This window comes from Cajanus cajan, chromosome 1 (assembly GCF_000230855.2).
Source record: "Cajanus cajan strain Asha chromosome 1, NIPB_CcT2T_4, whole genome shotgun sequence".
Taxonomy (NCBI): domain Eukaryota; kingdom Viridiplantae; phylum Streptophyta; class Magnoliopsida; order Fabales; family Fabaceae; genus Cajanus; species Cajanus cajan.
The window spans coordinates 14,636,513-14,700,124 of record NC_138517.1 but is presented as its reverse complement, the minus strand read 5'-3'; the positions used below and the strand labels follow the sequence as shown (position 1 = coordinate 14,700,124).

The 63,612-nt window shown below is 32.0% G+C and overlaps 1 protein-coding gene and 1 non-coding gene across 3 annotated transcripts; both read left to right on the top strand.

Annotated features, from left to right (window-relative positions):
- The first annotated feature begins 29,552 nt into the window (after positions 1 to 29,552).
- Positions 29,553 to 29,626, top strand: TRNAI-AAU (transfer RNA isoleucine (anticodon AAU)). Its single transcript has one exon. It is a non-coding gene; the product is annotated as a tRNA-Ile (tRNA).
- Positions 29,627 to 37,009: 7,383 nt separating this feature from the next.
- On the top strand, positions 37,010 to 57,933 carry LOC109803113 (tripeptidyl-peptidase 2). 2 transcript variants are annotated; one of them, XM_020364561.3, is made up of 34 exons: positions 37,010 to 37,462; positions 38,398 to 38,476; positions 38,574 to 38,647; positions 39,342 to 39,451; positions 39,556 to 39,636; positions 40,221 to 40,307; positions 40,651 to 40,793; positions 41,569 to 41,719; positions 41,804 to 41,926; positions 42,104 to 42,187; positions 42,287 to 42,474; positions 42,604 to 42,778; positions 42,874 to 42,995; positions 43,089 to 43,168; positions 43,852 to 43,910; positions 44,819 to 44,973; positions 45,178 to 45,356; positions 45,774 to 45,886; positions 45,953 to 46,123; positions 46,600 to 46,728; positions 46,872 to 46,972; positions 47,051 to 47,168; positions 47,847 to 47,926; positions 48,959 to 49,031; positions 49,509 to 49,594; positions 49,667 to 49,718; positions 49,795 to 49,929; positions 50,111 to 50,182; positions 50,853 to 50,945; positions 51,172 to 51,267; positions 54,654 to 54,752; positions 55,859 to 55,951; positions 56,515 to 56,754; positions 57,477 to 57,933. In XM_020364561.3, the coding sequence occupies exons 1-34, from the start codon at positions 37,249 to 37,251 to the stop codon at positions 57,633 to 57,635; spliced, it is 4,014 nt and encodes a 1,337-aa protein (XP_020220150.1). In that variant the 5' UTR covers positions 37,010 to 37,248; the 3' UTR covers positions 57,636 to 57,933. The 2 variants fall into 2 exon arrangements, with proteins under 2 accessions (XP_020220150.1, XP_020220151.1); XM_020364562.3 differs by having other exon boundaries at positions 37,011 to 37,462; positions 56,548 to 56,754.
- The last annotated feature ends 5,679 nt before the right edge of the window (positions 57,934 to 63,612 follow it).

Below are 63,612 nucleotides of genomic sequence, written 5' to 3'. Positions count from 1 at the left end.
ACCTAGAGGCTAATTAAAAAGAAGAAAAGGAGAAGGGATTGCGCATCTTCTGAAACCTAGAGTACTCGTAGGAGAAAATGTAGAAAAAATAACTAAGGAAGGCATAGATTAGCAGCTAGAGCTACAGGTAGGGGTGGATATACGGACCGGTCCAGCCCGTTTAAGGCCTGGTCCGTAAAACTCGCGTTTTATACGGGTTGGATAAGTTCGATCTGTAAAATAAATGGACTTATTTTTTAAGTCCGTATTCGACCCGCTAAAATTTGCAGATAACGAACCAGTCCGCGAGCCTAAATAATGGTTTAAAAAAATAAATTTTTAAAAAATAAAAATGCATAAAATTACAAGAAGAAAATATTTTATTTATAAGCTAAATTTTATCATACTAAAATTTATCAATAGTTAAAATGGTTTAAAATACTAAATTTTATTTATAAGCTAAATTTTATCATACTAGCCCACGGATTAAATCCGCCAAGTCCGCGGACTTCATGGGCCAGGCTCAAAAATTAGACATAGTCATATGAATTTGAAAAAAACGGGTCCATTATCCGCGAAATCTGTGGACTTACGGACCGGTCCGCGGACCCGGGTCCATCTACCCACCCCTAGCTACAAGAAGCGCATTGTTTCGCAAGATCGTCACTCCTAGTAGGAATAGTGAGTTTGTCAAATCCTTTGGACACATATGAGGGATAAGGGTAGATGGGTGATCTCTAAGCCCCTTAGGCTGATCAATTTAATTTATGTGTGTGTATGAATGAATCAGGTGTTGATGCTTGTTGGATTGAGATATTGGTGTTGAATTGAAGTGATGATGGATTAGGGTGATGCATTCATATAATTAGGGTTTTTAATTGGTTTGAGTGATAAATAAGTGTTTTTGATCGATTTAATTGTGAATTAAAATGAATGAATGTGCATGGATGTGTGGAAAAGATTAACTATGTAAATCCCGAGTTTGTGTAGTGTAGATTCTATGATTGCCCTAGGTGCGGGGCTGTTAGAAAGGTTCAAAACTCTCAACACTCTGGTAGTCAAGTGTGAGGTGTTGCACTTGATGCTAATTTTATGAGAGGGGTGACGTTGGGCATGGCCTTCACCATGGAGGGTGAAACTAAGATAGAGAGGTCTCAAACCTTGCCATGCAGGGTGCGAGTGATATATCCCTGCTAAGCATGAGTTTGGTAAAAAGGTTTTTAACCTCTATACATCAAGCCCGAGTCCAACCTCGCCAAGTGCCATGTATGTCTTTTCCCTTGTAGAGATGTTTTAGTTTACAAATTAATTAATAAATAAGGAATTGTGAGGAGGGATTGACATTGAGGACTAAAAGAACAAATTAATGAATAATGTTGTGTAAAATAGTGAAGTCTATTATGCCAATACCTATGGTGATGTATGAAGAGTTATGTTATGATAACATTGAATGGTTGTGATGAATACTATGATGATGCATATTGTGAAAGTATTGATGATGAGATAAGATGAATAAGTCTAATGTTGCAGACTGACACACAAGGTAATGATTTATGCATATTGTGTTGTTGTGATGTTTGTATTGAGTCCATGCATATATACTTTGTTCGCATGATAATGTGAGTCTATGTAGGTGGGGTATTGTAGTTAATCTACATATGGGTGATATGGTGGGAAAACCTCTAATGGAAATTGAAGGCTACCATGGCCAGTTGTAACACTTTGATAGGACTCTAATAGACATCCCTCAGTTAAGGGCAATTTGGGAGGATCACAATTGATAGGTGATTCCTACACTATTCGGTGGGTGGTCCCATTACATGACTCTTAGGCTATTTTGTATTGATGATGTCGAGGAGGAGATTGGTACCACATGTATATTATTTAGGAGCATGCATTGCACAAATCTTAAATTATGATTGAATTATATTATGTAACTTGTTGATCATGAATGATGAATGATTGTATAGTGATTGTAGATGTATGGAAGAATGCTTAAATGTGTGTGAGACATTATTGATGTTATAGATGTGTGTGTTCACCTTTATGTCTAATATATATTGTGTATGGATGCGATATATTCTCACTCTTTATGTTTATATGTTTGTGTTTGAGTTGAACATCACTTGTAAGACTAGAACAAGTATAAGAGGAAGTGTTTGATGAATGAGAGGCCTAAAGAGAGGTTTTGCTTTGATTAGTGTGATATTAAGGTAGAGTTTTAATCTTAGTAGTTATTGTTAAGAATATTTGGCTTGTTCCCTGATCTCAATATATTTTGTTCTATAAATATTACCAAATGATTCATAGCCCTTAATTGCTAATTAAAGTTAATTCCTAAATTCGTGATACAATTATTTGGAAAGAATAATAACTGTTGATATTATTTATAATATTCAGCCCATATAATAGAAACTGTAACACCCCAGTTTAATTTTCATGCTTTTTAATGAGGGTAATTTAGTAATTTTCAAGGTGACTTAGTAGCCAAGAACGGGCCGTTCCCAAATTGGAACGGGCCGTTTCAAACTACTAAAACAAGCATGATTTAGTAGCCCAAAATGGGCAGTTCTCAAACTGGAACGGGCCGTTCCAAACTACTCAAATGGCCTACAAATCCTAGTTGGGAACGGGGCGTTCCAAACCACCAAAAAGGCTTGTAACCCTAGTTGAGAACGAGCCGTTCCGGTTTTAGAACGGGTCGTTCCAAACATGGCTGTTATGTGTTAAAGTGCAACTTTAGAACGGGCCTTTCTGGTTTTAGAACGGGTCGTTCCAGATGAGAATTTAATACATGATGAAAGGATCCGGAACGGGCCGTTCTGGATTCGAAACGGGCCGTTCTGGATTCGAAATGGGTCGTTCTGGCCACTCCTGAAATCTATAGATAGAGCACTCTGACAGTGTTTCTAGACACACTCTCTAAAGACCAAGGAGAACCAAGAGAATGAGATTGGCCAGATTTCGCTCTAGCTTCGCCCTCTGCTCATCCAGGTAAGGAGGGAGTGAGAAACCTAGCTCGGGGGTGTGGGAATAATTCTTGGGTAGTAGGATTTGCTCCCAATCCCTTGCTTGATGCATGCTTCTAGGAACAGACAAAATATGAATGTTTTCTGTTTTGCTTTCTGATTCTTTTATTGTGTTCCTTGTTGGCTGTGATGTATAAATATGTGATTATTTTGAAAATAGATATGTTTTGATAAGAATTAGAGTGCTCTATGGGTTCCTGAGAGAACCTTATGAGAAAAAGGCAAAATATGAATATTTTCTGTTTTGCTTTCTGAATATTTAGTTGTGTTCCTTGTGTGATGTAGAGTGTGAATATGTATTTGATTTCATAATTAGATAAGTTTTGATATGAATTAGAGTGCTCTGTGGTTTCTTGTGGCAAACCCTATGAAGTAAAATTAGGAATATGATCTTTGGATGATTTTGAGTCAATATATGTAAAATTGATGATGACTTCATGTTTTGGATAATTACTTGGTATGATTTATGTATATGACTATGAGAAGTTTCTTGCATGAGACTATGTGAGCATGATGTGAGAATGTGAAAGGTGAACATATGATCTGTGATATGATATTGTGAAATAATGCTACATGAGATATGATGAGACGTGATAAGTGAAATGTTGAGTCAATGAAATCGTGAATGTGTGACATGCATCATGTGCATTTATGAGCTAACAAGGTGTACTTTAGGGTCACTGGTGATGTAACAAGCTAACAAGGTGTGCCTTAGGGTCACCAGTGATGTAACAAGCTAACAAGGTGTACCTTTTCACTAGTGATGTAACATGCTAACAAGGTGTACCTTAGGGTCACCCACGACGTAACATGCTAACAAGGTGTACCTTAGGGTCACCCACAACGTAACATGATGATATGACGAGATGATATGATGAGATATGTGGTGAGACATGTGACTGGCGCCACATGCATGTATGAGTCGAGTCCATGATATCATTGCATGATAAATGAGTGTACATATGATACTGATTATGTATATGTATTGTTTATATGTGATTGCTGTTTATGACTTGTGATATGTTTGTTGTGTATGTGTGTGCTATCAAACCTTTATTTCTGCACTTGAACCTGAGTGAGATGTTTCTCACTCCTTTGTTGTTATTTGTCTATGTTTTTTAAATTGTGTTGCAGGTGATCATCAGCATGAGAATGTTGGTGATGAAGCTTAGGCTTCAGTTGGGCATGCTCTGATAGGATATGTGACATCGGGGCATAACTAGGCTTAGTTTAGGATGCTATTTCCATTAAACTATTTGAAAACTCAGTTTTATTTCTTTGTAATTTCCGTGTTGAAGATATTGTTTATGAGTTTATGAATGTGAATTCTCTATGTAAGATATTTGAGAATTTGGTTTTATTTATGAAAGATTTTAATTAAAGCATTTTTTTTTAAATGATTGTATATGTATGTTGGGGTAGAGGGTGTCACATTTAATGGTATCAGAGCAGGTCGATCCAATCGGCCGTGAGTTATGAGTCTACTATGCCTGTTTGGTAGATGAATGATGGAATGAATTGATTGTGGAGCTTATTAATATGCTAGTGTGATGAATGATTATGTTTGTTGTTATTTAATTGTGTGTACCGTTTTCTTAGAATTTGGCTGGTAAACCTGATATAGCTTAGATGATGTTATTTATGATTATTTTTCTTCATTCTCATGATTGCTTATTTGATTTGATACTTCTTGCTTACCTAAGAAGTAGTGGTTGGGTGGTATCGCTTGTGTTGAAAGCATATGTGAGAGTAGTGGTAGACGAGATATTGTGCTAATCAACTAGAAACTATTGAGACCTTAGATTTGGGTGAGACATTGATTTGTCAAGTGTATTGAGAGTTTATGGTTGATGGAGTTTCTAGAATCTATAGTTGTAGCGACTGAATCCAAGGAGGTTATATCTTGAGAATTGGAGTTTTGGTATTCTTGATGAGAGATTGAAATGTTAGTATTTTTCTTGAATATTGGTGCTTACATGTTAACCTTTTATGGTTTAGGTAGCATGCGAGTTTTATTTTCTAAGTCTATTGTGCTAAATATGTGAGTTGTTTTGGTTTAGGATTGTAGTGGGAAGCTTGAATATGAATTTGAGGTGTGAATTTGGAAGGATTGAGGTATTTTCGTGGCCTTAGATGTTGGTACACTATTGTTGTCTGGTGTAGGGGATGTTTTGCTCTGTAGTTTTGTTGTGCCAGTACAAGTTCTATATTGATAGAATTAGATTTTATGGTCTTCAAAAAAGTTGTAGCCTTGGACGCTATCTTTCCAATGGAACTGGAATCTAGTAAAACGGAGGTCTGGAACTCCAGTTATAGCTACTTTGGTAATCAAAGGTCTAGTTGTAAGCGCTAAATATATCTATGGTGGTTGCTGAATTTTTAGCTAAGAAGATGATATTTTTAGAATCTCGTGTCTCCATAAGAATTGTAGCTTATTCTCTTATATTTCTTTTGAGATAGGTTTGAGATCATTTAGATGAGTATAACTCTCTAGGTATCATTTTCTTTGACAGTTGTTGAAGGGATATGTATGGTGTCATGATATTTTTGAGTTGTTAGGCAATGCAAGGATAAAAACCGATTTTGTCATGATGTTCTGAGATGTTGTCATGTGGATTGAGAGGTTGTTTAAGGTTGTATTATGCTATGTGGTAAAATTTGTTCATGTACATGCTATATGGAGTAAATGGTGATTGATTCGTACATGCTTAGGGATGATATATATTGAATGTTTGAAATAGGTATTCTAATATGATTTGTTATGTGTGTATGTTGATATGAGGATAGATGACCTTATGGATTAATTAGTGGTTGTTTGTGTGTTTAGTAGGGTTGACATCAAGGTGTGATATTATCAAATTGGAGTTGAGAGTGAGGATTTATCCAAGACAGCTTTAGGTTAAGTTATCTAAGTATGATGTTTGGTTGTATGAAGTGAGTTTTCTAGGTCTTTTAAATTTTAGTGGAGGTATAATGTAGATCTATCTAAGATAGAAGTTGTGCTTAAGTGCGTGATACCTAAGTCAATTAGAGAGGTTAGGAGTTTTCTTAGATTAGCTTATTATTATAGGAGAGTTATTGAAGAAATTTCTAAGATAGTATTACCTTTGACTAGATTGACCAGGAAGAGAGAGTTGTCTTTATGTAGGATAGTAAGTGAGAGTAGTTTCCAAACTCTTAAGGAAAGATTGACTAGTGTTAATATTACCAGATTTTAGTAAGTCTTATGTGGTATATAGTGATGCTTCTAAGACGGGTTTGGGTGGAGTGTCGATGCAAGAAGGAAAAGTAGTAGCTTAGGTTTCTATACAATGGAAAATTCATGAGAGGAATTACCTTACCCATGACCTTGAGTTAGTAGTTATGATATTTACACTAAGATTTGGAGACACTGCCTGTATGGTTCTAAGCTTGAGGTATTTAGTGATCATAAGAGCCTAAAATATCTTTTGACCAAAGGAGTTGAATATGAGACAAAAGAGATAACTAGAATTTCTTAAGGACTAGGATTTTGATCTTAGTTGTCATCTGGGCAAAGCCAATATGGTGGCTGATGCTTTGAGTAGAAGACCTCTAAATATATCTTCCCTTATGGTTAGAAAGATAGATTTTTTGGCTCGATCTAAGGATTTAAGTTTGGATTATGAGGTTACCCTTAGTAGTGTGAGACTAGGTATGACTTGAGTAACGAGTGGATTGTTAAAGGAAATTGATAATTAGTTGATTCATTTTGGTAATAAGACATGAGGCTATATGACAAGGTGGTGGATAAGAGTTTGCCTTGGGTATAGATGAAGTGGTAAGACTTGGAGATCGAGTATATGTACCCAGTGAGCTTACGCTTAGGTGCTTAATCTTTGGAGAGGGTCATAGAAGTAAAGCTAATATTGTAGTAGATGCCTTGATTAGGATGACCATTCATCTATCGTTTTTATGATTTAAAGGTTAGATTTGATTGAAGAGTTTAGAGACTTAAGCTTGGTGTGTGAGATTACCCTGAGGAGCATTGAATTGATTATGTTGAAAGTGACTAGTGAATTAATGGATGAGATTCAAGAAGCCCAAGAGTCAGGTCCTTTCTTAGTGAACCAAGTGGAGAAGATTGGTAAGAGTATAGATAACCTTTTCTGAGTAGGAATCGACGTTGTTTTGAGGTGCAAGAACAAAATTTGGGTGCCTAGTAATCCTGAATTAAGAGAATGATCTTAGAGGAAGGACATAAGAGTTCTCTTAGTATTCACTCGGAAGCTACTAAGGTGTATCAAGACCTTAGGAAGATGTTCTGGAAACTTAAGGTGGAGAGAGAAGTAGAGGAATTTGTATACTCATGTTTAGTATGCCAGAAGTCTAAGTAAAAACACTAGAATTCTTTAGGACGTTTACAGCCTTTAGACGTCCTAGTTTGGAAGTGAGATGTTGTATCTATAAACTTAGTTGTAGGTTTGTCTGAAATGCTTAAGAAATTTGATTCCTTTTTGGTTACAGTGGATAGACTCACCAAGTTTGCTTGTCTTATCCTTATTGATGACAGATATTCCTTAGAGAGATTGATAGAGTTGTACATCAGTGAGGTAGTAAAGTTACATGTGATTTTCTACTAGTATAGTTTCCACATCAGAGTGGTGTAGCGGAAGCATGATGAGAAATTTTTATGAAAGTGTTATTTGGCAATAGAGAGCAAGATCCATGAAGTTTATCCATTCAGGTTTTCGATAAATTTCAGGGATGAAATTTCTAAAAGGAAGGGAGAATTGTAACACTTTAGTTTTCATGCTTTTTAATGAGGGTAATTTAGTAATTTTTAGGGTGACTTAGTAGCCCAGAACGGGTCGTTCCTAAATTTGAACGGGCCATTCCAAACTACTAAAACAAGTGTTTAGTAGCCTAGAACGAGCCGTTCCCAAACTGGAACGAACCGTTCCAAACTACTCAAATGGCCTACAAATCCTAGTTAGGAATGGGATGTTCCCAAATTGGAACGGGGTGTTCCAAACCACAAAAAGGCTTGTAACCTTAGTTGAGAACAGACCGTTCTGGTTTTAGAACGGGCCGTTCTAAGCATGGTTGTTATGTGAAAGTGCAACTTCAGAACGGGCCATTCTGGTTTTAGAACGGGTCATTCCAGATGAGAATTTAATACATGATGAAAGGATCCAGAACGGGCCGTTCTGGATTCAAAACAGGTCGTTCTGGCCACTCCTGAAATCTATAAATAGAGTACTCTGACAATGTTTCTGGACACACTCTCTAGAGACCAAGGAGAACCAAGAGAAGGAGATTGGCCAGATTTCGCTTGCCTTCTTCTCATCCAGGTAAGGGGGAGTGAGAAATCTCGCTTGGGGGTGTGGAAATAATTGTTGGGTAGTAAGATTGACTCCCAATCCCTTGCCTGATGCATGCTTCTAGGAACAGGCAAAATATGAATGTTTTCTATTTTGCTTTCTGATTCTTTTGTTGTGTTCCTTGTTGGCTGTGATGTATAAATATGTGATTGATTTTGAAAATATATATGTTTTGATAAGAATTAAAGTGCTCTATGGGTTCTTGAGAGAACCCTATGAGAAACAGGCAAAATATGAATATTTTCTATTTTTCTTTCTGAATATTCTGTTGCGTTCCTTGTGTGATGTAGAGTGTGAATATGTATTTGATTTCATAATTAGATAAGTTTTGATATGAATTAGAGTGCTCTGTGGTTTCTTGTGGCAAACCCTGTGAAGTAAAATTAGGAATATGATCTTTGGATGATTTTGAGGCAATATATGTAAAATTGATGATGACTTCATGTTTTGGATAATTACTTGGTATGATTTATGTATATGACTATGAGAAGTTTCTTGCATGAGACTATGTGAACATGATGTGAGAATGTGAAAGGTGAACATATGATCTGTGATATGATATTGTGAAATAATGCTACATGAGATATGATGAGACGTGATAAGTGAAATGTTAAGTCAATGAAATCGTGAATGTGTGACATGCATCATGTGCATTTATGAGCTAACAAGGTGTACCTTAGGGTCACTGGTGATGTAACAAGCTAACAAGGTGTGCTTTAGGGTCACCAGTGATGTAACAAGCTAACAAGGTGTACCTTAGGGTCACTAGTGATGTAACATGCTAACAAGGTGTACCTTAGGGTCACCCACGACGTAACATGCTAATAAGGTGTACCTTAGGGTCACCCACGACGTAACATGATGATATGACGAGATGATATGATGAGATATGTGATGAGACACGTGACTGGCGCCACATGCATTTATGAGTCGAGTTCATGATATCATTACATGATAAATGAGTGTACATATGATACTGATTATGTATGTGTATTGTTTATATGTGATTGGTGTTTATGACTTGTAATATGTTTGTTGTGTGTGTGTAGTCTATCTAACCTTTATTTCTGCACTTGAACCCGAGTGAGATGTTTCTCACTCCTTTTTTTGTTATTTGTCTGTGTTTAAATTGTGTTGCAGGTGATCATTAACATTAAAATGTTGGTGATGAGGCTTATGCTTCAGTTGGGCATGCTCTGATAGGATATGTGACATCGGGGCATAGCTAGGCTTAGTTTAGGATGTTATTTCTATTAAACTATTTGAAAACTTAGTTTTATTTCTTTGTAATTTCTGTGTTGAAGATATTGTTTATGAGTTTATGAATGTGAATCCTCTACGTAAGATATTTGAGAATTTGGTTTTATTTATGAAAGATTTTACTTAAAGCATTTTTTTTAAATGATTGTACATGTATGTTGGGGTAGAGGGTGTCACAGAATCAAAATGATGAAAGATTCTCTATTTAACATCCCCTCAAATTGAAGCATCTGATCAAGAAGCATCAATTTTCTATTTAAAAACTAGTGGCGAGATCAAGGAATAACTTTGGTAAAAATATCAATGAGCTGAAGCTGTGAAGTGACATGAGGAAGAGTGATGATATGATCATTAAATGCTTCACAAATGGAGTGTCAATCCACCTAAATATGTTTGGTACATTCATGAAACGCCTAATCTATAGTAATAGATGGGCATTGTAGTGGTTTAAGGTATTCCAAGTTTTACGATCAAACCACAAAGCCAAAAAATCTTAGAACAAGCTATAAATATAGCTTGATATTCAGGCTTAATGGATGACTTGGAAACTCGGACTTGTTTTTATTCTTCCACGAAATTAGAGTAGGACCAAGGAACATACACCATTCAGAGATAGACCTTCAAGTATCATGACAACCCACCTCACTAAAAACAAGCAAGGTAAGATATGTGCTAGTGAAAAAAATAATCCTCGTTGAGAAGTACCTTTCAAGTACCTAATGATGCCATGTACAACACCTATGTGAAAACGATGAGGACTGTGCATGAATTGAATAACTTGTTAGACCACAAAGGAAATATTAGGATGGGTAATGGTCAAATAATTAAGGATACCATTAATTGACATTACAAAGGATCAGGTAAAAGATCACCCTCATAATAATGATATTTAACATTAACTTCGAGAGGAGTATCAACAAGAACAATAGATTGGAGACCTATCAAGGAAATTAAATCATTAGTATACTTGTGCTGATTGAGAAATATATCTTGGGAGGTGGGATGGACCTTAAGACCCAAAAAATAATGGAGATGACCAAGATCCTTCGTTCGAAAAGAGGCTTGCAGTTATTGCTTTCAATTGATGTATAGATGCTTGATCAGAACCTATAATAACTATGTCATCAACATAAATGAGGAAGAGAACAATGTCAATTGTCGAGTGATGTATGAATAAAAAGGAGACATTGGCTCTGAGTGAAGGAAAATCCAAGAAGAGTAGACTAAAATTTTTCAAACCATGCTCGAGGAGCTTAATGTAATCCATATAAATATTGTTTTAATTTGCACACACTAATTGAAGAAGAAAATAGACCCAAAGGAGAAGTCATATAGATATCTTCTACAAGGTCATCGTGAAGAAAGGCATTCTTCACATCCATTTGATGATGTAACCAGCCTTTGGATGCAACAATTAAAAGGATGGAGCTCATAGTAATCATTTTAGTCACGGGTGCAAACATCTCGTCATAGTCCATTCCATATAGTTCTTTTTTGCCTAAAGCAACTAACCATGTCTTAAATCGATTGAGAAATCCATTTGAATCCAATTTGACAGAGTACACCCATTTGCAACCAATGGGTTTAACACCAATTAGGCATAAAACAATATCCCAAGTAAAATTCTCTTAAAGTGCATACAGCTCATCATTCATGGCTTTTACCCATTTAGAGTCTTTTATAGCCTATGAATAACATGTAGGAACAAAAATACTAGATAAAGTGGTTAAGAGAAGCAGGTTTGAAACTATACCATTTAGGTGGATGAGAAACTTGAGTTGATCGACAGGGAACTATTGGTGGAGGAATAGGTGATGGGACAATGATGAGAGAAGGGGAATCATCTTGGTGTCTAACATACACATGGCCTAGTTTCCAACATTGAGGAAGTTGATGAAGCACTTCAAATTGAGGGAGGAAAGCCAAAATAGGAGAGCCAATGGAGAAAGATGTGAAAAAATGTTGATTTTCAAAGAAAACCTCATTTCAAGATATGTGCAAGCAATGGACAATAGTGTCATAACATAAGAATCCTTTCTAAGTGGGGCCATAACCCATAAAGGCACATTGCACAAATTGAGCCCCGAGCTTGTAACGTTCCAACAGTGGTAAGTGGACAAAAATACACAACCAAAAATATGAAGGTCATGATAAATTGTGGTGTATTATAGATACAAAAGAAAAAAAGAATCAGAATTTAGAACTAGAGTGGGGAGGCAGTTGATCAAATAAACAACGGTGGCTAGAGCTTCAACCTAGAATTGAGGAGGAACAAAAATCTAAAGAAGCAACACTTAGGTGACATCAAGCAAATGTCTATTCTTTTACTCAACGATGCCATTTTGTTAAGGCATATAAGGACAAGAATACTGAAAAATAATACCTTGCTACTGCAAATACTCCTGAAAATTGTGACACCCTTTATCCCACATGCCATAATACAATATAAAATTGAATAACCTTAATATAATAAATAAACTCAAAGTTCACACAGGTAGAGAGAATCACATTTTAACATAAACTAGACTTATCAGAAATAACAATTACAATAAAAATAAAAATTAAACTATTATATTAGTAGAAAATTCGGCGTGTTATAAAAATCATGAGAAATATATTCCCACCTGAATCAATGCATAAGATCTTGATGCACTTATGAAATTGATTTTTGATGTGTGCCAAAAAAATATTAAAGTTGTTAAAAACCTCAGATTTAGAGCAAAGAAAATAGATCCACGTAAATATGCTATATTCATCAATAAATGTCACAAAGTATTTTTACTTTGCATGAGATAATATTAGTGATATTACCTAAACATCGCTATGAATAAGATCAAAACATTTATCAGCATGATGACTCGTAAAGGAAAATGGAAAAATTTTGCTTTTAGCAATTTTGCAAACAAAATAATCTAATGAGGAATGAGAATATCTAATTTTATTATCAACATCCCATTTTTAATAAATGAGACAAAATAATGGAATTAGGATTATACAATTTCTTATGCTAATCCTCAAACTTATTCAAGACATCATTACAAGCAAAAGACAAAACTCTCAATATAGAGAACTTTAGAGCAAATACTTTTCCCATTTTAGGCCTCCTCACGATCACTTTCCCGGATGCCTGATCCTGCACAAAATAACCCTCACAAGAAAAATTAACATCATAATTATTATCCACCAATTATCCAACTACAATTAAGTTAGAAACAAGGCCCGAAAAGACAAAGACATCACGAAAAGAGGAATTAATGTCGCCAACATTAGTAATAGAAAAAGTATTATCATCAACAATTTGAATGTTTTGGGTGCTAGTGTAACTATGAACATTGTGTAAATGTTCAGGTGAACCTATCATGTGGTTGGAGGCCCTAGAATCAACAAACCAAGGTTGAGAGACGTTAGTAGGTTTATCTTTAATGCCCAAGGTAGATAAAGAAGACAATATCATTTGCTAGACACTCTCTCAAGTCAAGACACTAGAACTCAAGGTTGTAGGAGAAAAGGGAATTGAAACAGAAGAGACATGGAAGGCCTTCGTAGGTTTTCACTCAGGTTTAGTCGGATAGTCTACGATGATGTGACCATGTTGCTTACAATAGTTACAAAATTTCTTATTGCAATTGTGAGCAATATGGCCAAATTGCTTACAAGAGAAACATTGAACTTTTGTCATATAATGACCCTTTTCTTTAGCCTAGGCAAAATAGACAACAAAAATAGAATCTGAAACAAAGTTATCACTGGTCATAGCCCGTTGAGTGAGGAGACTCTCCTCCATAAATAGTTCTGAAAGCACACATCAAGAGAAGGAGCAAAAGCACGATTTAGTAGAGCAACATGAACGACTTCAAATTTTGAACGTAGCTTCATAAGAAATTGATCTCGCTTACTTACAACATAGACTCGCTAAACAATAGAGAGAAATTCTTTGGGAACATCAACATGCAAAAAAATTTAATGTTCAACCCACAAATTAAGAAACCCCAAATAATATTCCTAAATAGAAATACTCCCTTGACGATAATTAGCGATGTTGACTCCAATTGAAATCATTTGGCAACATTATTCGAGTTGTAAATGTGCTTTAGATAAGCCCACATATCCTTTGCAGTAGAAAGAATGCAAATTATTGACCATGAGCGAGTTAATGGAAGCAAGAATCCAAGTGATAATTTAGGCATCCTTTGTTTGCCAACCAACAATGGCATTAACATTGATGGGTACAATAGAAGTGCCTTCCACATGACTCCATAAGCATTTTCCTTTAATAAACATCTTGAATTGAAATTCCTAGGCAACATAATTTTTGCCAAAGAATCAGATGCAAAAATTATTTGTTGCCATGATCAAACCCACATGAATTAGAAAGAGTCAACAACGAAACCCTGAACCACAAATAAGGAGGACTCCACAACAAAGGCTCATACCAAAACGATACACAACCAACTCCAGAAATAATAAACTCAAACCAAAAACCAAGTCGAGAGCCAAAAATTAAAAAAAATGTGAAAAAAATATCTCAAGTTAAAAGACTCGTGATACTATGTCAAGAATTTTTGGCTTGTTGATTGATCTCGATACATTTTATTCTATAAATACTACAAGATGATTTATAACCCTTAATTGCTAATTAAGGTTGATTTCAAAATTCATGATACAATTATTTGGAAAGAATAATAATTATTGATATTATTTCTAATATTCGGCCCATATAATAAAAAATAGAATAATAAAAGATTATTTGTTTAACAATTATTTGCATTTGTTTGATTTATACATTATCTTCTATGTTTTCCTTCATATAATAAAGTTATGAATAAAGCATTAGGAATCCTTTTACAAGTTGTCAAAGAGAAGATATTTATTATTATTTTATAAAGTTGTTGATATTAAATTATTTAGTTTTGTAGAAGAGAAACAAACTTTGAGTTCCAAAATTTAGGTTTGTCTCCCAAAACCATATTTGATTTTGAATTATATTACAATTTGCACTGTTTGAGAAGATAAAATTGTCATTGAGATATTGATCTTCAGTCTGTTTGTTTAATTTCTGTTTTCCTTTCAAAGTGTTTCTTTTTAATAAAATAAGTTTTTTTATGTGTTTGTCTAAACTTATTTTAAAAAAAAAAATTCTTTTTTAAGATGTAACTCCTATTCGCTTCTTAAATAAATATTTTTTTCAAAAACATTTGTTTTAAAAATACTTAATTTTAAGTTTAAACAAATAGACCCCTTATCCTTTACAACTATAGGTAAAACATTTATCTCACTTACCGGTAATTGTCTATCCCACTAAAATATGAACTTTCATGTTCTAAATAAATAGGGTATATTGTAACTCTGTAAGTAGGGATTCTTTTGTTTGTGTAACTCCAAATATTTTTATTTTTTATATTTAACCATATCAAAACGAATTAATAATATAAATATTTTATATTATTATTTAGTTATAAATTATCATGTATATTAAAATTATTGATTTTTTTTTATAATTATCATAATAAATATGTTTTGTAATGATTTGATAGGTCACTACACTTTCCATAGTTCAGATACTATGCAACAAAAAGACTAAACATCATACAACTAACCTAGGATTATCATGCAACAACTATATAGATGATCATATAATCTATACATGTATAGGTAGAAGTTATAAAACAACTTAAGATATAAATCTCCTTAACGAGGTTATACATATACCTTATACGCATATACAATATATATCAAATACACAACTGTATACAAAATAAAATCTACTTGCCCGTTAAACACCTATAAATATTTCCTACACACAAAGTAACAATATCAAAACTAGGCCACCACTAGTGTGACCTTCCACCAGCTAATCAAGCCATTATGTTAATCTTGTCCTGCTCCTATACAAAGTATGATCATTAGAGTTCCAACCACAAGGAAAACATAGGGTAAGTTTATGAAAGAATCCAACATGTACAACATAAAGTATAATTAGCAAAAACAACTTAAACAACTGTAGTCATTTAAACAGCAATATAGAACAACTTAACAACTTCATCTCAACAACATGTTATTCATAACAACAATATACAACAAATGTGTCATCACAACATTTGACCTATCGCAACCAAGTCAAGTATAAATAACTTTAAGCCTCTTAGAGAACCTATTTAACAACTTATTTTGATTTCTCAGGTTTTGTCACTTAAACTAGAAAGTCTAGTACTATGTTAGGGTAAAACAGTTTGGATATAAGCCTACCACAATATTAGCTTGCAACACTATGCTACCTATATATTTAGCTTACCAACTACCATCCAAATACTACGCCCTTCCAATACTCGATTACAGACTAAGTCCTCGACCTTACACTTTAATTAGTTGGTCGCTTTATACATGTATGCATCGACCTTACTCACATATGGATATCACATAAAACTTAGAGGAGACAACTTAAAAACAACTACCCATTCAGAAAACTTACTTACTAAAGGGTTTCAACTTGGGTTTTCGGAGCATCGCTACTTATATTCACCTATTGAGATATATTAATTTCCAAAATAACTTTTACTCTCCTCTAATTTTTATGTATCTTAACAAAGACATATATCTACATCACATGTTTAACAACTTAGCAACTTAATCAATTATAACATCAATACAACTTTATCATCCATCAATATGTAGCCTCAAAAATCATATATTTTACAACTTAATCGACTTCATCAATTTTCTTCACAAATAACTTTAAACATCATCATATATCATCATTCAAATAAACAATTCATCATACTTCAATATGTAAATAACTTAGAAAATCATACTTCATTTCAACATATCACGCCTAACGACATTCTAAGTGTAGTTAATGCCATTGAGACAAAAAGGTTTCTGTCCCACCCACATCTGATGTTAATCCTCCTACACTTGGCGTGAATGAGGTAGAGAACCTCTAAGTTCCCCATGTTTGACGCATGGCAAAACTCATGCCCAACCTCAATTAGGTAGAGAGTTTCTACCTAACTCACACTCAATGCTACTTAAAATGCACTTGACATCATTTAGGCACTGATCCATTGATTTGATCACACTAGGCACCACGCCTTTAGGGCTTAGTATCACCAAGTTAGAGAATTCCTGAGTTCTCACATTCGATGCCACTTATTCCACTGTAGTGTCACTAGATCAAAGGATGTACTCATCATTGATCCACACCCAACGCTACCAATTTCGCGCTTGGTGTGATCAGGGCAGTAGAGAGTCCCCTAGCTTGAGCCACACCCGACACAATGAAGACGCACCTAGTGCGATGCATATTCTACACATAGAAGAATCACTAAATGGATCAAAACCTATAATCCAACTAGCCAAAACAACATACAACATATATACACCATAAACAACACCAAACCAACTTGAAATACAACATGCATTCATCAAGGATCCAAAATCATCACATTCAACTCCTAAGAAACTTCAAGAACAACCAAAAATCCAGCAATTCAGCAACTCATCTTTTTCCAATAAAAGAAATTAGCATTTAGATGGGATCTAGCAGCAAAATTAACATGCAATCCAACAAACGTCACAAGGCTTCCCTTACCTCTAGTTGATCTGAACCAAGAAGAGGAGAACAAAAGAATCAACTTCGTACGACTTCTAACTTGGCGTTTCTAGGCTTCGCAAACTTTGAATCACCCACTCAACAAGTCTTGATCAACTATAGAGAGGAAAGGTTTTTACTCTAGAAAAGTGGAGAAGATTCACTCAAATTCCAAAGAAATTCTCATTAACTTTTCTCAAAGGTTTAAATTTATGAAGTTCACGTCTTAAAAAAAAACCTTATATATCACTCTTTAAGTTGAACCAACTTAATCCTAACTCAACTACTTCATAGATAAATTAACTCTTAGAATCTCAACTCCAAAGTTATTAAATGACAACTAGCAATAAATCAACAATTAATCATATAATTAAATCAAAGCATAACAATGTTACATGTTTCTAATTAATTACACTAATAATTTATATTATCAAATTATTTATTATTTTAGGCTTTGTCGAATTTAAAATTAAATAAAATTGAATATAATGTTTATATATTTTACTAATATATATATAAGTTTTATACACTCATTTGATTACAAATTATTATATAGATAAATTTATTGAATTTTATAATAATTCAAAAGACACAATTCTAACTTTAATCACATTAATATTAATATTGATTGACACAAATGATAATAACATGTCTCTTGATTTGTCTAGAATTCAATATTATGATTTTAAAAAATCACAATACTTGATATAATTCTTTTAGTAGGAAAATGGGACGTAATTTAGTAACTAAACGGCAATTTTTATTTTTAATTTTAATTTTGAACGGGACGGTGGAAAAGTAGAAGATGAAATTTAAAGGAAATGAAAGTGCTTGTAATCTTAATTGGCCATTCTAGTTCATGAGTTTTTTTTTTTTATATTATTTCTACACTAATTTTTTTTAATTGTTTAAAACATTCCATAAATAATCTTTAAATATTAAATATATTAATCTCTAAGGAAGTGTTTACTATACATATTATTTTTATGTGTATATGAATCATCCATATTAAGAATCATGATTTTTAATTATAAATAATAAAAATTTATTTAGTTAATCATAAATATTTTTGTAAATATTTATTAATGTTACTCATGAATCAAATATTTTTATTACATTAACATGAAGTTTTTACCATATTAAAAGTGTTTTTTTAATTTTAATTTCCTAACATTTTTGTGAGAAACTTAATCAAAAAATATTCTTTGTAAATGTTATTTTTTTAGGATAACAAACTAAAAATGTGAAATCGACATTTTCAACTTCAAATTCCTGTAAAAAAATTTCATATAACAAACACTTCTTAATTATTTTAAATTTTTTTATATTTTGATTCCTATAAAAAAAAGGTTATTGTTAATATTAAAAAAACAAAGTATTGTGCCTAATCTCATAAAATCTCACCTGGTGTAAGTGTAATATGCTCATAAGGATATTTCATGAACGAAAGTGGGATGATGGTGGGAAGCAAAAACTATAGTGTCCAACGAGAAGGAGCAGTGGTAGCATTTGGTTGGAGTTTCAGTCATAGATTGTACTGAGTGAAGTGCTTCATCTCTGTGTTGAAAGCATTGATGCTTTAGGGTTAATTCTCAGCTATATAAACTTTGCATAGGCATCTCAATTTTTTTAAATAAGAAATTATTAATAGAATTAGAATTAATGCAATGAAAACTAAAAAAAATTACATAGAGTAATTTTGTTTGATTTTGGTATTTTAATTTTAACATTTGTTTTGGAAAAGGATTGGTGAATATATATCAATCTCATGCTCAGCTAACATTAAACTAAACTAACTTCACTAGGGTTATAAGCAAGACAGTGATGGTTTTCTGATAATGGAAATGTTCTACTTCCTCCGTTTTTTTTCATAGTCGTTTTGTCAGAATTTGTTATTTTTTTTTCATTGTTATATTACTAAAATCAATGAGTTATTAATTTTTTTCTTCCATTTTTATCCTTGATAATTAATACATGTTTCCTGAACAATGTGTGTATTTATTTTTAATGTCTACCTAATTTTTCTCCAACTACTCATATAAAGTTAATGTGCATTTATAAGAGCAATATGTTCCCAATAAAATACTATAAAAAAAAAGAGACAACTATTTAATGGAGTAGTTCAACAGTCTAAAAAATGTATTAAAAAAATAAAGGGTAAAATTGAAAAGTAAGTAATAAAAAATTTTGAAAATTAAAATATCAATTATTTCCTTAAATTCCGTGCAAAACCTTAAACGACTATGAAAAAAAAACGAAGGGAGTACCAATTAATTAGAGAGAAAAAAATGTTTAAAAACATGAAGTCAAAATTTAACCAGATATAATCTAATGTGTCTGTAAATATATATATATGTCTAGAAACTGAATATTTTAGCATTTGACAGTGAGACTTTGTCTGTCTTGACTCTTGAGGACAACATCATATTTCAGAATTTTGTTTTTCTTTTTAAGTATAAGAGAGTGTTATAATTAAAGATGTGCATAGATATTGTTGTAAGGTGACAGTGACGAGCATTAATAGTCAAATTATACGGATCCACAATCAAATTAATGATAATGTACATTATCATTATGAAATAATTCTAATCACTTAATCATTTCAATAATAAATAATTAGAGGCTAATAATGTCAACTGTATAGTTTACGGTGCAGCATAAGTTGTCGCATTTTGAGATTTATTAAACTATGTACTATATATATAGAGTTAAATTAAATGTGAGTAATAATTTGTATGAGATTTACGTTTGAATTTTATTACTACTATTATACACACACACAAAAATTATTATAAGTTTTAATAACGATTAACAATGTTTTTTTTAAGAGAACGATTAACAATGTTACTTTAAGTGACTTATTGATTTTTAAATCAATGGAGTATTATTTAACATTACCGGTTACATCAATACATAATTATACACGTACAAAACAGTACAAGCGTTTGAAAAATAATTGAAAATGTTATCTTCGTTTTATATATTTTTTTATTCATCTGAAAGTAAAATCTTCGTTTCAATTGATATATATTTAAAATTAATGCATAAAAATATATAATACTCGATTTAAATTACACTTTTAATTTCTTTAGTAATTTTAGTCTTTCTAATTTTAAATTCATAACTTTTTTTCTTCAATTTTATAAAATTCGTAATTTTGGTTATCTCATTAAATGTTTATTTGTTAATTGTTAAAATTATAGCACTTTTTGTGACCTATATAGATGTCACAATAATTAATATTTAAAATTAAATTATACTTTTAGTTCTCATTTTTATATTATTTTATCACTTTTATAAGATAAAAATAAGAATTAAAAATAAAATTTAACCTAAATATTATTAAATATTAATTATTATGTCATCTATTTCATGTCAAATCATGACTAATATTACAATTTTAGTAATTAACAAATGAATATTCAAGAAGGAGATCAAAATTATAAATTTTATAAAATTGAGAGACTAAAATTGCAAATTTAAAAATAGATGAACCAAAATTATAAATTTGATATTATAAAGTTCAAAGTACAATTTAGCTAAATATTTACAAATTAAAATATTATAAGATAATATAAAATATAAATGTATTTTTTTTATTAAACAAGCTAGTTTTTGAATATCACGACATTTTTATTTTATTTTATTTAGAATTCCTCGAAAATAGTTTTTAATTTTATAATACACTATAATAAAAAAATACTTTTCACATTATTATTTTACATTAGATCCTTAATATAATATGAAAATGTACAAGACCTTATGTTCGAACTTGGTTTTATTACAATTCTAATGAATAAAAAAATCAATTTGAAAAATACTTTATACATCATTATACTATAGATCCATAAAAAAATGTTTTTACTAATAAATTCTAAGGTAATTAATTTGAAATGTAGACATCCTAATAATTTTTTTGAAATTTTTGTCAAGATTTTATAGATGAGATGTACTATGAATTAATGTAAAAAGTTATTTTGAATTGGTTAAGTCAAGACAAAATTATTAAAACTTAAGTTTTCGAAGATTTCTTCAAAAGGAGTTTCATGATCAAATATTACGGCTGGAGTATGTTTGAACTTCATAGCTTTACATATATGAAATGCATAAAAAGGTCAAAATGATCTTATATATTAGTAAAAAGACCTCACGCATATCTTTTTTATTTTAAAATAATGATAATTCTAAGTTTGCTTTAAATCTCACTTATGATTGAGTTAACCCCGATTATTAGTATAATCAATGTAGGATGTTGAGATCCAAATCTTCTACAATTTTAAAAGAAATTGTGTACAATATAGCTGTGATCTCACCATTAAATATAATAAGTTAAATTTTAAGTTTTAATTTATGATGTAATAAAAATAATAATTAATAACAAATGAGGTTCATGCAGTTTCACCCATAATTGTAAATTAAAGGATCAAAATATAGAATGTATTGAATTAAAGACATGTTGAACGCCATGCAGCTCCTCATAACAAATTTATGTATTTTGATGTACTAGTATCTACAATAGATCTATGCAGGAAACATTCATAAGTGTATACATGCTCTTATCGCAAAAACTATATGGAACTTCCAATGCACTACATATATATAAATCTTACATGCATGTATAATTTTTCATACAATGAGAGAACTAATATCCTTAAGATCTAAACATGGCAAAAATCAAAACAAACACGTTCAGATCATTCTCATAATTGCGGAAATTAAAAGACCAACCTCCAGCCATTGTTGTTCGCTTGTTCCTTCAGGTTTCTGAACCCTTGCTCTCAATACGCGATGGTGTAGTATATTGAAGAGGAGAGTAGGCTCAGGGACCCAAAACAGAGATATGTGTTCAATTTTATAGAGCTCTAATCCATCGTAGAGCCTCTTTGAACGTTGGAGAAAAACGTGCGGGAATCACGGTACCATATCCGGAAGTTATTTGATAATGGGTTGAAAAATGGATCACATTCATGATATGTTAACCGTAGCAAGTAAAAGGATCAGGAAAGCAACGTGAAAATTGGAAGCACGTTGTTTCCTTTTACGTGGCTGTTGCAAACGTGTTACTGTTGCAAAAACAGTTTTTCAAATGACGTATATGCCAACATTCTCCGACTTGGTCCATTTATCCAATTATATCAATCAAATAGGAAACCAAATATATGAATCATGGTGATAGGTCCTCTTGATAATGAGTATTATCTCCCATGTATCACAATATATTAAGTCTTTCATCCTAATCTCTTAGCTCTAATGAATAAACCATACGTTTATTCCAGGTCACAATTAATGAGTTTTCTCAAAGTAAATAGGTATGTGCACAAGATAAATGAGAAAACATCAAACTAAATAAGAGTTTTAACAAGTAATTACAATGATTGTCACATCATGGAACCAAGTCCCATTCGAGTTACATGATCCTTAAAATTCTTTGGTGGCATGCCTTTAGTTAAAGGATCAGCAATCATTAACTCAGTGCTAACGTGCTCAATGACAACTTTCTTTTCCTTAACACGTTCTCTTATGGCTAGATATTTAATGTCGATATGCTTACTTCGACTTCCACTTTTATTATTCTTAGCCATGAAAATAGCAGCGGAGTTATCACAATACAACTTCAATGGCTTAGCAATTGAGTCCACAACTCTAAGTCCAGATATAAAACTCTTCAACCATACACCATGTGAGGTAGCCTCAAAACAAGAAACGAACTCAGCCTCCATAGTAGAAGTAGCAGTCAAGGTCTGCTTTCTACTGCTCCAAGATACAGCTCCACAAGCCAGCATAAAAACATAGCCAGATGTAGATTTTCTGGTATCAATGCAACTAGCGAAGTTTGAATCAGAGTAGCCTATCACCTCCAAACTATCAGTCCGTCTATATGTGAGCATGAAATCTTTTGTTCCTTGAAGGTATCTCATTACCTTCTTTGCAGCTTTCTAATGGTCAACACCAGGATTACTCTGATATCTTCCTAAAACTCTAACTACAAATGCAATGTCAGGTCTAGTACAAACCTGAGCATACATAAGACTTCCAACAGCTGAAGCATATGAAATATTTTTCATGTGTTTCCGCTCAAGATTATTTTTCGGGCACTGACTCAACTCGAGTTTTTCACCCTTCACAATGGGAGCTACACTTGGTGAACAATCTTTCATGTTAAACCTCTCTAAAACCTTGTTGATATAGGTCTCTTGAGATAAACCCAAAATACCTCGAGATCTTTCTCTATGGATCTTAATGCCTATAACATAAGATGCCTCACCCATATCCTTCATATCAAAGTTCTTTGAGAGAAATTGTTTCACCTCATACAACATACCCTTGTCATTAGTTGCAAGCAAAATGTCATCCACATATAAAACAAGAAAGCAAATCTTGATCCCACTAATCTTCTTGTATACACATTGATCCATGATGTTTTCTTCAAAACCAAATGAAGATATAACTTCATGAAATTTTAAATACCATTGGCGTGAGGCTTGTTTTAATCCATAGATGGATTTGTTAAGCTTACATACTAAGTGCTCACCATCACTAGAGAAAAATCCTTCAGGTTGTTTCATGTAAACCTCTTCCTCTAGATTACCATTAAGGAATGTTGTTTTCACATCCATTTGATGTAGTTCAAAATCAAAATGAGCTACTAATGCCATGATTATTCGTAGAGAATCCTTCTTAGATACGGGAGAAAATGTCTCACTATAATCAATTCCTTCTCTTTGAGTGAATCCTTTGGCAACAAGTCTTGCTTTATGTCTTTCAATGTTACCTTGTGAGTCCTTTTTATTTTTAAAGACCCATCTACATCCAATGGATTTTACACCATGAGGCAACTCAACAAGATCCCAGACTTGATTAGACGTCATAGAATTCATCTCTTCTTTCATAGCATTATACCACAAATTTGATTCCTTAGAATTCATGGCTTGTGAAAACGTTTCAAGATCATTTTCGGCTCCAATGTTATAATCTGATTCTTGTAAATACACTACATAATCACTAGAAATTGCTGATCTTTTGACTCTAGTAGATTTTCTTAATGTTGTCTCATCACTTTGGTCAGGAACTTGTTGTCCAACCGATTGCTCAATAGGTTGTTCAACATTTACCTGTTGCTCCTGTCCAACAACTTGATCTACATTATAATCTTCAACAACTTGTGGAACTTGAATCACTGGTTGTCTAACACATCTTTGAACTGAAGGAGTGTGATTGACTACCAATCTGTCATTTGATTGAGAGGGTTGAACTTCATAGTGATCCTTTTCAAAACTAATATCTTGAATTAAATCACTCCCACTAATCAAGTCATTTTCAAGAAACTTTGCATTTCTTGATTCCACAATTCTAGTGCTATGAGATGGACAATAGAATCTATACCCTTTGGACTTTTCAGCATATCCAATGAAATACCCACTAATAGTCCTCGGGTCTAGTTTCTTTTCTTGTGGGTTATAAATCCTTACTTCAGACGGACATCCCCAAACGCGTACATGTCGTAAACTGGGTTTCCAACCTTTAAATAACTCAAAAGGTGTCTTTGAAACAGCCTTGGTTGGAACTCGGTTTACTATATACACAGCCGTTTTAAGTGCTTCAGCCCACAAGAATTGAGGAAGTTTTGCATTACTCCTCATACTTCTCACCATATCCATCAATGTTCGATTTCTTCTTTCTGCCACACCATTTTGATCTGGAGAACCAGGCATAGTGTATTGGGCAACAATCCCATATTCTTGAAGAAATCTCGCAAATGGACCAGGTGCTTGTCCATTGTCTATGTATTTACCATAGTACTCTCCACCTCTATCTGATCTCACAATCTTAATTTGCTTTCCGCATTGTAGCTCTACTTCAGCCTTAAAAACTTTAAAGACATCCAAGGCTTCATCCTTAGAACGAAGTAAGTAAAGGTACATATATCGTGAGTAATCATCAATAAGGTGATGAAGTATCTTGGACTATTTGCATCCATGTCCGGACAACAAATATCTGTATGAATGATTTCTAGTATGTTTGAACTCCTCTTGGCACCCTTTTTGGACTTGTTAGTTTGCTTACCCTTGATGCAATCCACACAAGTCTCAAAATCAGCAAAATCTAAAGTACTAAGTACTCCATCATTTACTAATCGTTTAATTCTATCAATGGAGATATGTCCTAATCTCCGGTGCCACAACATAGAAGAATCCTCATTCATAACACAACGTTTTAACCCAGAAGAAACATGCATAGAATTATAAGCAGCGTCATTATTTTGCAAATTAATAGAGTAAAGACCATCACGTAATTCACCAAAACCAATAACTTTGGATTTATTCAACAAAGTAAACCCAGAATCCATAAATTTAAAAGAAAAACTCAAAGGTGCAAGTTGCGAAATAGAAATCAAGTTTTTACTAAAACTAGGAACATAAAAAGTCTTTTCTAAATTTAAAATAAAATCACTGCTCAAAACTAAATTGCATGTCCCAACGGCCTCCACATGTGAACTCATCTTGCTTCCTGAATAGATGCATTGCTCACTTCCCATCGGTTTCCTTAGGTTTTGCATACCTTGTAAGGTATTAGAAACATGGATTGTAGATCCAGAATCAATCCACCATGTGTTATGATTAGTACTAGTCATATTAGATTCATAACAAACAAAAGCAAATAAATTACCTTTCTTTTCCAGCCAATTCTTAAACTTCAAACAATCCTTCTTCATGTGTCCTTTCTTTTTACAAAAGAAGCACTTGGATTCTTTCTTAATAATTGGTTGAGCTGGAATCTTTCCCTTCTTATTATCTTGATTCTTCTTTTTCTTAAAAGAACCAGTTAAGAGCACCTGCTCTCCTTCTTCCATCATTAACCTTTCCTCTTCTTGAACAAACATGGTCAACAATTCATTAATAGACCACTTATCCTTATGTGTGTTGTAAGAGATTTTAAAGGGGGCATAATGGTGAGGCAAGGTGCACAAAATATAGTGCACTAGGAAAGAATCAGACATGGTAACCTCTAAAGCTTTCAGTTGAGCCACAATATCCCTTATGCGCATGATATGATCACGCACTCCTTTAATCCCAGTGAGCTTTAAGGATGAGAACTGCATTATAAGGGTGCTGGCAAGAGATTTATCAGATGTGGTAAATTGTTCATCAATAGCCTTTAGTAAATCCTTGACATTGTCATGATGGTCAACAGAACCCCGAATTCTAGCAGAAATGTTGGTCTTTATGAACGTCACAGAGAGACGATTTGACCTCTCCCATTTTTCATAAAGATCAACTGCATCTGGAGTGCTGGTCTCAGTAATACCCGGTGGTGCTGGTTTCCCAATAGCATAGTCAATGTCCATCTAGCCTAAATGAAGAAGAACTCTCTCCTTCCAAACCTTATAATTGTCACCCTTTAATTCGGGAATGCCACACTTGATATCAGAAATATTCATAGATTGAGAAACTGCAAATGTCAAAAACATGTTCATCATCATAACTTGAGACTAAAATAAATGTCATGTTTTACCAATGTAAACATGTCTCTTTTAACAAATCTAGTGACATAAAACTTGCCTGTGGGCTAAAGTCATATTCAATTAGACTCATGTAATCTTATGATAAAACTATCCAATTATGTTCGCTTTCTTAATTCCTGTGGGTAAATTAAGAAATATAATATAATATTTTATCCTAATTAATCATACAAATGTAAGAAATTTCCTGTGGGTATATTTCATCACATCACATATAATTAATTACAATTAATGTTTTTCTTAATGTGATCTTTTAAAAAATATATACTTTTAATTAATTAAAGATGTTGTGGCTATTCTCTAACTTATTAAAATTATATGTATCACTAAACATTAAAATAAAATAAATAAATATTATTTTTATTTTAATATCAAATAAAATAAATATAAGAAAACATTACGTAATGCAGTCAGGAATAACACCTATTAAATTTACTATGTATGTGACGTGTCCCTTTACGTAATTTATGATATTATGTAGTCAGCATGCAATAAATTATTTGAATATAATTACGAAACATTCCAGCATGCAAGAAATCAAAACAAAAGACCCCAACAGGATTCAAACCCATGCCATGACAATAATATCCCAAATGAACAAACCACTGCACCAAGCGCTTTTTCTCATAAGTATGATACAATTTAAAAATAAAACATATGCTTGTCAATAGCAAACAAACAAACAAAACGCGAAAACACATTGCGTTTCACTCGTCTTCAACCTTGAGACGGGTCATTTTTACCCGTTTATGACTCGCGGACCCGAAACGAAAACCCGACCATTTCTCCACGTTTTGAACATCGAAAAACACCATTTTAATTACAGAAACGGTAGAAAAATCATCCTCTTCTCCCTCTCTAGTTTTAGAAACAATTATGGGGTTGAAAAAAGATACCCAAAAACCCGATACAAAACAAGGCAGAGGAAACAACGTGCTCTGATACCAAATGAGAGAACTAATATCCTTAAGATCTAAACATGGCGAAAATCAAAACAAACACGTTTAGATCATTCTCATAATTGCGGAAATTAAAAGACCAACCTCCAGCCATTGTTGTTCGCTTGTTCCTTCAGGTTTCTGAACCCTTGCTCTCAATACGCGATGGTGTAGTATATACTGAAGAGGAGAGTAAGCTCAGGGACCCAAAACAGAGATGCGTGTTCAATTTTATAGAGCTCTAAACCATCGTAGAGCCTCTTTGAACGTTGGAGAAAAACGTGCGGGAATCACGGTACCATATCCGCAAGTTATTTGATAATGGGTTGAAAAATGGACCACATTCATGATATGTTAACCGTAGCAAGTAAAAGGATGGAAAGCAACGTGAAAATCGGAAGCATGTTGTTTTCTTTTACGTGGCTGTTGCAAACGTGTTACTGTTGCAAAAACAGTTTTTCAAATGACGTATATGCCAACATACAACACTAATACGCTTTACATGTTATCTTACATAAGCATCCATGCGATTTCATATATAAATCTTTAAATAAAAACACTTTTGTCTCTTATAAAGACTCGCGTTCAATGCACTATATTACATTCTTTATGTAAGGGTCCAAGAAAAAACAAGTCCAGTAGTACTTACACGTTTTTACAATAACTAAGTTTTATGCTTTCAATGACGTTCATTGTATGAATTTGAAACTTAAGTTTGATCATTCTAGGATTGATAAACTATGCTGAATATATATCTTGCATTATTTATGTTTTTTTTTAATTGTATATAAGTATAACCTTTGATAAAAAAAAAAAATGTTTTCGATCTTTAAGGCACTATACAAAGAGAAAGTATAAAAGAAGCATATGCAGATAAAGGACCTAATAAGTGAGAATAAGGGCATTAGGGCAACCTTACTTGATAAAATCTTCGACACACAATGACTACGTTATTACCATCTTAATGTGAAAACTAACATTAAACATTTATTGAAGTCAGAACTGAAAGAATTACAAAATCTATACTCTCAAAAATACCTTTAAAAGGAACTATAAATACAAGATAAGATGAATAGATAAAATAAAAAAAATAAAAAACTTGTGAGAAGCTATGTATCAACTATGAGTGTGTGTTTGGGTTATCGTTCCACTAAAAGTAACTTACTTTTTTTTTTCGGTCCATCAATATTGTTACTTCTCCATTTTATGCTTTGAAATACGTAAATGAACGTTTGATGTCTTTCTAACAACAATCCAAACAAACACCATGTCAATTTGGTTTCTTAATCTCTTGTAAAGTTTTTAGGTATCATTATATAAGTTAAATAATATATTATTGCCTTAGGAAGTAGCCACACACCAAGAATACTTTGTTGGAAACTAAGAGTAGTTCACATTGTCTAGTTAATTGGTAGTTAAATATATAAATTAATCAAAATTGAACTAAATTAACCAATACGTAATTTGGAGGAAAAAAAAACACTTGAGTTTATTACTTTTAAATGGTAGTATATACTAACAATAAATTAATCATAGTTGAATGCTATTTTTCATGTCAATTGCATATGATTGCAAAATAATGAATTTAGTTCAACCGGCATGTACCTTGGAATAATACACAGCATACATTAAAATATTTGAAATAGTTGCCTACAAAGAAGTCTCACGTATATAATTAATTAATAAATCCTAGCTATACAAATGAATAATATTTCTCATTTTCTCGTTAGTTTATATTAATTGGTATTATATTTTTACTTGTTTTTGTAAATGTATCATGCAGTTGTTACTTAGACACTAGCAATAAAGAGAAACCAGCCCAATTCGAGAACGCATTGTCATTATACAACTATTTAACTTATATAAAAGTAATGAAAACATAAACTGTTCATCATTGGCCTATTAGCTCAGTTGGTTAGAGCGTGGTGCTAATAACGCCAAGGTCGCAGGTTCGAGACCTGCATGGGCCATTATTCTTTTATTTTTTGTTCTTATTTTTTTAACAAAATGCTCGAAAACGAGTTTTGCGAGCGTTCAATTAAAAAACTCGCTTAGCATGGAATTCAGCATCACTTAGCATTAAAAAATATAAACTTTAAACAGAATTGATAAGTCCCTCACTTTACATGGAATTCAGCATCACTTAGCGTTATACTTACGGTTATAATGAGACCATAATAAAAGCATATCATAAAAAGTAAACAAAATGGCCATTCCTGTCATTTTATGTTCTAGTAAGAATTTCTTGGGTGTTCTACTGGATTGCTACCCTAGCTAGTTTGTTTTTTCCCGGACATAGCAATAGTAATATATAGCCTCAAAAAGCAAAGCAATGAAATAGCTTGATCATGTTGAAGCATACTGGAAAAAAAAAAAAAAAAAAAAAGACTGATTAAAGAGAGTGAATCAATAAAATTTAACCTGTAATGTAATCTATCAGTAAAAAAAATATTTGTATTGCTACTTGCTAGTTGCATACTATGAAATGTAATTAAGCACGGTCATTAAGCATGGTTAAGGTTATTAATGTGGTTTAGGTTTAATTCTTGACTGTATTAAAATAATATTTGATCAACAAAAATTATGTCTCACAAATGTAAATTAGTCTTTGATTATTAATTATGGGACACTATGTGGATCATGTCTATAAAAAAAACTAAAATTGATGTATGGATGTAATGTTTAGTTAAATATTGATTTTTTTTGTATCAATTTGGATTGATGCGAGTGATGAGAAAATCATGTCGCTTAACCAAGTAGTTAGGATCAAATATTAACTCTTATAAATAAATAAATAAAACTTCAAATTAAAAAGAGATATCCACTTATTTAATATATGTCAATCTCTAAAAAAGATTATCCCATATTAAAAAAAAATTAGTTTAGTAAGATTGCGAATATGAATAACAACAATTAGAAAATTAGTTTTTTATTATCCTTTTATGTCTTTTTTAGTAATTATGACATTAATATGATATATCTTTTCATCATTTTCCTTGCATGTTATTACCTTTTCTCTAATTATATTGATTATTTTACATTTTTCACTCCTTAATGTTGAATAATGACTTAAAATAATGTCTAAGCATATTTGTATCGTTGAAATATAACAAGTATATTACATCACAGTAAATCTTGAGTATAAAATATAATTTATATGATGTATAAAGTATGATAAATTTGATAATTAAGAATTAATATGTTTTCAAATATATATATATATATATATATATATATATATAAAAGAAATTCACTTATTTAAAGAATAAGTTTTGGTATATTTAATTTTATCTACTTTTATTTAGTTTTTAGTTTTAGTTTCTTCTATATTTTCTCTCTCTTGTATTTGTTTTTAAAGTTATGTGAGAGGCTAAAGGCCAAAGTCATTTGCAAATTTTTAAAAGAATTAAAAATTATATGATACTTTGTTATATAAATTTAAATTAACATAAAAAATATTTTTATGATTATTTGTCAATTTGAGTTATTACAACAAAGTATTGAATAATTTTTAATTTTTTTAAAAATTACATACTTGATATTTTTGTTTTTTAAACTTTTTTCATTACTTTTTTTATGAACTTCAAACTTTCTTTTATAGGGTTTCGGTGAAGATGATCATTGCAAAATTTTGAGCTTCTTTCTCATTAATTATTTCGTTTGTCTTCAACATTTATTTGTTGAGGAGATACGTGTTCGTTGGTGTAATAAATGCTTGTATTAAATGCTTTCAACAAATTATCACTTCTTATCTGATCAAAGAAGTTACTTCTTACCTTTTGGGTATCAAGTGGGTAGAGTCATTGTTTTAGGATGTTGTAATGATGAAGCAACTTTTGATTATAGCTTTCCATATTTATAGAGATCTGCTTGTCCTTTTTGACACAAAACATGTATTTTTTTCCTCTTTATAGAACATTGGTAACAAGAAAGTATTTTTAAATTCAATCTATTAAGGAACACATTTAAACATAATCAATTTCTTATTTAGAGATCGTAAAAAAAATAAAGATTTAATGCATATTCTTTTTATGACTAAGACTTTGTCTTATTCAATAACAAAATTGTTTTGATACAACTTTTGTCTTAATAACGAACTACATCTTAGAAGGTTCGTCTTAGTCATCTTAAAAACTTTATACCATTGATTAAGAATTGTTTTGTTTATTAACATCAAATCTCAAAATCGGAGGGATTTAATATTATCCATTGACTTAACACTAAGAATATGATTGGCAGAGGACTCGAGAATACCTTCTCTCCCAACATGTTTTGAAACCTTTTACCAAGGCTAGGACTATTGCGTGGGTATTGTTGGAAGTGCTCATACCTCCCAAGAAATAGATAAGAAAATCTCAATTATGGTTGCACACTAGAAGATATCCATTTTGTGTGCTCCCATCTACATTTAGTGTGACATATGGATGAGGGAAAGCTGTGACACCCTCTACCCCAACATTAATAATAAATGTAAACAATATTTTTTTTGAGTAAATAAAATCTTTCATAGTGACAACCTCTTTCATGGATAAAATAATTGTCTCATATATCATAAGGTAGAAGATTCACATTCGTAACTCATAAATCATAAGAAGTCAACATATAAGTATCAAAACTCAAGAAATCATATAAAAGAAAATATAGAATTAATTCCAGCAAAGGTGGTAGTGCCTCCTAGTTAGGAATTAATTTATAACTTCCAAATAATGTAATAAAAATAATATGACAAAGATGTACATTTTGGTCTTTTATCAAAAATGTTCAAAATTACAAAAGAAGAGAAATGCTTTTAAAACAATAATATCCCAAACTAAGCCTAGCTATGCCCGATGTCACATCCTATCAGAGCATGCCCAACTGAACCCTTAAGCCTCATCACCAACATCCTCATGATAATGATCACCTGCAACATAATTTAAAACATATACAAGAACAACAAGGGAGTGAGAAACATCTCACTCAGTTTTAGGTGAAGAAATAAAGGTTAGATAGCACACACACACAACAAATATAAGTCACATGTAAATAGTACACATACATAGTCAACAACACATACACTTATTTATCATGCAATGATGTCATGGACTCCACTCATAAATGCATGCATGTTGTGCCATAAGGAAGCTTCACATATAATCACTGGTGACCCTAAGGTACACCTGGTTACATCACTGGTGACCCTAAGGTACACCTGGTTACATCATTGATGACCCTAAGGTACACCTTGTTAGCAAGTTACATCACTGGTGACCCTAAAGTACACCTTGTTAGCATGTTACATCACTAGTGACCCTAAGGTACGCCTTGTTAGCTTGTTACATCACCGGTGACCCAAAGGTACACCTTGTTAGCTTGTTACATCACCAGTATGCGACCTCAACGGCACACCTGGAATAATATATGCATATGATGCATGTCATACATTCATTATTTCATTGACTCAACATTTAACTTATTACAAAATTTCATTAAGTACATCATGTCATCATTTTTCATATTCTTATAATCACTGCTTGTCTCAATAGTCCATTCTTAGGTCTCATGTCATTTGTCCATATTTCACATGGTCATGTCATAAATACTCCTCATAAGGTCCGCATAGGAATTTACAGAGAGCATTCTTATTCATATTTAAACTTATTTATTTTTAACATTAATTCCTTATTCATTTATTACTTCCAACAAAGAACAAAGTAGAGCAAACAGAAAGTAAAACAGAACAACAGGCAAGGGATTGGGGGCCAATTCGACAATCAAACTACCCAACAATTATCCCCACACCCCCGAGCGAGGTTTCTCACTCCCCCCTTACCTGGATAAGCAGGAGCTGGAACTAGAGCAGAACCTCCTCCTCTAGATTCCCTCTTCTTTCCCTCTCTTTCTTTCTCTTCTCTCTCTCTCTCTCTCTCTTTCTCTTTCTCTTTCTCTTTCTCTTTCTCTTTCTCTCTCTAAGATTTTCACCTTCTCACTAAGTTATAAATTTTCACCCCCTATGCCCCTATTTATAGGCATCCTGACGCACCCGGAACGGCCCGTTCCGGATCCTTCAAACATATGGAAAATTCTCAACTGGAACGGCCCGTTTCAAAAAGCAGAACAACCCGTTTCAAAAAGTAGAACGGCCCGTTTCAAAAAGTAGAATGGCCCGTTCTGAAGTTCATTTTACACACATTGACCTTTACTGGAATGCCCCTTTTCTAACTAACCTTTTAAATCATTTTTAGAATTCCGGAACGGCCCGTTTCCCTTTGGAAACGGCCCATTCTGGAGAAATCAAAATGAGTCTTTTTACTACATTGGAACGGCCCGTTCCACTTTTGGAACGGCCCGTTCCACTTTTGGAACGGCCCGTTCCACTTTTGGAACGGCCCGTTCTGCCACTTCAAAATCAGTATATTTTCATTGTTTGGAACGGTCCGTTCCACTTTTGGAACAACTCGTTCCAACCTAAAGAAACAGAATTTTATAAAAGAATTTTATAAATAATTTAAATTATTAAAAACCTTACAATATTTTATAAAAACCCTTTTAATTAACTATAATAAATATATGAAAATAAATAATAATCAACATTGTATTAGTAGAAAATTTGGGGTGTTACAAAAGCCTTCCATGCAACCCACATGGTGTCTAAGGAAATTGATTTGTTATCGTATTCAAATAAAATTAAACATTTAAAAATTGCTTTTTAGCTAACTTATCTGAACAAAACTTCATTTTGATTATAATCAAATATATAAATAATGGATTCTTCATATAATCAATTATTGAGATAATTTAATGTTCATAACTTTTTCACAACTTCATATAATTGATTAGAGTAATGGGAGTGAAATTCACTATTAACACTTTAATACACTTTTCTATTATTAGTTAAAACTTATTGAAAATTATAATTTTTGTGGATCTCATGTCTCATTTAATAAATTTCTCTTATAATTTAGTGACAAAATACATCAAAGTTTATGATTTTTAATAGGCTTAATTGCATTCTTTTGTCACTTATATTTCACAATTTTATGAATTTTGCTAACTTTTGAAATTGCACATTTCCCCACCCCATTAGTTGATGGTCCAATATTTTTAGTTAATCACTGACAAGACACATTAATGACTTACGTGTATTGACCATAGATGTGTCAAGTTAACTATTGACAAGGCACATGTGTCATATCATCATCATTTGTATATTAGTAATTCATGTAAGCAATTAACATGATACATCAATAATCAATGTATCATTCTAGTGATAAAGTAATAAAGTCAAACTATCATCTAACATGTGATAAAATATGTAAAAATTTGACTTTTTGGATCATATTATGCGATTTCAAAAGATTTAGTAGCAAAATCCATAAATCATGAAATATTTAGTGATAAAATTGCAATAAATCTTTTATAACAAATTTCTTCCTATGATAAAAAAAAAAAATACTCCCTCAAGGTTTGTCCAAGGTTATTTTAATCAGAACGAGAAAAACTAATAATTTTTTGGCTTATAAATATAGTCTACATAATATTTTAAAGTTGACTATAAGGACCATAGATAAATGAAAGGGAATATTGAATTTACAAAATTAATCTTATTATTAATATTAACTCTCTTTGCTATAAATGATGTAATATAACTTTTAAAAAAAATATTATTAAAGGTATAAATGGAAAAAGATAATTATTTGCTATATTAAATACAAACTATAAGTTTTTTAAGAACTTATCTACCAAAAATAACTATTTATTTTCAAAAGCTCTAAAAATACTTATAAATTGTATAAAAATACTCTAAAAGTGTGTTTGGTAAGACATTTGATGAACTTATATATTTATTTGATTATCTTATAAGTTAGTTTGACTAAAATAAGTTTGTTTAGTACACAAACATACTTAGGGTGCTTATAACTTAATCATAAGCTAATTGAATTAACTTATAACTTACAAACTCTTACATTTTCTTCTTCTTTTTTTATCTTCATTAACTATCTTAATTTTTTTCTTTTTAATTTAGAATCTCTTATGTATTTACTCGTCATTTTTTCAATTTCATAATAAAAACTCTTTTGTCATTTTATATTTATTAAATAATTTTACTATTTTTTTAAATTTAATTGATTATTTTGATCAATGGAAAAGACAATAAAAAAGGAGAAAGAAAAAAATTAACTACCCGTAGGGTACAAGGTTCCTATAACATCCACAAGACCACAAATAGATAGTTATGTCAAGCACTTAAACAAAACAAAAAATTCACGAGAAGAATTGGCTTCTAGTTTTGTCAACCAATTGGCGTATTTGTTTCCCTCCCTATAAGTATGTCTAAAGGAGATATCCCAAACAAATTTTGGAAATTAGAGGAGCATACGGGTGAAATAGCAATACCCTATGCTTGATGAGCAACAACTCATTCATTGAGTCTGACTCACAAATAATAGAGTTGTGTTTCGTCTCATGCGTAATACAAAGACCATGATAAATGCTCAACAATTTTGCATACACATTAGTTGAGATACCATAATAACTTACAATTTCTTAAATTCATTGCTCGAGATGATTTTGAAGAAGATCCCAAAAACATGACTTGTGTGGATTTTTCAAAGAGCTTCAATCTGTGTTTATTTTAGTAGTAGACTCATTCAGAGCAGCCCACCTAACTAGAAGATGGTAAGCAAAAACAAATTATTCATTGAAAGTCGGAATGAATAGAGTCATCATGGTGTTGATTTGGTTGATTACATACCACTCATGCTAAACAAGGTCTTCAAAAATTTTAGAATTTCTTGATCTCAATATTGTCCAAGTAGTAATTACAAAAAACATACCTCAACTACTAGTTGAATATCTCTCAACCAAATATGAAAGTTTTCATCATTATCATTCTGCCAAATAAAATTAAACAAACTCTAAATCTGCTTAACTTTACAAACGTCTTTTAAAACATGAAAAAATTTCTCTAAAAAAACACCACACCTTCAACAAGAATTAAAAGATATAGATTTTTCAACTCTAAAAACATTAGTTAATAAAAATAGGTGGCTAGAAAGTCACAATTTTTTTTAATATTCTCTAGAATTAAAAAAGACCACACCCAATTTTTGAAATCAAACAATGTGTTAAGATAAAGTGAGTTCGAGTAATCCTTTTATACACTAATAAACTTACAATTTTCCAATACGTAATTTATAACTTATAAACATTAGTCTAATTTATAAATTAATTTTACATAAAACACTATCAAATAACACTTTTTTTTTTTTTTCAATACACTGTATAATTATATTACCATAAAGGTGAAGTATTCAGAAGAGACTGTTACAAACTCTTAGTACTGCTATTATCACACATGTCATAAAACCAGCACAGCATCCGTGCACGGTGCACCCGCAGCCAAGCACCACCGCCACGTCATCTCCCCTCATAAAATGACCAAAACACCCACTCTTCACTCCCCCCGTATACACATCCCAAACCCGATACGCACCAACACTCACGTTCCCCTCATAATCATAATCATCATTCCCAAGGGTCTCGCACACAACACGAAGAGCTTCCACCTTCGAGCACATCGACGAAACGGCACCGTATCGCTCACAGGCCAATGCCTTGCTCTTCCCTCACTTCCACCGCCGGCGATAACAGCAACAGCAACAGCAGCAACAACAACAAGAAAGATGGTTCTTCTCTCCGCGACTTCAAGCTGAACGAATCAACCTTCTTAGCCTCGCTCATGCCTAAGCAAGAGATTGGCGTCGATCGCTTCCTCGACGCGCATCCTGAGTACGACGGTCGCGGCGCTCTCATCGCTATCTTCGGTACTCTTCGCCGTTGACTCACTCACTCTCCTTCGCTATGCTTTTATTTTCTCTGTTATTTCTTTCTTTATTTTTTTTTTCGGTTGTAGAAATGTTCGGAAGTGAAAAATTGGAAGTAATGTGTTTGAGTTGATTTGTTTTGTTGTTAAAATTTGTTATAGTCTAATCAGGTTTATTTTCTCTATTTTTTTTTAATTTTTATTTTTTCGGTTGTTGAAATGTTCAGAGGTGAAAATTTGGAGATAATCTCGAGTTAAGAACTGTGTTTGAGTTGATTTTTTGTGTGGTTAAAATGTATTATACTGTAATCAGGTTTGTTGATCTATTATTTATTTATTTCTTCGGTCATTGAAATGTTCAGAAGTGATAAATTGGAGGTAATCTCGAGTTGAGGACTGTGTTTGAGTTGATTTGTTGTGTGGTTAAAATTTATTATGCTATAATCAGGTTTATTTTCTCTATTATTTATTTCTTTTTAGTGCTTTTTGAAAGTTTTGTTTGTGAGGAGTTTTGGTAATTATGATTTTGAGTTGTGTTCTTTATTCACATATCAGGGATTTGTTGTCTTTGAATCTTTGATTTATTTTATTTTATTTTAGATTTAGTGATGAAAGTACGTGCGTGAGGGGTTTGGCACGTGCTATGTTTGCATTTTCTTGTGGTTTTATTCTGGATCCATTTTTTCTTGATTTTTTTTTGTGGGAAGTGTGTTTTTCATTGTTATTTGTTCTCACTAGACCGTGGAGTAATGATTGTAACCTTCACTGTGTTCTTTCATTGGTTTTGTGCCAATCTAATTTTCTGCTACTAAAATGGCTATTAAAATTTAAAGTAATAATTATGCTGCTTGTATTCATATGTATGTTTTTGTTATATTGTGATTGCATTTGTTAATGGTTCATATTTGTTATATCATTTGATCTGCATGTTTACAGATTCTGGTATAGACCCGGCTGCTGATGGATTACAGGTTACCTCAGATGGGAAACCAAAAGTTCTCGATGTCATTGATTGGTAAATAGAAAGTACTTCATGTTGGAGTTTTAGCTTATAATTCTTTTGAGTGTGTACTGGTTTCCCAATAATTATATGGTACCTTTTCTTTCTTTAGCACTGGGAGTGGTGATATTGATACCTCAAAGGTGGTGAAGGCTGATGCTGATGGTCATATTTTTGGGGCATCAGGTTTGTGCTAGGAATAATATAGCCGGCAAATATAAATAATCATGGTCAGACATTTTTCAGTATATTGAAGTAATTGCTTGTAACTGGGGGAGGTATTTGTAAAAGAAAACTACGTGCACAGCTTATGGTGACCTTGTTTAGGGATCAAACAAGACAATATTACAATGAATAGGGCTGTATGAAAACAAATTGATACTCCTGATCACTTGTGCATTAAAGAAGTGATTTCTAGTATACCCTAATTGAGTGACAAATTATGTATGAGGGCCTGATTGGTTTTGATTTCTGTTGATGAGGCAGTGTTCCAATTTTAATCATTTACAGAATAATAAATTTAAAAATATATTTGATTTGTTTTCTGTTTTCTTGGTTTTAAAATGCGTACCCTGTTATATTGTTTTGAAAAATTAAGATAAGAAAACACTCTTCGACAAGGTTTCATTAATTGTTATTATTAATTACAAAAAATCTTATTAAAAACAGAATCCAAACAGGTCCTTAAAGTTTTCCTCGTGATGAAGTATTTTGTTTTTCTTGTTTTCTGTGTTGTTTTTGTGTGCATGCATGTATCTCTCAACTCTGGTGCCTGTTTTGTCCCTTTTTATTTATTTATTCAATTGTTAGTTAAGGAAAATGAACCATTTAATTATTGAGCTCTTGTCTATGCATCGATCTTCCTGAAAATATTGTACAGGGGCATCATTGGTTATCAATACTTCATGGAAAAATCCTTCTGGTGAATGGCATGTGGGTTATAAATTGGTTTATGAGCTATTCACAGAAGATTTGATTTCTCGTTTGAAGGTAGCACTACAGTTTTATGAAATATTTTAGTTTCTTTTTTAGCTTCATACATTTGGCTAATAGATCTAATTTCTGTTTTCTCCTTTTGAAATGTTCATTGACAGAAAGAAAGAAAGAAAAAGTGGGATGAGAAAAACCAAGAGGAAATTGCTAGGGCTGTAAAACAACTTGCTGACTTTGATCAGGTTCATTGGAAAATTTTATTGATTTTTACATATGCTAAAATTGTATAACTTTAAATTATATATGATATACTCATACTACTTCCAAATTTTGTTTAGTCAGCATGGCATATTGCAGGGGCAAGCTGTTACTTGTTCTCTTTTTGTTATTGCATTTTCCTATCCCGTTGATACATTAATTAGTACTGTATTTGAGACAATAAAGAAACTTATCCTTTAATATTCCAGCCTGCTTTCTTTTATTCTTTGTCATATTCTTAACATTCTGTCTGGAAGTACTCATCAGTAGTGCATCTTTAATCTTTATGCTATTATGAATGGATGAGTTGTTTTTTTTAAAGATTAAACAGTGCCCATGAATATGGATATAACTTAGCACTGTGGGATGCACTATTTTTTCTCCCTTCTAAATGCTCATTTACTTTTAAGATATCTGTATCTGATTGCCTGTTGATTTTTTTAATCTAAATGCCAGATCAAATCGCATATGAATAGCTATCATGCTTATCTAGATATGATGTGGTTGTTTTTTTATTTTATTATATCATTCTTGTTCCATATAACTCAAACCATGATACATTTTCTAGCAACACATCAAGGTAGAGGATGTAAAACTTAAAAGGACCCGTGAAGATCTCCAGAATAGACTTGATATTCTGAGAAAGCAATCTGAGGTGAGTGCTGAGCATGTCATCATGTGTTGTTGCTCTTTGGGCATTTGTGCCTCTTCTTGTCCTTGAAATAAGAAATGAACAATTGAACTGAATTTAAATTGTTATGGGACGCTCATAAGTCATGGAATGAGGATATTGATAGAATGATTGTGACCATGAAATAATGTTGGAAAAATCTTTTCCACCCGCCAGAGAAAAAAAGATGAAATTATTGTTTTTTCTCCCTTTCACTCATCTCAAAGACTCAAATCAAAAGAGACATTCGTATTTGTGTTTGTGCTCTTACTGAGAATTTTTTCAATTAAAGTTCTTTATTTTGAAAAGGGAATGATTTATGTTTTAGAGCTATGATGATAAAGGGCCTGTCATAGATGCTGTTGTCTGGCATGATGGAGAGGTTTGGAGGGTTGCCCTTGACACACAGAGTCTGGAGGATGATCCAAATTGTGGGAAGCTTGCTAATTTTATACCTTTAACTAACTATAGGTATATTTACGGCGATAATATTTTAATATAAATGTTAATCTTAGTTGATAGCTTTTGTTCTGGATGTCTCATGAAATTGGCAGATACTTCTGTTTTGGCAAAACATTTCCTACTCTAGAGAACCTTTTCTTGATTGTCACTGCATACAGCCCTTGTTTGAAAACCTTGTTCTATTGATTCTCCCCTTGTTTTCCTGAGCTATTTCTACTACAACAAAATGCTACTGTGATGTTGCATATTAGAAAATATATTATATTTTTAAATGTAAATGTGAAATTAGTTGAATGGGATTGAAGCTTCAGTGTGTTGTTCTTAGTGCTTTTTCAATTTTTCTTTTGAAAGAATTTGAACACTTGATTTTTATGTCATCATATTGAACCATTTTATTTGTACAACAAAACAGTTTAGACGACTTTCTGCAAAAAAAACACTTCTCAATGTATTTGGTTTCTCCACTCAGGGTTTTTAGATTTCTTACTGGTTTAAGCATTACAGAAAAAAAATCAAATAGACAACATATTTTTCCTAGAAAAGGAGAAACTAAACAATTGAGTTGGAAGAGTTTGTTTCCCACCTTTATTATAGTTAAGATGTTTTAGATTTAACTTTGCTATCGAAGAAAATATATTTGTGGTTTAGCTATTGAAGCCATTATCATTTGTTTTTGTTTCTATCAAGTGTAGTATGTAATAATGTATTAAAATTATAAATGGTTTTATGTAAAAACAAAATCATATATGGTTTCAATGCTAACTGTGACTGCCTATTCTTTCAGGATTGAGAGGAAGTACGGTGTCTTCAGCAAATTAGATGCTTGTACATTTGTTGTTAATGTCTACAGTGACGGAAATGTTTTAAGTCTTGTAACAGACTGTTCTCCACATGCCACCCATGTTGCTGGTATAGCTACTGCTTTCCACCCAAAGGTACTGATGTATAATTTTATCCATATAGTGCAACATATTCTTATGAGGAGTGCTATACCTTTTGACATACAATATTGTTGTTAGGAGCCCCTGTTGAATGGAGTTGCACCTGGCGCACAAATAATATCTTGTAAAATTGGGGATTCTCGCTTAGGTTCAATGGAAACAGGAACTGGTTTGATTCGGGCGTTGATTGAAGCTGTGGAGGTGCTTCAAAATTTTCTTCTTTCTCCTCCTCTTTATCTGATTATCCTGGATTTTCTGACAAGTGAAAGATGATGTGTTTGATTTTTTGTGTTTGCTGAGCTGAGTTTGTTTTAAGATTTTATAACATCCTGTATAAGTAAGACATCTAGTGATGGGCATTCAACATTCCTTTTTCAGCATAAGTGTGACCTTATCAACATGAGTTATGGTGAAGCAACATTATTGCCAGACTATGGACGCTTTGTTGACCTTGTGAATGAAGTATTTTCTTAGACTTTCATTTTAGCTGGGCACTTGTATCATTTATTTATCATTTTCTATTCTCTAAGTTGTTGATGCACCTGGTGGATTTACTTCTAGGTGGTGAACAAGCATCGTCTGATATTTGTGAGCAGTGCTGGTAATAGTGGGCCAGGATTGAGCACTGTTGGTGCACCTGGTGGTACATCTTCAAGCATCATAGGTGTGGGTGCATATGTGTCTCCTGCTATGGCTGCCGGTGCTCATTGTGTTGTTGAACCTCCACCTGAGGGGCTTGAATACACTTGGTATATTTGCTTCTCTGAACTTCTTAATTGGATGACTTTTTATATCCTTTTGTCTTTAGCTTTGTTACTTTTTTTTTTTTTTTTTTTTGCATCATTATCATTTCATGATTGATGGAAATAATTTTGCAGGTCTAGCCGAGGACCAACAGCAGATGGAGACCTTGGTGTTTGTGTGAGTGCTCCTGGTGGTGCTGTAGCTCCTGTTCCCACGTGGACTCTTCAACGGCGTATGCTCATGAATGGGACATCAATGGCATCACCATCAGCCTGTGGAGGAACTGCATTGCTCATAAGTGCAATGAAGGTTCTTGCATGCAGTTCTTTTAAAGCTTATCTTTTTTAGTTGTCTCTACTTGCGCACATATCTCTAGTTTTTGGATGTGTTTGATCTGCATGCAGGCCGAGGGAATCCCTGTGAGTCCATACAGTGTGAGGAAGGCTCTTGAAAATACTGCAGTTCCCATAGGGGATTTACCTGAGGATAAATTATCCACTGGACAAGGGCTTATGCAAGTTGACAAGTTAGTAATTTGCCCAGTTTTTACTTCCATGGAAATTTTAGTAAATGGTAGTTTTGTGACATTTATTGACTTAAATCATATACTCCTTGACAGGGCTTTTGAATATATACAGAAGTGTCAAAATGTTCCATGTGTTTGCTATCAAATAAAAATTCAGCAATCTGGAAAAACAAGTGAGTTTACATTCTACCATGTACATTACCTTACCCTTATGTGACCAAAGATAGTAACAGTATTATCTTTTGGCTTTCCCCTATATTTGTAACTGTAGAAAGTGTAGTATGTTATTATTATTGTCATGCAAGACATGACAACCTATCTGCCAGGATTAAGAAAGAAAATTCTAATGGTGGTGAAAAGAATTATAGTTAGAGATTGAGATTCTGGTAAATTGCTTGAGTGGAAAAGCACTCATCAGCATTTATATTTATACCCATTTCAGAATAAATTACATTTAAGAATAATAAATAAAAATGCAACTCCCTAAGAATAATGATAAATACTACATAAATTTGACTATTCATCTATGGTAGACAGCAATTCCTTTTACATAGAAACCGTTTCCTAAACTCCTCTTCAAGTTGGAGCATATAAGTTGAATGCACCAAGCTTGGAACAGATACATTGAATTTATGGTTCCTTTAAATATTTTGTCAAGACGTTTGTTAGTTGGTCATTTGAGCTGGCAGACTCAGTAATGATTTCCCTTGACAGAACCTTTTCATGAACAAGGTGACAGTTAATTTCTCTATGTATGGTCCTCTTGTGAAACAATAAAATTGAAATTAATTTGTCTAGGAGGAAAAGCTAGATTGTGGAGTAATAGCTAATACTGTTGTATGATTGCTAATGGCAGATCCTTCATCAAGGGGCATCTACCTTAGGGAGGCTAGTGCTTGCCGACAATCTACTGAGGTGAGATCATTGATAAATTTGTCGTGCTTCACTGCATTGTTGATCACAATGATTGAGTCAGGTGTCTTGAAACTTGTAGAATGAATTAAAGATGGGAAAACCAATTACATATTTGTACTTGTATCCAATCTTGGTTAACTCATACTGTAATTTTATAAATGATGAGAAATTAAAGAGTTCACAATGCTACCCTAGTTTATAGTCCTTTACAAGATAACAATGAAAGAACAAGATTAGAGTCATCGCCATTCTGTTGGTAAAAAAATGGAGAGGGATTGTGTCGGTTTGATTCTCTTCTCAATTTTTTTTGTTTTAAAAACTGTTTTCTAAAACAATTCTACATATGTTGCAATCAATTTCTTATTCAAAATCTACTGTTTTGAAAGTTGTTTCCAAAGCAAGTGTTTTGAAAATAAAAAGCTAAACAGAAACAACTGGGAGATGTTTTCTCATTCTCCTTTTCTGTTTTCTTCAAATGCTCTGTTCAAGTGCTCAGGGTACAATGTTTTAGAAAAGAAATGATTTCAATCATGTATCCAATCTCATCAAGTAGAATCAATTGGGATAGTGGCGCCCAGTGATTGAGCCCAATAACGTTGTAGTGGTATGCTACATGCTACATAGCTAGTCGGAAGATTATACAATAGCGAATTGTTTTATTGAATATCAAATTAACAGTCATATGTCAATTATTATCAATCACCCATTTAATTTGGTTGACTTACCCTGCCACCCTGGAATAAGTTTTGACCCATATATTATATCCTCCAATCTTTATAAGTGTCTTTGGTTGCTTCAACTTTTCAAAATTTTAATCTTTTTATCAGTCACTTCTGCATTTTGTTGCAAGTCCTTTGTGATTTCTATAAGTAATATTTTTTCTAACTTTTGGTTGCACATATTCACAGTGGACAGTGCAAGTTAATCCAAAATTTCATGAAGATGCTGGAAACTTAGAGGATTTGGTTCCATTTGAGGAGTGCATTGAATTACATTCTACAGAAGAGACAGTTGTGAAGGCCCCTGATTATCTATTGCTCACTCATAATGGTCGCACCTTCAAGTTAGTGTGCTTTAATTATTTTCATTGTTTGTTTACGTTGGTTGTGTTGCTAAAAGAGTCTTTACCCTTGTCTATTTTATTTATTTATTTTTGTTATAAACTGAAATTACTCTGCACCTGAGTCTTTACCCTTATCTAGTCTGTTAAATAATCTTAATTTGTAGTTTGGTTTTCTTAATGACACATGTTTTCTTCCATTTTCAGTGTAGTGGTAGATCCTTCCAATCTTTGCGATGGTCTTCATTATTTTGAGGTCTATGGTATTGACTGCAAAGCTCCATGGCGTGGTCCTCTTTTCAGAATTCCGATCAGCATAACAAAGCCCAAGGCCATAATTAACCAGCCACCACAAATTTCATTTTCAAAGATGTTATTCCAGCCAGGTGTGCATTAGTTGATTTTCTTTATCTTCATGCTTCTTTTTGCTGGTGTCCTACTAAGGTTTTAAATCTGGGATTCACATATAATGCATATGAACCGAAACATTGCTATTGCCCAGTAGCCTTATTTTTTTTGCCTATTACATCTAATATTGGCATTTGGCATTGACTTAAATTATTTATATCTCATATTTGCATTGCATTCACATTTCTTCTGTATTTTCTAGTATGTTGCCCTAATATCAATGCATAGTGAGAGTGAAACATATGATGGGGATGCTCCTACTTATTTAGTTAGGCTATATCATTATACAGATCTTATTCATGTTTGGGCGAGTATTAGTATTAGTACAGCACAAGTATCATTGACATTGGTCTTTAACACTTTCAGTTATTTGCTTTTATTTGTTACTTCATTAGGCCATATAGAAAGGAGATATATAGAAGTGCCACATGGTGCATCTTGGGCCGAAGCAACAATGAAAACATCAGGTTTTGACACAGCACGAAGATTTTATGTGGATGCTATTCAGGTATGGCTTGTGGCTTGAAACTTAGTGAGATTATGGCAGTCTTGTTAACATGTTTTCTATGCCCAGATGTGCCCATTACGAAGGCCTTTGAAATGGGAGAGTGCAGTAACTTTTCCTTCTCCTGCTGCCAAAAGCTTTGCCTTTAGGGTAGTAAGTGGTCAGACATTGGAACTAGTCATTTCACAGTTTTGGTCAAGCGGCATAGGGAGTCATGAGACTGCGAGTGTGGATTTTGAGGTAACAGAATTCTTATTAAGATGAATGATTTTGTGGTAACAGAATTCTTATTAAGATGAATTTTTACCCGTCCTGGATACTTGGATATAGATTTTACCGTTTCTTTTTGACAAATTGAAAAATCTTCTAGGTATTGAATTGCATGGCACAGGATGATTATTCCCTTTACTGGTTGATGATTTTCCATTTTCCATCTATATAACAAATCAGGAACTTAAGTAACAAGTCTTAAAAGGTGAAGGCTGTAGAAACATCTCATGAGGAATTAACGTTATATTTTTTCCTTTCTCTTGATCCATTATTTTTGTAATTATCAGTTTCTATATTGTAGCCTGTGAACAAAGTATAATTGGATCTTTTTATGTGAATGATTTTTTCTTTTGGCTTCATGTATGATCTATTTTATAAAGTGGGATGTGATGTGTTGTTTTGTTCTACTTTGAAGATACAATCCTACTATCTACATAAAATTTCAGGTTGTGTTTCACGGGATAAAAGTCAATCAAGAAGAAGTTGTACTCGATGGTAGTGACGCACCAGTCAGGATTGATGCTGAAACACTACTGGTATCCGAGGAACTTTCACCTGTGGCAATTCTTAACAAGGTTATCTTTTTAAAGCCTTTATATATATATATATATATATATATATATATATATAATTGTGCTATTCTGTTATGCTGTTAATTTGGTCCATTTGGAATACCATTGAGGTTTACCCGTTCTCCTAATGTGTATTAAACTTGCAGATTAGGGTCCCATATCGACCAGTAGATTCTAAGATTAGTGCACTTTCAACAGATCGTGACAAACTTCCTTCTGGAAAGCAGATACTGGCACTGACTTTGACGTGAGTTATAAAATTTATTATGTTTCATTTATCTTTGGATCATTTGGATGGCCTTTTCTCAGTATTCTGAGTTTGCAGCTACAAGATCAAATTGGAAGATGGAGCTCAAGTAAAACCTCATATACCATTGCTAAATGACAGGATATATGACACTAAATTTGAGTCTCAATTTTATATGATTTCTGACTCAAATAAGGTATTAATATTTAATTTCCTTCTTCTAAAGATGAATGAAATAGTTTAACATTATTTCAGATTCTTTTGCTCAATCCTATGAATAATAAGTTGCATGTAAGTTAAGCTCTCATATATAGAAATGCTGATTTTTATATTTTTCTTATTTTGCAACTTTTCCTCTGACTAATTGTAATGCACTAGTAGTTAGGGTCTACATGTAGTGGGATTTATAACCTATTGGGTGAGAATGCATGTGTTAATTAACAATGGGCATTTTCCAAATGTGTGTGTGTGTATATATATATATGGATTTGATCCTCTGGAGTTTGAATGAAAACTTCAGGATGTGCAGTTATAAATCCAACCCTTAATAAATTTAATTTTAAAACATTAATTTATAATGTAATAAAATAAATTCAATGGATGAGATATGTGCAGTTTTACTAGTAAACTGCAGAGGATCATAATCCACACACACATATATATATATATATTCAATATGGCTCTGTTTCTTCCATTTTGGTAGCTCTTGTTCATGTTTGAAAATTCTTTTTTCTAAGGAAATAATTCCATATTTTTAAAGCTCTCATAAAAAGCAGGGAAAAAAAATAAAACAATTATTTCTCTAAAATAAACATGTACATCGTTTGCTTCATATATTTTATCTCTTTTTTTGCTTTTTCTGTTCTGATTATAGCGCATATATTCAAGTGGAGATGTCTATCCAAGCTCTTCTAATCTTCCCAAGGGAGAATATACTTTACAGTTATATTTGAGGTACACATCTCTTTCTGAGCATAAAATCTGGATGAGTGAACATATTTGTTTGTACCCCCATTGGAGCTTTGCATAGACCTGATGAAATGTGACTGTAAAATTTGAATTGTATTTTACAATTCATGGGTAGTTGTTGAATGCTAGTATTGAATTAACATTGTTGAGAGGACTTGGAAGCTCTTTTTAGTTACGTTTAAATGTGTTTTTGATTCCTATAATTTATCGTGTTTTTGATTTTGGTTATTGTAATTTTTTTAAGTTGGTCCTTGTATTTTTTTTTTCCCCTTGTTATTTTGTTTTAGTCATTATAATATATTTATTTTATTTTTTTAGTTCCTAGAATATTTTTTTCATTTTGGGTTATTGGTAGGATTAAAAGAAAACTTTTCGCATATTACAAGGACAAGGATGAAAAAATGTTTATATTAAAGGACTAAATTAAAATAACAAGGACCAAAACCAAAAAAGTAGTATATTATGGACACCAAAAATATATTTAAGTCGTGTAGTTATTAATACTTGTAAAGTTGTAATAGGGAAGCTAGCATATTACTAGTGGAATATTTCTAGGTTCATGAAAGATTTATACATAAAAGTGCATACAAATTAGCCCCTTACTGATAGAACACCAATTGAACAGTATTATTGAATCACACAAAATACATTGAATGCAGCAGTATTTGCTGTTCCAGAGTCATGGACTCCTTCAGAGATTAGTTCTCTGTCCAAAGTACAAGGAAATAAGACTGTCACATTTATATTCCCTCTTCTAAAAACATTTAATATAACTTCTCCCAACTCTGCTCAAAATTTTCAACATGACAGTTATTATTGAACATATTCTAATACATAACTGCTAATGACTTTTGTTATTCAACATTTTCTGATAATGAATTAGCTCCTATTTTTCTGCCTATAACTGCCAACATTAGAGTTATTATTACACTTATATCTAATGATACATGACTGCTCATGACAGTTCTTGGTTACCATCCCTTGCATTCCGAATAGTTTTTAATTTATTTGTTTCAGGCATGACAATGTGCAGATTTTGGAGAAGATGAGGCATCTGGTGTTATTCATTGAGCGAAATTTGGAAGAAAAGGTAGTTTATCATATAAATTTTTGTATTTCACAAACTGTGAATTGCTGCAAAGTCTAGAAGAGGCTTTCCACTATGATTGATGGTTTTTAAATAAGCATCGAGTATGTGACTCATGATAAAGATAGGGTCATGAGTCACCATAAATCTTATAAAAAGGGAGGGTTTTGAAAATATGATTGAATGATATTCTTACTAGACTACTAGTATATTCCAATCACATGGCAGCTACAAAGTTCAGATAATGCTGTTACATGCCCAAATTCAAAATCCTTTTATCTGGAATTCTCAAAAGTATTTATAATTCCCTATAATTGATCCTTGTGTTTGAAATTTTTTATCGAGGTATACATGCCTCCATCCAATAGTGCTTATGTCTACCTATAAAAATTCTGTACGCCCTACTAAAATTTATATTATAAGTATTCTTTCTATCTATTTATTCATTTCCTTATTTATGTCTCTTTTGTTTGTTTCCAGGATGTCATTCGGTTAAGTTTTTTCTCTCAACCTGATGGCCCACTGATGGGAAATGGTTCCTTTAAGTCCTCATCATTAGTTCCAGGGTATGTGAATAGATTTGTAGTCCTAACGTAATGTCTTCTTGTGTTGTTGTGCTGACTTTTGCTTATTGGTAGTATAAAAGAAGGATTATATATTGGTCCACCACCAAAAGAAAAGCTTCCCAAGGTATATTTCTATCCATTGTCAACCTTTCAAATGTTGTCACTGGCTGTGCGTTATGGTATTTGTAAAATTTCTGCAGAATTCTCCACAAGGATCTGTATTGCTAGGGGCAATTTCATATGGGAAACTATCATTTGCTGATCAGGGAGAGAACAAAAATCCTGAAAAGAACCCTGCATCATATCGGATATTTTATGTAGTTCCCCCAAATAAGGTCATCCTCTGTCTCATAAAGTTGCCTTCCTTGAGGTCTTGTTATATGCATTTAAAATTAATTGCACATCCCTTGCTCATAAGTGGATGCTTTGTGCAAGCACTGGGATGGGCTGTAGTTGAAAACTATCTTATAATATATGACTAAAGTTAATGTCTAATTACGTGTCTTCTTTCGAAAGATTGATGAGGACAAGGGAAAAGGTTCTTCTATATCTTCCAAGAAGAATGTTTCAGAACGTTTAAAAGAAGAGGTATGCAAGTCATACATCAGTAAAAGAGCTTCCTTTTTGTTTTTTTATCCAGTTTCCTTTTTTTAATTATGATTCAATATATACTCTTTTTGCATCTTTTTTCTTTTCAAGTCAATTTCATTGTTATCCATGCTTGCATTGTTATACTTCAAAACTTTCATTATTTGAAATATTGGTAAATGGCTGTGAATGAGGATGTCTAAAGAGAAGTTTGTTAGCACACCTTAGACTGAATTTATTTAATCCTTGAAGTTAATTACCATTCTTGATTCAATTCAATGGCATTTTATGGAACATTTTCTATTTGTTGATTCTGTATTTGGAAACATATCTTCGAGAATCTTCCATTGTCTTGAATATTAAATTATAAATTGGTTATTCACTTTTTTAAAATAAAAATAAATAGGATGAGTCATGGCTAAAATGAGTAAATGATCTATGCATTGTTTTTCTTCTATTTTGGTAAAGTAATGCATGTGTGTTTTAATTAACATTTAAGCGGAGCATGCATGTATATTGTATAGTATATAAGTTGTGAAACAAATCAGTGTAAGTATCTTATTTACTTTAATTATGCGTAGACTTTTTTTCATGATGTAGATTTTATTCTATGGATTTTAGAATGTTTATCTTATCTCTTGGTGGTTCTTTAATTTTACTTGTCCATCAGGTAAGAGATGCAAAAATAAAAGTTCTAGCAAGCCTAAAACAAGAAACTGATGAAGAGCGCTTGGAATGGAAAGAGCTATCCGCCTTGCTTAAAGTCAGTACAGAAAATTTAGTCTGAATTTATCTTTTGCTTTCATTTTATTTTTTCAGTTCCATAATGATCGACATATATTAATTTGCAAGATAATTTTTTTTTCTTGTTTTTATGTTTTTCAAAATTGTAATTGGCTGTATTTTCTGATAAATCATAAATATATTCAGTTGTTTATTCTCTGTATTATAGATTAAATAATACATGAATATGTTATGCTTCCTTGCAGTCAGAATATCCAAAGTACACTCCATTACTTGCCACGATTTTGGAAGGTTTAGTTTCTAGCAGTAATGTCAAAGACAAAATCCATCGTGATGAAGAGGTACATTTTTCTGGTGGAAGCAAATGTTTTTGATTCTTATATTTTTTTTTCACATCATTTCTCCGATTTTCTCTCATTTCATCATATATATATATATATATATATATATTTTAAACTTGTTCGAAAACTTGAATGTGGTTCAGGTTGACCTTTGAGGTTTTGGGGTTTCATTATTCTATTGGATTCTCAATTTTTTTTTTTTTTTACCAATAAGTTGACAATTTGAGTTTGGAACTTAATTCAAATCTACAAATCTGACTTATAAAGTGAAGACTGTCCAAGTCATATTTGGATCATATTAGTTGTATCTTTAATCGATGTGTGATTTCAATTCACTAAGAGCCGAAGACTTGGTCATATTTGGATCATATTGGCTGTTATCAATAAGTTGACAATTTGAGTTTAGGGCCTAGGGCCTAATTCAAGTCTACAAAATTGACTTGGAAAGTGCAGACCATCTAAGCCATATTTGGATCATATTGGCTATATCTCTAATCAATGTAGGATTTCAACTCCAAGCCATATTTGGATCATATTGGTTGTATCTCTAATCAATGTGGGATTTCAACTCACTAAGAGCCGAAATAGGTCATAATCAAAAGGCTAGGCTTAGACTGTTTAAAAAGCCTTTTAAACTAAAAAGATCATACTTTAGACTTTTAAAAAAACTTATCAGGCATAATAAGCTGGCCTATTTTGTTGTGATTCAGGAATTGTGTGTATTGTTGTACACATACCAATCTTATTTATAGAGTGAATACAATAAATGATAGAGATACTAATCTCTAATATTATGGAAACTAATCTAATCATATCCCTAATTGATAGTGAGGATAATAGCCCATAATATATGTATCCACAATATCTGTAATATATTCACAATATCTGTAACACTCCCCCTCAAGCTGGAGCATATATATCATATGCACCAAGCTTGTTACAAATGTGATCAATCCGAGGTCCTTTAAGCGATTTTTGTGAACATATCTGCTAACTGGTCACCGGAGGCAGCAGTCAGAGGCGGCGATCGGAGGCAGCGACCGAAAGCGGCGATCGAAGGCGACGGCCGCCTGAAGCGACGGTCGGAGTCAGCGACTGGAAGCGGTTGTAGGTGGCGATCGGAAGCGGCGATCGGAGTTGGCGACCAGAAGCGGCGACCGGAAGTGGCGGTCGGAGTCGGCGATCGGAAGCGGCAGTCGGAGTCGGCGACCAGAGGCGATGACTGGAGGCGGTGACAAGAAGCGACCAGTGACGACGGTGTGACGACCCGAGGTGGCGGTCGGAGGCGACAACTGAAGGTAGCGACCAGAGGCGAAGGTTGGCGGAGCGGCAACTGGCGGCACGACAACCGGAGGCTGCAGTCGGAGGTAGCAACCAGAGGCGGCGGTCGGCGGTGCGACGACCGGAGGTGGTAGCCGCCGGCGCAGCAGCCGATGGCGGTTAGAGTGGGCACCGGAAGCGGTGGTCGGCGGCACAGCGATCGGAGGCGGTAGCCGCCGGCGCGGCGGCCGGCGGCAGCCGGAGGTGGCAGCAAGGGCCTTTGCAAGAAGAGAGAAAAATATATTCTAAAAGAAAAACCTAAGCTCTAGATACCATGTTGTGATTCAGGAATTGTGTGTATTGTTGTACACATACTAATCTTATTTAGAGTGAATACAATAAATGATAGAGATACTAATCTCTAATATTATGGAAACTAATCTAATCATATCCCTAATTGATAGTGAGGATAATAGCCATAATATATGTATCCACAATATCTGTAATATATTCACAATATCTGTAACATATTTAAAATATAAAATAATATTTTATACTATATATTAATTTATGTTTAATATTTAATTACTAATAATATATTTAATACTTATGCTCACTGGCTTAATTAGGCCTATTAAAGCCACATAATCAGGCTTTCATGCCAAACCTTAGGAGAATGCTCGTAACAGATAAATAGGCTAGACTCAGGTTTGGTAATTTTGTTATAGGTCAGGCTCAGGCCTGCCAGAGCCTGGCTTGTTTCCACCCCCTATACTACACTACGACTTTGTTTCCACCCCAACTCTACACTACGATGCTTCAATCAACTTTTCTGGTCAGTCCCTTTGTAGGCAGTCCTTTCCAAGACACTTGCAGCCTTGGTTGGGATAACTGCAGTAAGATGGCTTTCGAAAACAAAAATATCATGTAGTCAACAGTTTCTATTAAGATGTCCTTCATTGACTAAGAATATGGTCAAAATACTCCTTATAAGATCTAATCTAAGCAAGCCTCTTTTACCGAGTTAGTTGTTGGGATTGTGTTAGGCCAAATCTATTTCTAGCAGTTTCCAATATTTTAGATATAATAAAATGGAATATTAAATGAGTACAAACTAATTTATAATTAATTTGGGTGCATAATCTACTTGATGTGAAGTTATGAACTTTTCGTCCAACTATGGTTTTGATAGGAGCTGGTTATTTTATTATAGAAAAACTAATATTTCATCCCGGCACAGGATATCTTTTTTTATTTTTGGTAACTAAAATTTATAATTAATAAATATTTCTGAATATATTAATTATATTATAATAAAAATTTGTAATAAATTTTTATATAAAAACTATATGTAAGATTTATGATAAATAACATGTTGTGATACAAAATAATTTTTAGTTATGAATAATTTTGTTAAAATATAATGAAATTTAACTTTAAAATAACAAAATGATAGATTAAAAGAGATAATAGGTTGAGAAAAATCTCCAAAAATGTTCTTGTTAAAGAAAAATAGCTTATTGAAAAGTACAGATTGCTTTTAATAATATAAAATTTTAATTTAAAAATAAGTATAACCATACAAATTCAAATAAATAAGAGGTTAAGTAAATCTCTAAAATCAGTATCATTGAAAAAGAAAAGACGCTTAATAAACCCCTAACATTGCTTTTGTGAAAAATAACTATTCTCATTTATATATAAAGTGATTAGGGATAAACTCCAAAAGAGTGATCAGAATCACGGGTTCCTCACGCTCACTACAAAAGAAGAAAACAGAAAGATAAAAATATTGCTGATCTTCCAGGGTCTAATTCCTCCCTGTCCTGATACCCTAATTTGTTATTGAATAAGTGGCTAAACTTTTCCTCTCACCCCACCTTTTCATCATTTACCCTAGCAGATTGCACACCTCGGTTCCAACCTTACCTCCTACCTTCCACATGTGCAGATTGGTTATACTATAAATTTCAATCTTGACTCTTGGTTGCCTTATAATCCCATCCTAGCTACCATAGTTATCTTTGTAATTGTTTGAGTCATAACAGGTTTATATGAAAAATACATCCTATAGAAGTTTGTACTGGTGTTGATTAAACTATGAATATCATGATTGTAATTTGCAGGTGATTGATGCAGCCAATGAGGTGATTAACAGTATTGACAGAGAAGAGCTGGCAAAGTTTTTTGCACTAAAAAATGATCCAGAAGATGAGGAAGCAGAGGTGCTCAATCTTGTCTTTTATAGTTATTTTATCGCTCATTCTGAAATGGTTACTAAATGTAACATAAGATATGCATAAAGCCAGTATGGTATTGTAATTGTGTTTATATAATCTATTAAATATTAATACAGTAAGTACAGTAATATAGGGGAGCAGCTACAGGCCTCAATGAACTATATGTAGCCTACTAACTAATCACAGCTATCTGTTATGAGGACGTCCTACAGCTACTTATTTAGCATTTTCTGAAACAGTTTTTTTTTGGGTGTCGTAGCATTTTCTGAAACTAACAATTAACATGTAACATGTAACAGTTACACTCAGGTTGTTCTATTTGTGCAAAATGCAAAAATACTCGCGAGCATGAATACATCTATATAACTCGTACTGTCTGTTTATTTAAGTATGGAATATTAACTATAGGGATCTAATTACACTCTTGTGAAATATGTTGACATACTTGGAAGTTCTCAAATAGTAGAGACTTTGTTGAAAATTCTCAAATAGTTAGCGTTCTATAGAGAAATTTAACCTTATAATAGTTATTTAACTGTAAACATTGTAAACGTGATATATGGTACACATTTATTTATACTGTCGGTATCAAGTGTTAACATTGTTCTTTGCTTAGTTTATTATAGTAGTTAATTGTATCTATGTTGATAAATATATTCTGTACTACTTTCAAACTGCATTGTGGTACACGAGCAGAGCATAAATTTCAAGAGAGTTTTCTGTGAGTTGCTCGAGTACACTCAGCATGCTGTATTTGCATTGTGAAAAAATAATACAACTTATATTGATAAATGGTATCAGTGTTGATAAATAAATTTGGTACTACTTTCACACTGCATTGCGGAACTCAAGAATAAATTCAAGAGAATTTTCTTTGAATTGCTGGTGTACACTCAGCATGCTGATATTTGCGTTGTGTAAAAAAAAAATACTACAACTTGTACATTTACTAGAAGAAAAGGAATTGGACTATTTTCTAATAGCCTTGTGTTCCCAATCCTTTATAAATTCCTATTGTTTCCCAAGCTATATTTATTGTGGTCATGTTCATCAGTGGTTATGCATTTAATGATCTGTCATTCTCACTGTAGAACATCAAGAAAAAGATGGAGTTAACCCGAGACCAATTGGCAGAGGCCATGTACCAAAAGGGGCTTGCACTGGCAGAGATCGAGTCTATAAAGGTTTGAGCTTTTATTCTTTTTCTGATCAGGCTCTTTAAAGCAATTATTAAACATTTTGAATAACTTTAAATTCATGCTAAACAAAGTGAAGAACCATGCAGATGATATTACAAAAGTATGTTCCATTTGTCATGTTAGGTTAATAGAGAACTTGTTTTGTCCTAGTAGCTGTTTGAAGCAGTAGTGCCTGATCTTGTAAAATTATTAAAAATATATCCACGAATAGGAAATATCCCTGTAGAGGTTACAATTTAAGTATTTTCTTTTGTAAAATGATTAAAATCCCATTGAATGTCTAATTTTACACTAACAGTGTGTATAAATTAAATTCATAATCTTTTTGAAACTACAATTCTCATGACCATGATATTTATGGATTTTGTTACCCGCATGTACCATGTAGCTATAAAATTCAACATCTTTTCACTTACAGTATCCTTTGGTTAGTTTGAGTCGAGTCATTTGCATTATTCTTCTGAAGAAAGTGCGGAGACCCTCCTTATAAATGAGTCACATTTTCATTATGATAGTGGTAACATTTAATTATTTTTTACCAATAAAAGTTGGCAGACTTGACTTGGTGTATATTGTCAAAGGACGTAGATAAGTCCCCGGGTTTGGTTACCACAGAAGAGGCAAAAGACATGGACCAAAAACAATCTACGGATGATCGTGGTCATGAAGATTTGTTTGAAGAGAATTTTAAAGAACTGAAGAAATGGGTTGATGTGAAGTCAACTAAATATGGAATCCTCTTGGTAACACGTGAGAGGCGTGCTCAAAGGCTTGGGACAGCTTTGAAGGTATTTTTTTTTTTTTTCGTGAGTCTTCCATTGGTTGCTGCATGTAACTCATCAGTTTATAAGTACTAGTTTTCTAATAATATCATACTCGAGTATGTAGACTCCGGACTCGTTACTATTCTTTGATCCCCAGTAAGATTTATTTGTAAGTAATCATGAATTATCAGTGTTTCTAAAACTGGACTAATTGTTGAATTAGCAAAGGTATTTCAATGGTTTAACCTTAGTTAAACAGTGAAATTAAATATATTTTAATTTTGTTTATAATATATTACGCATTACACATATTAATATGCATTCATAATAATGCAATTTGATTCAAAGTTCAACAATGGACATAACATTCGTAAGTTCATAAAAAGTAATCATACCCAAAACTAAATTCAAACATGACAGTATTTAATAACGAATCAGCTAGTCCTATGAAAAAAACTCGAAAGGGTGTGATCTGGTTGTGTGGATTGCATGAATCTGACACAGTTTATTGGTTTTGGGTCAAATTGACCATTCTGGTCAGGTTTTTTCATCATTGCATATTGTAATGTGTGATTAATGGATAAAACTCGTCAGCGAGAGTATTATTATGATTTATAATTAGGCAATCTATAATCATGAAGTAACTCTTGCGTGTATTGATATTTTGATGATGATAGGTAATAGAGAAAGGGACTTTGGGTAGATAAATCACCAACTACATCTGAACTTCTTCTCTCTTGATTCAGGTACTGTGTGACATAATTCAAGATGATGCAGAGCCTGCCAAGAAGAAATTCTATGAGCTAAAGCTCTCTTTGCTTGATGAGATGGGATGGACACATTTAGCTGCATATGAGAGACAGTGGATGCATGTGCGTTTCCCGCCAAGCTTGCCTCTTTTCTAGGGCCTTCCCAACGGGATTATGCTGGATAGCAATGCTTGAAATTTGAAACCATATCCTTTTCCTCAATATTTTGCATCTGAGGATAATTTATGTAACATAAGACCTTTTTACGCTTGACCTATCCTTTTCCTTTTTAGGGTCATCATGGCCTGGGTATTTCAAACATTGCATGGGAACTTTGCCATTAAGGTGTATTGCCAAGCCTTCAGTGTGGCTGCCACATCAAAGGCATCGTCAATCCCATTTGCATTTATTTAATAATTAATAACACAATAAAGAGTGTTTTCACTTGTCTTCCCTTGATTTTTGTTTCCGGTACCTTTTTATTTTTTAATTAAAGTTCAGTGTCTCTGAAGTGATTCAGATAATTATTGAATAGTTTACATTGATCTTTCATTTGTTGGATTTAATGTTTTATGTCCGTAGGGTCAGTGAAGAAAAACGAATGGGGATGAACTCCATTCCCTATCCTCTACCCAAATTCCAGAAATGCCCTTTAGGCTTTCCCATCCCTTATTACTGGATCATGGTTGTTTTATCGCTTAGAATCCTATCCACTAACCAGTTGCAACCTGTCTAGTTTGTTACCGACTCTATTCTTTCTTTGCCTTCAACTAGCCATTGACATGATCCTCGTTCTTCTCCAAGTACACTCTCATATACCTACTATGTCCTCAACGTATGTTTGAATGTCCTCAAATGATTCTCATGATTCTATTGTTTCCCTACTGCACAAGTACTTTCCATGAAGCGTTAAGAGACCGGTGCCAGCTAGGATAGCTACTGTAGACTGTTGCTCTAAAGATCCAGTTAAAACTTGGGAGGTGGTTGTCAACTGTATGGCTTTATGCATCAGACATCTGGAAATGGTATATGAACCGGTTCCCAATGACCAAGCGAATTTGGAAAACATACAGCAACGGATACGCAATATCCCATCGGTGAGAATGCCACAGTGGCTGTATTGTAATCGAGCTTATATAGAATAATTTATTTCCTCTAAAACTATCTTCCAATAACTTCTTGACATATTTTTATATAAAAATATGTATAAATAATATTTGTAAGAAATAATTACTTTCCTCCAAAAATTTTCTCTAGTAACTTCCTTATACATATTTCTATATAAACTATTATTATAAAATAAAATTTTACAATAAATAATTAAAAACAAATATATCAAAATAATTATCTAATAAAGATGTTTTAGATTTTATAACGACTTGTCAAGTTCTTACATTTTACAATTTAGCAATTAGTTGTGAAAATAAACATCTAACTACCTATGATTAACATACAAACAGTATTTGAATACGCGTATAATAATATATACATGTATAAATTTGTTCTAACAATTGGAATAATATTATAACTATGCAAGTATATATATATATATATATATATATATATATATATAGTATAACCCTAGATTGTCGGTCAAACAACATTATAAAATTAAATGAGTTAATCACCTATACATTATCAGTGAAATTTTTTTACACCAGTAATTAATTATATCTTTTAATTGTGTCATGTCAGTATAAATACATTTATTTTTAACAGTGATATGACACAACTAAAAGATATAGGTGATTAACTCAAATTAAATTATCTACTTCAAGGTAGTTCAAAAGATCAACATAGTCATTTTTCAACATGACTTTCAACAACTCCACCTCCAACTTTTTCCTATCCTGCTTCCTTATAAATATTATCATCATTGTTTAATCACAAGGAAACTTGCAATGATAAGTTAGTGTTCAAAAGAAATCAACAAGTATAGAAGAATTATCTGGGTATACAACAACATAGCAACCCAACTAGCATCAACATTTAACCCTTACAACCCAACCACACAACACAACAAATTCTTGACTTACAACACTTCTTTACACCTTCAACATATCAACATGGCATATGAATAGCATCACATCATTCCACTTGAACAACATAACAATGCTGCACTTATCAACACAACAACATAACATATGTACAACATTCTTTATCTACTCAATAACATATACACAACATAACAACTAAATATGTAATTACGCATTTCAACCAAGAAATCTCTTACAACATAGGTAAGTTGTATAAGTAGATTGTCTCTATCAAAATAACTAAAAACGCGATCTTTTGGACTACCTAGATCAACAACTAATTTGGATAAAAACTCACAATACCATAGTTTCTTGAATTTTGTCACTTGAACTAAGAAATTCTAGTATTCTTGTTAGGATAGAACAACTTTATGAGTTTACTACGACCTTAGCATGCATAACTAAGTCTCTTATGAGATTAGTTTGTCGACTAGCTTCTAAATACTATGCCTCTTCCAATACATAGGGATTATGGCCTTTGACTTTGTACGTTACTTTATTCGGTTGCTTTGTACATGCTCAACTTGGCCTCTATACGTATCAACATTTAGTTGTTTTATAATTAGTATAGCTCAACCAATCCCTATACTGTGAAATATTTCTGATGAAATAAAATTCGTAGGAAAAGTTATATTACTGATGAAATATTTCCGACAAATTTATATTTGTCAAAAATGTAAGATTTTTAACAAAAATTGACAATCATTATTAAAAAGGATCAATAAAATTTTAAATATATATATACATATAAAGAGAGAGAGAGAGGAAGAGGAATCAAATGACTCACAAAGTAACTCTTGGTAAAGTTACTCCACTCAATAACTCATGGTGTATGTTGAATTTCATTGATCTAATTTTTAAATTAAAAGTTATTAAATTTTACTAATAATTAATATAAAAAAATTTGATTAGTTTTGGAATAAATTATTCGCTAACAATATAGTTGAAAAATTAATTATTTTAAATTATTTAAATAGAATCTTATTGACAATTTACTATATGATCTTGATATTTTTGTATAACTAATATCTGATTTTAAATTTGATATGAAAATATTATGATATAATTAGATAAGATTTTAAATTAATATTTTATTAATGGTTGATAATTAGAAAGTAAAAACAAGGATAAATACATTTTTTGAATTTTATATATTAGATTTAAGATAAATAAATAAATTAAGTTAATTAATAATTTATTTAAAATGTTAAAATTTAATTTATAAGTATGTAATAAATAAATATTTATAATTTTATAAATTATATTATCATTATAAATTATAAAAACAATATTTAAAATATATAAGTTATTATTTAAACTTTTAAATTTATAAAAAATAATTTAAATTGTATCATAATATTAATTTAAATAGAAATAAGTAGATTGTTAATTATAAAAGTAAGTATATATATAAATAAAGATTAATTAAATATAATATAATTATTATTGGTAATATAATTATTATATATATTTTTATATTTTTATAACAGTCCGAACACAACGGAATGAGAGAGATCTACAAATAGAAAAAGTATGAGATTGTAAAGTTGAGGATAACTTAAATGAATTAATTTGTACTACCTATACCAACAACGTGCATCTATTTTTCGGTAGCTTATCTCATCAGAAATCCATAGTTAAGCGTGCTTGACTTGGAACAATATAGGGACGAGTGACCTTTTAGAAAGTTTCTTAGAAATTGTGTAAGTAAGGACAAAGCATAAGAAGCCAAATATGAAGGGTATTACATTAATAAATTTATTAAAATTAAATAGAAATTTTTCGACGGATATATTCGTCGAAAATTTTTTATGGATTAAATTATTTTCGACGCCTCTATTTCCAACAAATTTGCATCCTATTTCCGACGGATATTCTTTTTTACCGACGAATTATGTTCGTAGGAAATTTGCCCTTTTTTTGTAGTGCTTTTCTCAACAAAATCCAACTGAACACATTAAAAACAACACATGTATTCCATAATTCTTCTTCTACACACCTCATACAACTTAAAACACACAAAAAAAAAATCAAATGCAACCACTAACAAACTCAAAATCATCAACCCATCTTCATCCTTTGAAAACCTAGAAGTCTCACAACACGAACTTCATACATTCTCAACATAAAGGCCACTAAAAGGCCAAACAACACAAAAATAAACACATGCAACACAGAGGAATCAATCTACAAGCTTCCATTATCTCAATTTGTAATATTCTAAATTTTTAATACAATATTATACTATTCTTAATTTTATTATTATTATTATTATTATTATTATTATTATTATTATTATCTTATTCTTAAAATAATAGTCTAAATTTCTAGTTGACATATTTTAAGATAAATATAGATTAAGTACAATGTTTTTATATAATACATTAAATTTTTATTACAATATTTTTAGTAAACTAAAATAGAATATATAATATTTAATTATTTATAATATTTTTTATAATAACATTTTAAGTATGTTAAATTTTAAATGTTTAATATAAGTAATAAAATTATCTCTTATAATATAGATAGATAGAAAAAAATATAAAAAAAACTACTACAGATAAAATCTACAGCATGTACGGATCCTTATCTATAAGTAACAAAAATTATCTATAAGTAAGGGGGACTTAAAACTTCTCATTCATTTCTAACTAAATAGAATAAAAAAATTCATTACAAGTTTTTATTTTCTATAAATAGGCAAAGGGGGAGGGGACCATCAGGAGAAAGAGAGAAAGAGCGTGAAGAGAGGAATTAGGAAGGAAGAGAGAAAGAGAGCACGAAGAAGGAAAGTGAAGAAGAAAAAAAAAGAAATTCTTTTACGTAGTTTTAGGTTGTCTAAGTTTAATGCCCAATTTATATAATATTAAGCAAGTAAGTGAGGTTAGAGACACCTCACTAAATAAATACACATAGATATAACATAAAATAAATAAATATAATAGTATATAAACTTTAAAAAGATAAATGTCTCCTCCCTCTTACCTTAGTGGAAAAATGAAATGACTCGAAGGTACTCTAAAATTGTATATTTCTTTTTTCTTTTCTCTCTTCCTCATTAATATTCATTCTCTCCGTAAGTTCTCTCTTTCTCTCTTCTCAAATTTTTTTTAGTTCCATGTTCTCTCACCCTATGGCCTATTTATAGTAAATTTGGTAATTATTACTTTTGGTTGCATTCTAATGATATATAGTTTGATTACTATATAATTACATAGCTAGTTACCATGCAATAAATGTTTTAGATAAGCCTTATCTATACATTTAATGTAGATAAGGTATCTTTTTTTGTTTTTGTTTTTTTGTTTTTAAACTTCTTTCTTCTATAATATATATATATATATATATATATATATATATATAAATTTAAAATATTAAACATTTAACAATTTTAAATATTCATTTTTCATAATAGTAATTAAAATATCATTCTTAAAAATATTATAAATAGGGTTTTAAAATTTTATAATGTCATTGCATTTTATATATTTTCATTTTAGTGTCCTGGAAATATTAAAAAATTCTAATGCATTAAAATTATATAAAAACATTGTATTTAATCTCTATTTATTTTAAAATATGACAACAAAAAATTTAAACTATTATTTTAAGAATAAGGTAATAATAATAAAATTGAGAATATTGTATCAGAAATTTAGGATATTACACTAAGCAATCCCACTTTTCTATTAAGGTAAGGGGGATGAGACCTTTATCCTTTTTAAATTTTTTATATTATTATATTTATTTATTTTATGTTATATCTATGTATATTTATTTAAGTGAGGTATCGCTAACTTCATTCATTTGTTTAATCTATGATATTTTTAACTTTAAATAACCAATAAGGTGTTACTAGTTTATGTTATTTTATTATTTTATGACATTCATGATTGTCATATAACTAGTTTAATATTCTTAACCACATCTCATTGTTGTAAACTATATTGCACTAAATTATATATAATTAAAAATATTCTAAATCTTTTAGTTTAAACATTTTTATTATTTATAACCATAATCTGTTTTGTTAATTTTTCTAAGCGTAACTTATTATTATATTATCATTCCTTATAGATAAATGTTAATTTATG

Coding starts and splice junctions, on each gene's coding strand:
- LOC109803113 (XM_020364561.3), top strand. CDS start 37,249: ATGCCTTGCTCTTCCCTCACTTCCACCGCCGGCGATAACAGCAACAGC. Junction 45,357..45,773: donor AAAGATGTTATTCCAGCCAG/GTGTGCATTAGT, acceptor TTACTTCATTAG/GCCATATAGAAAGGAGATAT. Junction 49,719..49,794: donor CAAAAGAAAAGCTTCCCAAG/GTATATTTCTAT, acceptor AAATTTCTGCAG/AATTCTCCACAAGGATCTGT.